This window comes from Ursus arctos, unplaced genomic scaffold (genome assembly GCF_023065955.2).
Source record: "Ursus arctos isolate Adak ecotype North America unplaced genomic scaffold, UrsArc2.0 scaffold_11, whole genome shotgun sequence".
Classification (NCBI taxonomy): Eukaryota; Metazoa; Chordata; class Mammalia; order Carnivora; family Ursidae; genus Ursus; species Ursus arctos.
In genome coordinates this window covers 40,934,567-41,006,170 of record NW_026622775.1, presented here as the reverse complement: position 1 = coordinate 41,006,170, position 71,604 = coordinate 40,934,567, and the positions used below count along the sequence as shown (strand labels likewise).

The following is a 71,604-nucleotide window of genomic DNA, read 5'->3' as shown; positions in this document are numbered from 1 at the left end:
AGATGGCCGAGAAGAAAGGTGGGAGGAAACCAGGTCCTCGACGATGTCCTTGGGCCACTGAGCTCACACACCCTGGACTTGCTTTATTTCCAGACTTTCTGTCACGTGAGATTCTCTTTGTTTAGGGCATTTGAAGTTAGGTCTTCTGTTTCTTCAAGCCAAAAGCACCCTAAATGATATATGATATTTTAGCCCCCTGAAGATTTCTCTATTTTTCTTTGTCGGCAGATATTTGTGTATATATCTTAAATTTCTTGAGATCAGGAATCATGATTTTTTTATATCTTAAAAAAATGCTTCCATTTTTAAAAAAGATTTTAAGTAATCTCTGTACCCAATGTGGGGCTCAAACCCACAACCCTGAGATCGAGAGATGCATGTTCCACTGACTGAGCCAGCCAGGTACCCCAAAATGCTTCATTTTTTAAAGAGTAATTTTAGGTTCACAGCAAAATTAAGAAGGTGCAGAGATTAAGCAGACACCCCTTGGACCCCCACCCCCGCCCTGCCATGTATATATAGCCTTCCCCATTAAAACAACTTCCACCAAAGTGGTGTGTTTGTTATTGTTGAGGAACCTACACTGATATCCAAAGCCCGTCGTTTACATTAGGGTTCACTTTTGGTGTTGCTTGGACAAATGTATAATAACATAAATTCACCATGACAGGCTCATACAAAGTAATTTCACTGCCCTAAAAAAACCCTCTGCGCTCTGCTATTCATCCCTCCACCACCCAACCCCTGGCAACACTAATCTTTTTACTGTTTTGCCTTTTCCAGAATGGCAGATATTTCATATCATACAGTATGCACGTAGCCTTCTCAGATCGTCTTCTTTCACTTGGTAATATGCATTTACGTTTCCTCCATGTCTCTCCATGACTTGAGAGCTCATTTCTTCAGCACTGAATAGTACTCCATTGTCCGGGTGTACCACAGTTTATCCACTCATCTGCTGAAGGACACCTCGGTTGCTTCCAAGTTTTGGCAACTATGCGCAAAGCCGCTATAAACATTCGTGTGCAGGACGTTTTTATGTGGACATGGATTTTCAATTCCTTTGGGTAAATACCCAGGAACATGATTGCTGGATCACATGGTAAGAGATTATTTCCTTTTGTAAGAAACTGCCAAGCTGTCTTTGAAAGTGGCTGTTTCATTTTGCATTCCCACCTGCAAGAAGTAAAAATTCCTGTTATTTCACATCCTCGCCAGTGTTCGGTATTTTCAATGTTCCAGATTTGGGCCATTCTAATAGGTATGTAGTGGTAGCTCACTGTTGTTTAAATTTGCATTTCCCTGATGTCCTATGATGTGGAGTATCTTTTCACATGCCTATTTGCGATCTGTATATCTTCTATGATGAGGGTCCGTTAAGGTCTTTGACCCAGTGTTCAATCAGGTTATTTTCTTTTTCTTTCTTTTTTTTTTTTTTAAGATTTTATTTATTTATTTGACAGAGAGAGAGACAGCCAACGAGAGAGGGAACACAAGCAGGGGGAGTGGGAGAGGAAGAAGCAGGCTCCCAGTAGGGAGCCTGATGTGGGCCTCAATCCCATCGTCCTGGGATCACACCCTGAGCCGAAGGCAGACACCTAACGACTGAGCCACCCAGGCTCCCCAATCAGGTTTTTTTCTTATCGTTGATTTTGTGAGTTCTTTATATATTTTGGATAATAGTCGTTTATCAGATGTGTCTTTTGCAAATATTTTTTCCCAGTCTGGGTCTTGTCTCCTAATTCTCTTAATATTGTCTATTGGAATCATGACATTTTATGCAGAATTTTTCCAAGGTCTCAAATACAATGTAGTTTGAGAGAACAAATTAATTATTTCATTCCCGTAGTTATTTCGTTTCCATGCATTTTAAGGCTTAGTTCGTATCAAGCTTATGCTAATCCCTTGGAACACTAAAGTGAGCATATGCACGGAAAGCTTTTGGTTCAAAGCAAAAGCAGGGCACCTGACCACCTTTAGAGACAGAGGCTTTATTGTGAGGCTGTGTATGGACGGACCTCTCACATCTCACAGCTCTGAACCTGTCCTCTCCTTGCCTCCAACTTATTGGACCCATGTGGGCCTCTCTTTCTATTTGTGAGTTCTGTCCTTCTCTTTCCACCAGCCAACTGGCCAAACGGGTAAAAACGCTTTCAGGTTTCGGAGGGACACGTTTATGTTAGCTTATTATCACCTTATTAGGAAAAAGCTCTCGGTCCCACTACCTTGTGACCACTGGACAGCTTTGGATCAAGTGCCACCTTGAGTCAGCCAACGACTGCCTCAAGACAATAAAATACCCTCATGTATCTTCCTTCAAACTCTGAGAGGAAATTGGGAATGAAAGGCACCATGACGAGCATGTTGAAGGGTTTAAAAAGGTGATATAGAAAATAACTCCAGAACTAATATCTTTGGTCACTGCTGTCGTGCCTCTCACTGTGCTACCTGTTTGCTGTGCTTTGAATGATTTCTACCTCCTCAGATTAAAAGAATGAAATAAAACAGAATCAAAGTCTCTCTTTCAAAATTAGTAATGATTCTCAGGGCGCCTGGGTGGCTCAGTCAGTTAAGTGTCAGACTCTTGATTTCGGCTCAGGTCATGATCTCAGGGTCCTGGGATCAAGCCCCTCATTGGGCTCTGCACTTAGTGGGGAACCTGCTTGAGATTTTCTCTCTTTCTCTTCCCCTCCCCCCCAACTTGTTTGTGGCATTCTCTCTCTCTAAAATAAATAAAGAAATCTTAAAAAAGTAAAATTGGTAATGATTCGTAACTTGTATTGGGGAAAAGAAATGGAAACTAAGTTATCAGGGCTAAACCAAAGATGTGCTCTGTTGGGACAAACCATCAATCCACAGTGTCATATTTCTAAAGGACTAATAATATTTAGAAATATTAAATTAAGTAGTTAATATAAAAACAATATACGAGGCACTGTTGTAGTTGTTTTTCCTTACGGTCAATTACCACTATACATGTAATTATATTCCCAGAGCAAGAGGTTATCATACAGGCATCAACTTTACCAAGAATACAGAGTTACCTGGAGGATAGATTAGGTTCCTGTACTTACTTAAATGGAAAAAAAATTTTTTTTAAAGATTTATTTTTATTTTAGAGAGCGAGGACATGCGTGGGTATGGGGCAGAGGGAGAGGGAGAGAAAGAATCCTCAAGCAGACTCCCCACTGAGCTGGGAGCCCTACTCTGGGCTTGATCCCATGATCCTGAGATCATGACATGAGCTGAAATCCAGAGTTGGCCGCTTAACCGACTGAGCCACCCAGGCACTGTTTAAATGGAAAATTTTTACTTTTATTTGTTTTCATTTTATTTAAATTGCAGTTAACATCCAGTGTAATATTAGGTTCAGACGTAGAATTTAATGACTCAACACTTCCATGTAACACCCCGTGCTCATGATGTAACAAGTGCAAAGCTCCTTAATCCCATCACCCATTTAGCCCATCCCACGGCCCACCTCCCCTCCAGCAACTCTGTTTGTTCTCTATAGTTAAGAGTCTGTTTTATGGTTTGTCTCTCTCTTCTCTACTCCGCCTCCCCCATCATGTTCATCTGTTTTTCTTAAATTCCACATGAGTGAAATCATATGGTATTTGTCTTTCTCTGGCTGACATATTTCGCTTAGCTTAATACCCTCTAGTTCCATCCATGTCATTGCAAGTGGCAAGATTTCATTCTTTCTGATGGCTGAGTAAACCATTGTCTGTATGTGTGTGTGTATATATATATATATATATATATATATATACATATATATATATACCACATCTTCTTTATCTAGTCATTGGTCGATAGACATTTGGGCTCTTTCCATAGTTCGGCTATTGTTGGTAATGCTGCTATAAACATCAGGGTGCACGTACCCCTTCGAATTGGTATTTTTGTATTCTTTGGGTGAATACCTCGTAGTACATTTGCTGGATTGTAGGATAGTTCTATTTTTAACTTTTTGAGGAATCTCCACACTGTATTCCAGGAAATTTTTTATTTTTAAATAGAAAAACACAAGTGTAATTTCAGAATTATTCTTTGAAAAAAATGATAATTTTTCTTTATTCTTTTGAAAAAAAAAACTCTAGAAAGAAATAGTGGGTGATGCTTTTATTTTCTGCCACCTACTGATCTGCATTTTCTAATGTTTCTACAGTGTGCACATATCACTTCAAAAATAATAAAATGTTAGGGCGCTTGGGTGGCTCAGTTGGTTAAGCATCTGCCTTTGGCTTAGGTCTTGATCTCAGGGTCCTGGGGATAGAGCCCCACATTGTCATCCATCGTCACTGGGCTCGCTGCTCAGCATGGAGTCTGCTTCTTGGTCTCCCTCTGCCCCTCCCCCTGCTTGTGCTCTCCCCCCCCAAATAGATAAATAAAATCTTTAAAAACATACATGAAAATGTTACATTAATGTATGACCTGTAAGTAAATAAAAGGAAAAAAAGAAGAATTTATTTGGTATAGTGCCCAGTGTGGTGCCGTAAGTAATAAGGGCTTTGTTTTCTAATGCTTTTGAGGGTGATGATCTCCATTCCAGAACTAGCAAACGTAAATGACATGAGATACCCTGGGAACACACTGTAGCCTATTTTGATTCATTTGAATTTAGAATGGTGGTAATAAACCTATTTGGGTAAGTGTCAGATGATGGCTACTTACATGAGTATTTGTGCTATGACTTCACTTGCTGTGGATTTAGATTGCACCCAAAAGGACAGCTGTGCACGATGCTATTTTTATCTGCCTCCAATTCCTCAGGAACTTGTTTATCCAAATTGTAGCCAACCGCCCAGTCCTCAGTGAAAACCCACCAACATCAAAGGCAATGCTTTTTTTAAAAAAAAAAGATTTTATTCATTCATTTGACAGAGAGAGAGACAGCCAGCGAGAGAGGGAACACAAGCAGGGGGAGTGGGAGAGGAAGAAGCAGGCTCCCAGCGTATAAGCCAAAGGCAATGCTTTCAAAAGCAACCCATTTTGCAACATGGGCAGGGGAATACATGCTATGTAAAAGAAAATGTTCTTCATGGGGTGGACTTCGCTAGAATGGCCAGTCGAGCCATATTGCTTCTGCATCGCCAACAAACTCCAGTTGCATTCCTCTAGGACCTTGTTCTGCCTTCCTTTCCAACCTTACACTCCACTTTCCAACCACATGAGATCGCCCTTCGCCAAGCAAGCCAAACACCTTCAGCTCAGCCCGAACAGATCTCCAGACATCACCACGCTAACACTTTCAGGTGTTCGTATACAAAACACCAAACATTAAAACCTCCATTCTATTGTGGTTGATTTTTTTTTCTTCAAAAAAAGAGGCAATGTGTTTTGGAAAAACAAAACAAACAAAAAACCAAAAAAACCTGAGGATGGAGGACGGACACTTTTATGCAATGGGAAAAATAACTACACCAGAGGAGGAAAATTTAGGCAGCGTGTGCATCGGGGAGTAAATGTTCTCCCTTGAGAAGGTTCGCGAATCTAAACTCCTGGCAGGCAGACAGTGAGAATTATTTTGTTTCTGATTTGGTAACTTGTGACCATTTACAAAGGCAAAAAAGAGATTAAAAAAAATTCCATTTGAATAAGGGCCGTTTTTAGATTCTTTAATTCCTTTGTTCATTCAACAGATATTAATTGGTTTTAGGCTGTCTTGAGGAACAGGAGGTCTTAAAGTAAACTCAGACATGGTTCCTGCTTTCCCACAGTCAATTAGGGCAGAAGGAGATTGTCTAAATTATATAATCGGAATGTGTTGTGATAAAGGTCATGAGTAGAGCTAAAAGGCCGCAGGTGCTGTCACTATACTTCCTCTCCACTAATCACTGCCATGAACAGTGTCTTTAGCACAACTGTACAGGGACTCAGAGATCCAGGCATACCCTGAGTGGTAACACAGCATGACTCAGCCGTATGTATTTGCTGGCTCTGGACTGAGCTGCGGCTCTTGCAGGAGGAGGGGACGAAGAGGATAGTGGCGAGTTAAGTGTGATCAGCCCTATCTTTACAAGCCCTATCTTTACCGTCTACAGTATGGGTGACGGCCGCATTATGCAGAACTTGGTGACTTTGCCAAAAACAGCTCTATTTTCTTCTCTGATTTTCTCCATTCAGGTTTGCAACTTGTGAATGAAGAATCTTAAGGAATACGTGAGTCAGCTATTGCTGTACTCATGTAAAAAGTAATCCTAAATCCTTCCATAGTTACAAAATCAGACACATTCATCGTCATGCCCCTGGGTGTCTAAGTCCGCTGAGGTTTGACTGAGCGAGGCTGGAGTCCAGGTTTCTGACCCTGTCGAGGTCTGCTTCACTTTATGGGCTCATGATCTCAGAGCACAGACATGCTAGAAGGCAAGCCGGATTACGCGATGTCTCTTAAAGAGCTTGCTCACACCTGGCATACTATCTCCCCCCTTCCCCCCCGCCCCCGTATTTCATTCGGCAGAGCAAGTGATACATGGCCTGGCCCCACACCACTAAGGCCGGGAAATAATATGTGCCTATCTGAGCAGAAGGAACCGCCAAGTCACGAGGGCATGGATGTAATTTATGTAATTCAGAGAAAGCATAAAGAACTGGGAACAACGATCTAATCTATTATAAGGGATTGCTGTATCTCACAGAGAGAACCTACCAATGAGATGCATAAGTAAGTGACCTCTTCCTGGGCAGTGGGGCTGCTGCTGACCTTTGGGTACTAGAATGTGGGATTGACACCTGTGCCCAGCGCTCCTGTGTGGTTACAGCTGAAATAATCATAACCACAGACTTTGAGGGCTTTGGTTCCCGGCCCCAAATAAGCTTTGAGCCTGCCGCTTCACGAACAGTGAAGGAAACATGGAGACACATCCTCTTTTAAGTGTCCTCGCCTGCTCATTCCCGTCCTCCTGCCTCATCCACAACCGTCAGGCTTCTCAGCCCACCGCGTACAGGGCTGCTCCGGGTCGCTCAGTGATCCTCGTTCCCTGCTCTCACCCAGCCCAGCGCCGCTGTGTTGCATTGAATACAGGCCTACGTTTCTGAATCTCGGTGATGAAGGAACGTCGCGAGAACCTGGCTGGGTTGTTCGTAAGCAGGTCCCGGCCTCAGAAAGGGGGGTCGGGCTCTCCTCTGAAAATGCTTATATGAGCCTGCCTCCAAAGAAACTCATAGCCTCATAGCATGGGAGCGCTGGGACTTTCGAGGGCATCCAGCCAAACCTACTGTTTTAGAGATCAAGCGAATGAGGCCCAGAGAGTCCATTTAGTGAAGGAACAAAGGCCGGGGTCTTGGACTTCTTATTCTCGATCCAGGGGACCCAGAGTGTCTCACCGCTGCCATCCTTCCCTGAGGCAGTCAGCTGCATTCTTACTAAAAGGATCATGAGCACGGCAGGTCCCTGATGAACGTCTATAAATACAAGGATATGGGGCCTTGGACTCTCTCTGTCCACACACTCATCGAGAGCTCCCCAAACCAGCAAATTAGACTATTTGGCCTAGGAAAAGGAGATCTCAGCTAAAATGCAAAGATAACTATAGAGATAATCCTTAGTTTCTGATCTTCTAAGGGCCGAGGACCAGAGTTGCATTTTAGAGACAGCCCTCCCCCCCAACTCGGGAATTCCCAGGGCAATCTCAGAGAAAACTAAGGGGATGGAGGGACCCTGAAGTGACTGAAGTTCATCCCACATAAACGGAAATTGCTAAACTGACTGGTTGTCTTTGTAAGTGCCTATCTTCCTTTTATCACTACCGGAATTGAAATTCAGAAGTGACACTATAATGGAAAAATAGAGTAAGTTACTGTTTTCCAGACCTGAGTTTGTGACTGTGCATTTTGAACCTATTGGTGTTGGCAAGATAGTAGTATCGGCTACTACTACTGGCAATGAGAGTAGGAGTAACCCTGCTAGCTAAACGTATGGAAAAAGTTCTGCAACAATATTAACACGGAATACTTTCATTTTGCTCATATGCATTTGAACATTTCCACAATGAACACGCACGATATTTGTAATAAGAAAGATAGTATTTTAACTAAAAAACAATCACCTCCCACCCTCCACTACTCAGTCCTACCTGATACAAATCCTCTCCATTTTCACTTATTTTTGGCACTACCCACATACCTTGGCTTTGGAGTTGCTTCCCCTTACATCTTTCTTATTCAAATTTGCAATTTCCCCCCAAACCTTTGCGCCTTTATATTTTCTAGTTTCATTGGTGTTGAGGATTTAGTTGGCCAGGACATCCACTGAATTGGAGAAGTCAAATTAAATAGAAAAATCAATAAAAGAAAAAGCACTGAGACCACTAATCTGCATTTATCATTCTGAAGTGGACTTCGGAACAGATATTATGTATTTACTAATGTTTGCCCTACTTAAAAATTACTTCAAGAGACTTAGAAAAGTCATCAAGATATGATTTGATCAGAACCGAAACAGCAGTGGAAGGAAATTGAGTTCCTTTTAACAGGCATGGGAAGGCCCAGATGAGTAAGACCGGGGCAGTCAGGTGGGAAACACTTGCCCGGGTCTATTCGCCAGAGCTGTGGGGGTGGGGACGAGGAAGGGCACTTAGCCATGCAAGAGGCAAGGGGAGACTTCTGAGAGGGCTCCCTGGTGGAGATGGGTCTCGAATGAGGTCCTGGAAGATAAGTTGAATTAGCCAAGAAAAGAAATGTTCCTAGAAGTGGTAAAGGGAACCTGGGCTAAGCAGAGTTTTACAACCACGTTTTACTCTTCGTTTCAGGCTTCCTGACAAACAAGGCAAAAAGGGGAAATATAATGTGCTACTTATTTTTACTATTTGAGAAAAGGGAAATACCATTCCAGGAGCTAAAAATGAAACTCTAGATTCGCGATTCTCAAATTTTAGCCTGTATTAAAAAATCCCCTCGAACATGATGAAACATGCAGAGTTCTGGACCCCAGCTCCAGAGATTCTGACTCAGTAGTCCTGGGGTGCGGTCCAGGACTCTGAAATAAACAAGCTCACCCAAATAACTCCATCGTGGGTTCCTCTTTCCACCCACTTAAAAAAAATACCACTATCAAAGGAATTTTTTTAAATCGACTTTTTATTCATTTGTTCATTCAAACAACTAGAAAGCACTGTCCTCAAGGCTGAGGATTGACCGGAGAACGAAACAGAGCAGCCCTCTGCCCTCAGGGAGACTCTGGGCAGTGAGGAGGGCCGCAGGCTCTCCGGGCCAGCCAGCCTCTTCTCCTCACATGCTCCCCATGGGGCCCTCTAGACCACAGATCTGCACCTTGTCCCCACGTGCTCATTGCCACTTCTGCCCCTAACCACAATCTTTCTCAGTTTCATTTTTGGTGATGAAGCCATCCGCCTGGGCCCTGGAGACTCTGTCATGGAGGAGGTGTCCACTGAGGCCCGGGGTGGGAGCTCCTAGCATTCTCCAAATGCTGCAGCAGCTTCTTGGAGTGACCAGTTGAAGCGTGTGTCACCAGAGTCGGCAGCCTGGATGCAGGGACAGAGACCACTGAGGGTCCTGACAAGTGCAGAGGGGCTGGTCAGGATGGACCTAGCTGTGTAGGCTCCAGCTTCAAAGACAGGGTGCTAGAGACTGAATATTTGTGTCCTCCCCCCAAATTCTGAAGTTGGAGCCTATACCCTCAGTATGAAGGTGTTTGGAGAGGGGGACTCTGGGAGATATTAGGGGTTGATGGGGTCATTAGGGTGAGGCCCTCACATTAAGGTTAGTGCTCTTACAAGATGAGGCACCAGAGAGCTTGCTCTCGGTCATTGCCATGAGGACACAGCGAGAAGGCAGTGATCTATAAACAGGACGCGGGCTCTCCCGAGAACACGGCCATGTGGGTCCCTGATCTTTGACTCTCCATCTCCAGAACTGTGAGAAAATACAGTTGGCCCTTCAACAACATGGCTTTGAACTGCATGGGTTCACTTATACACAGATTTTCTTTGATAAGGTACAATACTCTCAATGTAGTCTCTCTTCCTTATGATTTTTTTGGAACTTCCTTATGATTTTTTTTCTTCTTGATTGATTTTTAAAATATTTTTATTTAAATTCAATTTCATTAATATATAGTGTAGTATTAGTTTCAGGGGTAGAATTTAGTGATTCGTCAGTTGCATACAACACCCAGTGCTCATTACATCATGTGTCCTCCTTTATGTCCATCAGCCAGTTACCTCTTCCCCCACCCACCTCCCTTCCAGCACCCCTCAGTTTGTTTCCTAGAGTTAAGAGTGTCTATGGTTTGCCTCCCTCTCTGTTTTTATCTTATCTTATTTTTCCTTCCCTCCATGTTCATCTGTTTGATTTCTTTCTTTCTTCTCTTTCTTTCTTTCTTTCTTTCTTTCTTTTTTTAAGATTTTATTTATTTATTTATTTGAGAGAGAGTAGGAGAGGTGGAGAGAGAGACCGAGAGAGAGCATGAGGGGCAGGGGGGAGGGGCAGAGGGAGAAGGAAAGGCAAGCTCTCCACTGAGCAGGGAGCCCAACGCAGGACTCTATCCCAGGACCCTAGGATCACGACCTGAGTCAAAGGCAGACACTTAACCAACTGAGCCACCCAGGCCCCCCCATCTGTTTTGTTTCTTAAATTCCACATATGAATGAAATCATATGGTATTTGTCTTTCACTGACTGACTTACATACCCTCTAGTTCTAGCCATGTCGTTGCAAATGGCAAGATTTCATTCTTTTTGATGGCTGTGTAATATTCCATTGTATCTATGTACCACATTTTCTTTATCCATCCGTCGATGGACATCTTGACTCTTTCCATAGTTTGGCTATTGTGGACATTGCTGCTATAAACATTGGGGTGCATGTGCCCTTCAAATCACTGTGTTTGTATCCTTTGGGTAAATACCTAGTAGTGCAATTGCTGGGTCGTAGGGAAGTTCGATTTTTAACTTTTTGAGGAAACTCCATACTGTTTTCCAGAGTGGCTGCACTTGCATTCCCACTAACAGTGTAATAGGGTTCCCCTGTCTCCACATCCTCTTCAACATCTGTCATTTCCTGACTTGTTAACTTTAGTCATTCTGACGGGTGTGAGGTGGTATCTCGTTGTGGTTTGATTTGTATTTCCCTGATGCCTAGTGATGTGGAGCATTTTTTCATGTGTCTGTTGGCCATTTTTATGTCTTCTTTGAAGAAATGTCTGTTCATGTCTTCTGCCCATTTCTTGACTGGATTTTTTTGTTTTATGGGTGGTGAGTTTAGTAAGTTCTTAGTAGATTTAGGATAGTAGCCCTTTATCTGATACGCCATTTGTGAATATCTTCTCCCATTCCATAGGCTGCCTTTTAGTTTTGTTGATTTTTTCCTTGGCCATGCAAAAGCTTTTTATCCTGATGAAGTCCAAAAGTTCATTTCTGCCTTTGTTTCCCTTGCCTTTGGAGACATGTCTAGCAAGAAGTTGCTCCAGCCGAGGTCACAGAGGTTGTTGCTTGTGTTCTCCTCTGGGATTTTGATGGATTCCTGTCTCCCATTTAGGTCTTTCATCCATTTTGCATTTATTTTTGTGTGTGGTATAAAAAAAGTGATCCAGTTTTGTTCTTCTGCATGTGGCTTCCCAATTTTCCCAACATCATTTGTTGAAAAGACTGTCTTTTTCCGTTGACTATTCTTTCCTGCTTTGTTGAAGATTAGTTGGCCATAGAGTTGAGGGTGCATTTCTGGGTTCTTTATTCTGTTCCACTGATCTATGTGTCTGTTTTTGTGCCAGTCCCATGCTGTCTTGATGATTACAGCTTTGTAGTACAGGCTGAAGTCCAGAATGTGATGCCTCCAGCTTTGGTTTTCTTTTTCAACATTCTTCTGGCTATTCGGGGTCTTTTCTGATTCCATGCTTCCCTATGATTTTCTTTACAACATTTTCTTTTCTCTAGCTTACTTTTGTGTAACAATGTGGTCTATAATACATATACAAAATTGATGTTAATGGACTATTTGTGTCATCCATAAGGTTTCTGGTCAACAGTAGGCTGTTAGTAGTTAAGTTCTGGGGGAATCAAAAGTTAGGTGTGGGGCGTCGGTGCCCTCAAGCCCTGTGTTATTCAAAGGTCAAGTGTAAAGTCTATGGTATTTTGTATGGCATCCCAAGCTAACCGAGACATGGCGGAATTGCCATCAGCGCCTCTCCTGACTGTAGTCTCTCTGCACACTCTGGGGTTCTTCTGCCCCCGCCCTGCCCTGCCCATTTATTTGTATGGGCACGCCTTTCAGAGCCTGGGACCTTAGTCTGCTCCCTACACCCTCTCAATCAGCTTCAGAGTGATCACACGCCCACCTGCTCTTACTATTACCATGTCTGAGGACCTTCTTATTAAGTAAGCACTGCAGACCATCAGCTACCACCATCTCACATTTAGACAGAGAAAGAAGCCCTAGAACGTGTGTGCATGTGTCTCGGTGGGGGTGGAGTTTTTCCGTGAGTATGCACGTGGGTGTGTTGAGAGACGATCTATAAATGGACAAAGGCCAGACTATATATGTGATAGTAAAACTGTAACCCACGGTCCATAGCAAACAACTCAGGAAGCCAGTCTGCTATAAATCGAACACATACAAGTCAGACCCTATCTCTAGTCACTGGTCCAGGAAGCCAGCCAATAATCCCTGTAACAATGGTCCCTACTTGTATTCCCTCTTCCGAGTTGGGAGAAGCCGAAAAGGCACCCTTAGCCAGTCACTGGAACCAACAATTAGAACTTGCTTCTAGTGCCTCATGCCAACAGCCTCTGCTATCAGGGCATACGTGAAACCTTCTCTTTTTCCCACTATCAAGTTTTCCCCGCTCCTGGGCCTGCCTTCGCCTCTCGGGCAAAATGCGAGTGATGGTGGCCGACTCCCTTGCTCCCGCAAGCCTGGATTTGACAGTCCTTGTTTGCTCTCATTTAGATGATATTCCTGAATTTCCACAGCGCCCAGGAGTGTGTAGAGCTTGTGTATACGAGGACGTGCGTGTGCGAGGGAGCTGTGTGTGGGAGCGGCAGGGGTGCGGGGTAGAGTGGCAGTCCGCACTCACTGTGAGATCTCATCACTTTCTGGGTTTGTTCCCTTTGCCCCTCCTCTTGTAGGGCTGGTGGGGAGGGAGGAGAATTTGGATGAGAGTCACTTCTGTGATACGGACAGTTGACGACAAAAGCCAATCGATAACCTGTCCCTCCAGCCCCTCCCCTGCCCTCTTGAGCGCGACAAGCCCTCAGAGCATCGCCCAGCCACCATACTTCATGGCCTCCCTTTCTCCTTTCATCGTTGAAAGCCAATGGCAGGCACCAGGACGAGGTGGCCCCCCTGCCGCTGTGCCTGTCATGCCCTCCGGGGCCTCCCCGGGGTCTCATGGATGTGACTGGGGCCCTGACTTCCCTTTAGTTACAGGTGCATCCGGATTTAATCAGAGGCCAGGCGGCCACTTACCAAAATTAATGGTTGGTAAAATTAGAACAAACAGAGGTAAATAGCCTTTACCTAGCACACAGCCTCCCTGTGATTTTAACAGCAGCAAAGAGATCACTGAGGTGCTACACTTTTCTGATCGGTGATGGTAATTTTCCTCTCCTTAAGATAAGCTTAGTCACACTAAGGGTCTTTGAGAGCACAGGGGTCAAAAGAAAATTACATGGCTGTGCAAGCTTTCTGCAGGACCTCGTTGATTTGGCACATCGCGCTAACTGCTGTGGTGTCGTGCGGCCCAGGGGCATGCCCGGCACTCTCGGAGAGATTGCATGGAGCTGCCCGACTCTGCCGCAGGAAAGAGTCTGCGGTCCAGCCACAGATCCCAGATTCTGCAAAGCCCCCCGTTGAGCTGTCGTTTTAAATTGGAGAAACCAAGGCTGACATCCCGCCATGGCCAAACGAGTGCCGGGAGCCTGGCCTCCAACACTAGTCCTAATAGGGTGCGAACGGCCAAAGGAAGGGAACTCCCATCACTGGGCGTCCTCTCCCGCGCGTGGGTGTCACACGGGGGAGGTGCGTGCTAGGATGGGGAAAACTGCCAGCCAGACTCAGAGCCCTCACCGTCCGAGCCAGTGGTCTGCGCACTTGCTCGGCGAGAGTTCGCTCCCTCTTGTTTTCCAAATCCGTCATCCAGTTTTGAGCTTGTCTGTTTTCTCCAGCAGTGCTCTCTGCACTGTCACCTAAGCGGCAAAGCATACCGTATCAGTTGGCTTTCTAAGCCCGTTTAAAACAGTGAAATGCATACTGTAGATCCGTGAGCAAACTGAACATTCCATGAGTCACCAACCCATTTCTTGTGAATAAGAACGGAGGTAAACAGTGACTAATGTCGCTGAAAAGCAGCGATGCACTAACCCCAAAACGGCTGGCTGTGTCAGGGGCTGAGGAACTCCAGTTGCCTCCAGTGTTCACACCAACCAGAGCCCCAGAGAAGAACTGACTGGTAAGGGGTGACTCATGGTACCTGCCCGCGAAGGGTTAGAGACAAGATCGGTGTCTGATGCCTCTCTCGCTCTCTGCCTTTCTTGGCACCAGCGCAAACATGATTATGAACTTTCATTCTGTGCTGCCTAGGCCCTAAACCTACACCAAGGGAAGGACTTCAAGGAGAACGCAAACACCTAACACACTCTAATCTCCCCTGCCTGCTGTTCTAAACAGACACCTCCTTCCCGCATTGTTTCCGCTGGGCGGGATTTCCACTCCCTTCTAATCCAGCTCAGTCCTATTTGGTTTGCTAACCACCTCTGAGAAATTTTTTGTTATGTAAGAAGGGAGAAAAGTGAAGAGCAGATTTTTTTCTCCCTGAGAACCTGTTCTGCTTCAGAAATGGGCCCTTTAAAAGATCATTTCTCTTTACCATACACCCAGCAATCAAGCCCCTTGGTGTCTTTTCCCGAAGGAGTTGAACACACGTCTGCACAAATGCTTGCACCCAGATGTTTCTGGCAGCTTTATTTATAATTGCCAAAACTTGGAAGCAGCCAAGATGTCCTCCAGTAGGTGAGTGAATTAGTAACTGTGGTTCATTCAGACAACGGACTGTTATTTAGAGCCAACAGGAAATGAGCTATCAAGCCATCAAAAGACACGCGGGAAACTTCAATGCATGTTACTCAGTGAAGGAAACCTATCTGAAAGACTGCATGCCGCATGGTTCCAGCTACGCGCCATTTGGGGAAAGACAAAACTACGGAGTCCGTAAAAAGATCCGTGGGTGCCTGGAGTTAGGGTGGAAGGAGAGACGAATGGGTGGAACGTGGAGGATTTTTAAGGCAGAGAAGCTATTTCGGAGGATACTATCATGGTGGGTTTGTGTCATGATACATTTGCCAAACCCGTTGAATGTGTGACACACGAGAACCCTAGTGTCAACTATGAACCTTGCGTGACTGTGACGTATCAGTGTGCGTTCATCCATTGTAACAATTGTAACAATTGTACCACTTTCGGAGGATGTCGATAAAGGGAGGCTGCGCATGTGTGGGGGAAGGGAGTACGTGGGACCTCTCTGCACCTTCCTCCGAATTATGCTGTGAACCTAAAACTGATCTAAGAAATCAAAGGCTTTATAAAGAAAAAAAAATAGAAAGCATTTCTCTCCGGGGAAGCAGAGCACATTCAGGCATGTGGATAGCGTTGTCCTCTACCCCCCTCTGAGGGAGGGGGCATTCAGGGCCCAGGGATGGTGACGTGCCTGGCTGGAGAGAAGTGTCCTGGCCATTTTCTGATGGTACAGGTGCCGCTGCTCGCTAGGCCTGAGCTGTCCAACACAGCAGCTGCTAGCCACAGGGAGTACTTTTAATTTAAATTAATAAAAATAAAACCACAAATTCATGTTGCTCTGGTCTCATCTGAAGTGCCCTATAGCCTATGTAGCTAATGGTTACTGTATTGGACAGATTGGGGACCTCTCCATCATCTCAGAAAGTTCTACTGGATGGCGCTGCTCTAGGCTCTGGGCAGCCCCAGAGACTCATTTGGGTTGGAGTAAAATCACCAATGGAGAATGCCTGTGGTCCAGGATCCTCAGTCCCGGATCCCCAACGACAGCTGAGCTATAGACACCGTTTCTCAGAGACAGTTTCAAAAGATGGGGGTCGGCGGCAGGGCCGGGACGGAAAAGGGCTCCGGGAGACCTTGCTAACTGAATCAGTGCTTGCAGAACAACTTCTCTTTTGCAATCCTCGCTGGTCTGACAGGCTCCTGCAGAATTACATCACTTCCTAAAAAACAGGCAAACACCTCTCCTTCAAGTTAGCACCGACCCAAACAAGCAGGAAACAGGAAATGTTCAGGTTTCAGGGAGGCTGAAGCCAGCGGAGCATCATGCCGGGGCGGCGAGCTGACAGGAAGGCTCCCGGGGCTGCCCTCGCCTTTGCCCTGGTGATCGCGCTGCTGCCCACCAGCCAGGCTCGGGGTAAGCTACCTCCCCGCTTTCCACCGCAGGGAAGGACGCCAGCCAGGCTGGTGCAGTGCCCCAGGCTACAGAACTCTGCCGGGGAGGGCAACACCCAGAAAACCTAGTCCTTTCTGTGAAAGACGGAGACAATTAGAATTGTAGTTGTGGGGGGGTGTGGAGTAAGGGGGGGTTTGTCTGGCTTTCCCGGCTGCTGGCCAATCCGGCTCCAGCTCCCTCACTCCATTTAACTTTCTTGAAATTTTTGTCTTCTAACAAGTGCGGGGTCCCTGTAATTTCCCCACTTTGACAGGCATCGTAAGGAAACCATAAACTTTTTTGGCAGGTCGTGTAAAAAAATGTTTCAATCAGAAGTCATGAATTTACTTTTAATAACGTGGACTGGGAAATCTGCTAGTACCAAAATCTCCTGGAAAAACTGGGGCATGGAAATGTACTACTGGAAAGTATACTAAAGTTAAGTTAAAAAAAAAAAAAAGAAAGTAAGTTAAAAAAAAAAAAAGTAAGTTAAAAAAAAAAAAAAAGAAAGAAAGAAAGTAAACAGGAAATCATCGGAGGAGTTACCAGGCATCCATTCTAACTTTTCAAGAGAAGTCTTTCATCTGTTTTTCTTTGATCTTGTTACTTTGGGGGATATTTTCTTTGCATTGATTGTAACTAATGAACCTTTATTTTAGCAAGTAATGTGATTGGAGCAAATCAAAGGTATTGGAAAGGCAAAATATTAACTCTCATTATTTTGAGCTAAGAGCGGCAATTGATTTATACCCTTGACAGTTGCTACAACAAGCTCAATCACCCTCGATTGCCTCATGTGGTTTTGTTGACTTGCCCTTGGGTAAATAAACTCATTGCCCATGATTTCTGTCAACAGATAACTACCTGTTTCTAGTAGTGTAGGTCAGTATTTCAAGCAAAAGGAAAGTTCTCAAGCTAGGGTTCTTTAAATAGGATGGGGGGGGGGGGCAGGCACCAGGCACTGACTTAGCATGTGGCAATTTCCTGGAGATTCACGGTCAGCACCCAACCACACCGCCCCACCAATTTCTCTTGCCCTGCGTGCTCCCCATGTGGTCTTGCCAGGTATCTGAGGTGCAAAATGAAAAGTGAAAGGCAAACCATTCCCAGTGGAAAGACGGCTGGTTGGAATGGGAGGTAGTGCTGCAGATGCCCCGAGGGGGACAGTGTGTGGTCTTACGCACTGTGTGGGGGCTGGGAGCGAGCATAAGGACGTCGCAGCTTCCAAGGTGGCCAGGTGGCACAGGGCAAGACGCCGGGACAGGGAAAGGTCAGATATCCAAGCCTCACAGCTGCTCAGCTCTTCTGACCGGGACTCCGGGGGTCCCTCCTCTGCCCCAGTGGAAAGCCCTCCAGGCCAGACTCCTTTCCCTGCAGGGTGTCCCTCAGCACCCCAGGAAGCAGAGCCCGCCATCCCACTTCCGCCTCTTGTGAGTCTCAGCACTGCCACAGGTGCCTCCAAACGCGTCCTGAGAGTGATTGTTAAGCTTGCCTGAGTATTTCCTTGAGCTTCTGAGTATTTTCTTGACATTTCTGAGTCGAAGCAAAAGGATCATCTGAAGACTCAGTACGAGTGTTCTTTCTAATTTCTAATGCTCGTATCTGATCAGTGGCTCGTGCACATGAAGACCTTTGGGTGCTCCTCACTTATGCCACTTTGACTCTTGCTTCAACCCCCTTCCCATGGCGTCTCTTCCCGTGGGCCCTCCCACGGCCCAGCTGGTCATGCCGAACGGAGCGTGTGCTCCAGGCCTCTGGGGCTCTTGCCAAGAGTGAATGACAAGTTCTCTTTTTTTCCTCCTTAGTGAACTCCTACATAACCCTAAAGACCCAGACTGGAGGTTGCCTCCTCCTTGATGTCTCCTCTCACTGCGCCTTGCCTGGTGATTTTCCCTGGGTCACACCCACATTAAGCTAAAGTTCCATATACACAACTGATCGTGTCGACCCCTTAGTGTGTACGTGTCCCTATCGCCCACCAGGCTGTGAGAGCCGCCAGGGAAAATCCTCGGTCGCTCATGTTTGACTTCCCAAAACCTTGGTGGCATCAGCAGAAATAAATAACTCTGTAATTGTTGACAAATGCTACAATCATTCTAGAATGGATTTGAGGCGGAGCACTAAAAACCGAGGAGCTCCTGAGAACAGGTAGTGCGAGAACGTCAGGGAAGTCGGAGGGGAAATTCAGCGTTTCAGCCCAGTGCAGCACTCACCTAGATAATCCAACACGCTTATTGGGCCCTGTCTGGATTTCCAATGTCAGAAAATGCAAAAATGCCCACTCACACTTTGCTATATAATCAAAGCCAAGGGGAAGTCTCTTATAAATTAAAGACTGATTATCTATTTTTAAATTAATTAATGTATATCCTTTTGAGCTAATGGTGCCTGAGACTTGAGGATGTGAATTAGTGTATGGGTGTTACACTCGTATTTCATTGAATTCTTCAGCAAGTCTCTTGGAGATGTTTGGTCGCAGAACCCAGTCTACTGAACAGCCTGACGCCCCTCGTTGCAAGCACATTCCAGGATATAGCTCGAGTCACGCCAACCACAAACAGGCAACATAATCTCATATCAGCAGTTACCTGGCCCAGCATCCATACCTCGGAGTCAGTGTCCTTTCTCTTTCTATGGAGTGCCTGCTGCAGTCTTGATTACTATCCCAAGTGAAATAATCTACTTAGAAGTCACCAGGAGAGAAATGAGAAAACAGCTTTTCTGGGATTTTGACCAAACAGATGAGCACTGTTAAAGAAGAGCTGTGCTTTAGGTATCTTGGCCAGTGTTGGACGCTAAGAAAATTCAGGTTCAATGTCAAGGCAACATTCTGTCCTGGGAGCGAGGGAGTCATTTGCACCTGGCTTCTTGCCCTGTGCCCTGTCCACGTCAGCTTAACACTATCAGAAAGCTAGAAGTAACTTCCCAGACTCCGAAAGCACGGGATTTATTAGCTGCGATGGGCAGAATGGTTTGTAAAAGGAGAGCTAAGGGCATGAGGCAGAAACGAGGAGGCCGTAACTGTTTTGGTGGCCAGGGTTACACACTGGGTTTGACAGGAAAGACGGGGAGATTTTCTGCACCGTTTCAGAAGAGTAAGAACCATGTAATTAGTAGATAAACCTTGAGAAGAAAAGAAAGAATTAAAGAAAATACTAGTCGCATAAATGGAGCTGCATTTTCTGACACTGATCTCATTTCAATGAATGCGACTGGCATCTGCTATTGACTGGGACAGTTCTGATTTCCACTAGTAATAATGATGAGAGCAAACGCATATAGTCCTCATTGTATGCTGGGTGCCCTTCTAAATAATTTACATACACTCCCTCATTTAGTTCTCCTAACAACCTGATATGGTGGGTACTAGTATCCCTGCTTTACATATGAGAAAAAGGAGGCACAGAGAGGTTAAGTGACTTGCCTCAGGTCACACAGCTAAATAGTGAACCTAAGTAAGATTCAGTCTCAGGAATCCATGCTCTGACATACATTATAACATCTCCGGGTTTTTAGGCTCTGCCAGAATATGTGTCTAGTTTCAGGTTTAGAAAAATATGTCTCTGGTATCCTTCCAACCGTAGACGTATCACATACATCTTAGACCCCCTCAGTCGGCGTCGAAGGTTATTGCATATTAATAAAGGAACTGTTTTTGGTTGGTTGGGTCAGAAACTGGCCTATAGGAAGGGGGAAGGGAAGAGCTGCAAGGTGCAGAGTGAGCAACAGAACATCCGGGGATTAGCAAAGTTAAGACCAGAAGCAGGAAAAGTGGAATGACGAAGTCACTGGTAAGAGGCTTCAGGGTGTGGGAACCAGGGAGAAAAAGCACAGCCCTGTGAGAGAACCCTGTGCGAGAGCCCTGCTGAGAGCTGACCCCAAGGACCACATTGCCTTCAGGCACCAAAAAATAAAAATAATAAAAAAACCAGGCAGAAAGGGATTTACTGGGATTTGAAGTCCCTCTGTATCTGAGAGCCTGATCCAAGGAGCCAGAAGAGGGCTGGGTCTTGGCTGGAATGGGCCCAGTTCTGCAGAGAAACAATACGACCTGCAATCCGCCTACCTGCGTCTAGATTGCACCGCCCTTAAATGTTGGCAAAGACGTGGAGAAACAGGAACTCTGCGCTGCTGGTGGGAGGGTTCGTGCAATCCCCGAGCCTATCCTGCTGCTTCACCCGTTCATTGGGCTTTTCAGTTCCGTTCTATTTTTCACTCTAGAAAATTGTTTTCATTTCCAGAAAAAAAAATATACTTTGTCTTGCTTTTATTTTTTTTCTTGCGTTAATTATTCCTTCTTTTATGTCTTTTTTAAAAACATAGTATTTTCTGATAACTTTGACCTGCAGTGTTTGTAGACCTAATCTTGTTGCTTATTGTATCTGTTGATTCCCGTTCATAATAGAAATCTTGGGGGCACTGAGGACGCACTCTGGCACACAGAGGCTGACTTCACACCATTTGGCAAAAACCCAGATTTTCTGATTCCATCACCAGGTTATTGTAAATACTTTCCCAATACAACTTAGTCCTGTCACTACAGAATAGTGTTTGGAAGATATGGAGGCAGGGATGTGCCGGGCTTGAGCGGAGCCGGTGGTGCTTGGACCTCAGGCTTAAAGGCCAGCCTTGGGATGGAGAGGGGACAGGCTGAGGAGGCCTCAGGGGTCAGACTCCAAGAGTTGTATGAGGAGGTGCCAAAACCTCATGAAATGTGCAAGCCAACAAAGCAGGGTCTGCTGTGGGGACAGGCCGATCCCAGAAGCAGGTAGACAAGAACGCCAAAATTATTGACAAGGAGAAAGAAGTAGACAAAATCGAACTGAAAATCAGAAGCAGAGCCAGGGTCCACAGCGTCAGGGTGATGGTGAGATCAGCCTGGGCATGGCACACCTGACTCTGACTTAGAACTTGGCCAAAATCATTGCTCCTTTCTTCCCTTCCTCCCTTCCTCCTTCCCTAACGCTTCCTCCCGCCTTCCCTCCCTCCCTTCCTTCCTCTCTCTTTCTTTCTCTCCCTTCATCACTTCCTCCTTCTCTCTCTTTCTCCCTTTCTCTCTCTCCTTCTTTCACTTTCTTTCTCTCTCTCTCTTCCTTCCTTCCACCTTCTCTTCCCTTTCCTTTCCTTCCCTTTCTTTTCCTTTCCTCCTTTCCCTTCCTTTCTTTCTTTCTTTCTTTCTTTCTTTCTTTCTTTCTTTCTTTCTTTCTTTCTTTCTTTCTCCCCCCCCCCTCCCCATGGCCTGGTGTTTTAGAGATGGACAGGAACCCTCTGGAAGTATTACATAGCCTCTTATGTCCCTACGGGCCCAAACCTTTGTTCTAGGAAGTCCCCATAGGTCAATTTGTCTCTGGATTAAAATTTTCTGTATCACCTTTTTCTTTTCTTCTTTAAAAAAAAGACTTTTTTTCCGGGGACCTGGGGATTTCCTTGCTTTTTTGAGGTTTCTTTATACATGTATGAAGTTGCCTCTTATATTTCATTCAGTATCTCTAGGTGTTGCATATTGGGAGAATTTTTCAGGTTACCAACTATATCAGATTACTGGAAAAGAAAATTTTTCTATACAATCAGTCTGGAGAACAATTTGGAAATATTTAGCCAGCTGAATATTTTCGTGCCCTACGACCCCAATAATTCCATCCTAGGTGTGTGCTCCAGATCAAACACAAATGTGCCACAAAGAGTCATGGCCAAGAATGTTGGTTGTAGTATTGTTTGTAAAGACGGAAAAGACAGAAACGACTTAAATGTGCATGTACAGAAGAAGCGTACATGAAACTTACTAGAGTCACAAAATGAGATATCATCCAAGAGGTAAAATTAACCAACTAGTCCAAGGGTATGAAGATGACTCAATCTCAAATGTAGTGTTGGCCAAAGCAGCCAACTGAAAATTACTATGCACAGAATGATTATATTTATTTAAAGTTTTTAAAAACACTCCATATTATGCTTATATTGCTTAGGGATATAGGCATATTTGAAAAGTTGGGATTGATGTTAACTTTAGGAGAGCAGTTCCCTTTGGAGAGAGAGGCAGGGGAATGAGATCAGGGAGGAGTACAAGGAGGGCTTCACTGCATCTCTGCTGTGTTTCTTTCAGGAAAAAACATGACGGTCCTGCAGACAGCAAATGAAGACTCACGGACCAATCACGGTGAGTGTCCTGTTTTTTTCTGACCCATGATCTAGGAATGGTTTTTATATACTTAAATGGTTAAATGAAAACTTATTTAAACGGTTAAATGAAAACTGCATTTTGCCTTTTGGACCACAAGATCGAAAATATTTACTCTCTGCTCTTTAAGAAAAAGTTTGCCAACCCACCCTCTGGTCAATATGGAAAAGTGTAAAAAAAATTAGTGGTTGGTAGTCGGTTATCTGTTACGTTATTTTCTAAAAAAAAAAAAAATGTAAAAAAGTATAACCTCAATACAATTATTATTTTAAAAATTAACATCATCACATATCCAATCAATGTCTAATTTGCTCTGGCAAATTATCTTGTAAATGTTTTTTAATAGTTGTTCTGTTCAAATTAGTGTCTAAACAATATCAACACTTTTTTTAAAAAAAAGATAGGTATATATTCATAATGAAAAATAACTAGAGCACCTCTGAGTTCTTCTCGAGCTTTCCTCTATCTTTCCTTTCCATAATTCCCAATCTCTTTGAAAGACAGTCAGCATGCCTTCATCTCAACCCACTGCAACCTGGCTACTGTGTCAAGCACAGAACTCAAGCTGCTCTCTCTGGATCACCAGTGCCTTCCAACAGCTACACCGAAGGCACGCATTTCTGTTCTTCTTACACGTTTTCCTCTGTATCCCTTAACATAATTAATCAATTATAGAAATGCTCCTCTTCCTTGGGTCTTATGATGCCATTTTCTCCTTGATCTCCTGTGACATTGGTTGCTCCCTTCCAGTTTGGGGGTAGGAGTCTTTCTCTTCCACTTGCTCATTCCATAATAATGTCTATCTTTTATTTCTTATTCCCTACATCCCTCCTAGGTCATGGCATCCATGTTCCTGGCTTTCATCTCACTCCTTGTCTGATGATTCCCAAAAAACCACCTCCCACCAGGCCTAGCTGCCCAGCTCTAGACCTGCGTTCTTGCCCTCGGTTCTCCTTGGGCACGCCACAGGGGCCTTAAGCTCAACATGTCCAGAGCAGAACTCCTCAGCTCCCTGCTAGTTTAGGCCCTTGTGAGCTCTCACCTCGTCTACTTCATTAACTTCTTAACCTATCTCCTTGCCTTTAGTCTCATCTCCAACCCATTTTCACGTAACATCCAGAGAATAGCTCTATGACAGAAGTAATCATTTCCTCCTGCACTTACCCCTTCGGTGGGATTTCATTTCCTTGGGATAGCTTCCAAACCCCTTGACACCATTTCAAGGCCCCTTATGAGTTGTCCTGAGTTCCTTTCCTGCTCAACCCTGACACTCCTTACCACATGCCCGTGGGTACACCTGCTTGGATGTGCCAAACTCTGAGCCTTCCTGTGTGCTTCCACTGTGGTGCCTTTCCCTGACCTCTTTGCTTGATGAACTCCTGAGATTCCTTTTAAGGAACTCCTCCTCTGTGAAGATTTCCTGAATCTTCTACCCCCAGATGAATGAAGGCCTTCCTCCCCCATGTCCTCATGGGACTCCATACACCAACAATCATACACAATTGCTTTTATTAAACTGTATTGTAGTTATTGATTTATGTACCATTGTCCCTACTTACCCGTGTTTCCCTGGGAGGCATAGACCTGGTCTCGTTCACCTTTATATCCCAGAACCTAGAACAGCGTCCAGTACGTAATAGACACACGACTGACTGAGGAATGACATGAAATTTATCCAAGATTTACATGTATTCATGAAAAAATCATAACCATTTAAATAATAAAATGAAACTGTGGTAATACCTGGATGAATAGGATTTTTTAGTTAACCATGTTTTATTTTATTCCAAAATGTGAACTATCCCAAATCTTTTTATGTATAAATAGTTTACTTCCGTCTTCTCACGCCAAAACAGGCAACAGTTACTGCTTCCCCTCCCGTAGGGAATATCACGTAGCTGCATCTACCAGTAGAGCTGAGAAAGTATTCTTTCTTTTTTTAAGATTTCTATTTATTTATTTGTCAGAGAGAGAGATAGCGAGAGAGAGCACGAGCAGTGGGGAGAGGGAGAAGCAGGCTCCCAACTGAGCAGGGAACCCGATGTGGGGCTCGATAACAGGACCCTGGGATCATGACCTGAGCCAAAGGCAGACGCTCAACCGACTGAGCCACCCAGGCGCCCCCTGAGAAAGTATTCTTATCTGTCTTCCTCTCAAACTAGGGATGGAGTTCAGACCCAGAAAATATGCATTGAGCAGCATGACGATTTGCTGAAAGGCCAGGTAGTCACAAACATTTTGAGGAGTCTTTTGAAAGGAATACAAAAGGAATACAAATTCCATAGAGGATAAATTTCAAGCCAATAAGAGCTGATTTGAAAACTCGAAAAAGAAATAAAATTTCTGTAACATAAAATGAATAGAAAAGTCTGCGTGGGCATGGGGGGGGGGGACAACAGCACGGAAGCCTTTCCTGATTGATTAAAGAAGGTGGTTTGAAAGGAGAGTTATCTACTAGAGAGGGGCCAGTTGGTGGTGGTGTTTTGGTTTCTTTTCCTTGAAACGAAACCACGAAATCTAGTTCGTTTTTGAAATCTCAATTTTTCTTCTATGTGTCTTTGTTATATATGAATTTATTATTTCCTGCTTCCCGGTCCCATTGTAGTTGTTAGAAACAGGAGCCCAGTGGTTACTAAGGTTTGCTGACATGTGCTTTTTTCTTCCATTGGCAATATTAATTTAAAAATTCATGTATTCTTTTTAAAACATAATGCTTGGTTTTTATGGTTAAGATTACTAGATTTAGCAAATAAACATATAGGACACTAGTTAAATGTAAATTTCAAATAAATACTTTTATTTTATTTTTTTTTAGTATAAGTACATCTCATGCAATTCAGTATAAGTATAGGCCACACAAATATTGCATGGAACACATTTATACCAAAAAATTATTTGTTGTTTATCTGTTACTCAAATGTAACTGGGCATCCTGTATTTTAGTAACTCTATGACTATGATTATCTTTTGTGAAGCAAAGACCATCCTTATCTTGGTGCATCACTAAGACCACAAGCATATTGGCTATGTAGCCAGTTAACAAATATCAGAAGAAAATTTAGGCCGAGTCCTAGATCAATCATTCAAATAACAAGTAGAGGAACTGTGCTGGAAAAAACCAAAACAAAACAAGCAAAACAGAACAAAAAACGTCCCAGAGATTGCATAGGCTAAAACCAGGAATCCAAGAATGGGTCAACTTTAGAACATCTACTAATGTAATTCATCCTATTAAAAACTAGAAGAGGAAAAAAAAATGCAGGATCATAATAGTGAAAACAGAAAAGAGATTGGCAAGAGTGGGACTGGCCAGCGTCAGTAGCTCAAGCAGCAGTGCTCGATTCTCAGTGCTCGAGCCCTGTTAGGTTGCCCGGGATGGGGGGGCAGGACTGATTCTCTCTCAAGGTAAAATAGGATCAGAAGCAAGCAGGGCTTAGAGACCTGGTAAGGGACTTTGCTGAGCCCAGAAAGTCCAGCCCACCATCTGCTCCCCTCAGACACCACGTCAGAGACCTCAGGAGATTGCCTTCTTCCTCAGCCTCCCAAACTCTTTGCTCTCTGCTCCCCCATAGGCTGGCGATGGGAAATTCTGATTACACCCTGTCCCCCTTTCTCCTGCAGCTTGTGGTGAAGGTACCTTAGCCCCTGAGATACCAGCCCGCATCTCTTTTCCCCGCTCTCCTGCCCTCTCATTTACCACAAACATGCATCCACCACTTAGTTTGTTGGCTTATCCCTGTCTTTCAGTTCCTTTCTCTGGCAACTCTGAGCCTGTGCTGATCTGAGCAACGATTGCCACGCCTGGACTGAGGGCCTCCACGCCCCACACAAGAGCCCACCTTGTCTCCCTTCCCTACTCAGAGGGGGGCTGGTAGCAGGCCAGGGAGAAGACAAGGGCATGGCCAAGAACATTTGTTTCCAACTTACTCTCTAGAATTGTATTCTTGAAACTGGCTATTCAAAAGAGAGAGAGAAATATAATAAAAATAGAAAAGTATTCAGATTAGTAGTGACAATAACTATCATTTTAATAAAATCCTTTTTTTCCCATTATAAAGCATTTGTGCGTCTATTATCCCACTGACAATAGAAAGAGTTAAATGTGAAAAGTGTATGTGTATTCTGTCCCATAAAAATACATCCATTCCTTTAAGCCGCCAGGTTCCACAGGCCAGGATAGGTCTCCAGTGTGCAAAAAAGGTAGTCAGATGGTCAAATGCAGCTTCCCCAGGTGAGTAACTTCAAACCAAGACAGCCTTAGGGTCTGGGCAAGTCTGATTAAATATGAGTAAGCTTTCTCTTAAAAAGACATCAAAATAACCAGTTTAAAACAGAAAAGACATGAGAGCATGTGGGCCCCCTTCGTGGGGCGTTTCCATCTGATAGTAAATTGTACTTGCAGGTGTGTTTCTCAAGGCAATGCGGTAAAAATGTAACCGAGCTCCACAAGTAAATTCCCAGAGCAGACAACCGCAGGAAAGCATTTTACCAGATGACCCTCCCCAAATAAGCAAAAGAAACATTTGTCAGCCTTCTTTCAACATAAGGCATCGTCCCCTCTAGTCACGCGATGGCTGGAGAGAAAGGGTACGCAAAACCCGGGCATTGCTTTCCCTGGGCAGCCCCGTGATGGTTAGAACTACCCATACCCCTCGGGGCTTTGGCCTCGCATCTGTTCGACCCTACTTACTCTGACCGTATCTTCTTCGGGTAAATATGTCAGGAAAAATATGGTAAGTGACTATTTCACTTAACCAAAACTGTTAAATACGTTGTACAACAGAGCTTACAATGAAACAACAATCCCTCCGATTCCCTAGGCCTGTCCCCGGAGATTTAGGTCACCTGCAGGAAACCATGTAGAACACCGGATTCCCCCCACCCCACCCAATGAAAACGAGAAACATGAAATTTCATCACTCAGGATTCTTCACTTGGCATTCAACAGTTCCTCTCATTTTCCAGTGTTTTCTTTAAAATTCAGATAACCTTTTGAGCAAACCACCTGAGATCTTTGTGACTATGAATGCACTGTGTGTGTTCTTGGAAGAGGGTGGGCAGAGGGAGGAGGACAGGATATTCGTGGTAAAAAGGTGACAGATGTCCTAACCTTGTCTCTCCGACAAACCTGGCTGCTTTACTTTTCCTGAGCGACTTGTACCCAATGGCTGCTGAGCAGCCGACAGGCTCCCGGGTGCTAGGGAGAGACATGGCGCCCAACCGCGGAGGCATTGGGCAAGAGACAAGGACCTGAATGAAATACTCTCAGATAATGAACAGTAAGTTAGCACTGTTTTGAAACCAAGCAAACCGGAGAAAGGGCAGAACACTTCAGAAGCCATGCAGGATGGTGTCCCGGTGGCCCCCCAGCAAGGGACCGTTGCCCATCCAGCCCATCCACTCAGTGTTGGCCTCTTCCTGCCTCAAACGCAGTCACCCTCCCACAGACAGACCGGGGCCTGACGGGTCTGCTAAGTCATTTGTTCCCATTCTTCCCTGGTCCCGCACAGCCGGATTCCACAGAGGCCGAGGCACTGATCTGTAAAAAGATACCAGAACCCGAGAGAGAGGCCATACGCCTATTCATTTTGCTTTCAGAGGCTTCTTTCTGTGTAGGGCTCTCCAATCGTCTTTAAAGCTGGGAAGGACTATCTTCACGACTAACAACAAATTAAAATAACGTCAATTGAATTTCAAGTTAACTCAGTAACTCCCAACCCAGCATACTTCCTTCCTGCCTACATACGGCGCGGTCACTGGGGGAGCTTTGAGAACCTATCGTTGCCCACGTGCGGCGGCAGATCCCCTCCCATAACGGATCTGGGGGGGCTTGAAACCCCCCAGGCGATGTTGGTGCGTCCTGAAGTGTTGAGAACAACTAAATGCACAACTAAATGAGGTTGTTTGGGCAACTTAAACCAACGGCTGTCAAAGGATGGCCTCCAGACCAGGAGCAGCCCCGTTTTGTTAGAAATGAAAATGCTTGGGGCGCCTGGCTGGTTCGGTCAGAAGAGCGTGATTCTTGATTTTGGGGTTGTGGGTTCGAACCCCATGTTGGGTGGGGAGGTTACCTAAAATTTAAATCTTAAAATAAAAAAACCCTTAAAATTCTTGGCCTCATCCCAGACCTCCTAAAGCGGAGACTCTGGGAGCAGGGGCCAGCCCTCTGTGTCTGAGAAGCCCTCCAGGTGATTCTGGTGCTAAAGTTTGAGGACCACTGGTGTAAACCTCCAAGCTGATCTGTCAGGGGTGATCGTTCCTGGAGATGAGGCTTTTACACTCCAGCACCTTCTCTCCTGTTCAGCCTTACTCGGGAAGGCACAGGGGTCACAGTGCTCTCTCAGTCTAGCCTGGCCAGAGTCTGTCAGGAGCTCCAGGCATCAGTGGGGATTTTTAAGCTACCACATTCTGGTGATTGATTTGGCAGCCGCTAGGCACGCCTTTGGCATCCAACTCCCTGACCTCTGATTTTTCTTCAGTTTGCCAAGCAGAAGCACAGAGAACAGGAGGGGAGGGGTGCTGGGGTGGCCCGGGGGAAGACCAGAAATGGGTAGGGTCGGGGGCAGTGGTTCTCAACCTTGGAGTCCCCTGGAGAACTGTAAAGAATACTGAGGCCCACGTTACTGCAGAGATTGTGAGGTAAAGGTTTGGGCATCGGGAGCGTTAGAAGGTCCCGGGTGATTCTTTCGTGCAACCAAGGCTGAGACCCGCTGGAAAGCTTTTGTTTTGGTTTTGTCTCATCCTTCTAACACTGACTGGCTCTTTGCTGTGTGCAGACGTACAGGGGGATGAGAAGTAGGCAGACTTCTTGAGTTTGGTGTCTGGAATATCTTGACATTCATATCCTCCAGTTACTCCTCAGAGCAGCGCTGAGGTCGAATGCCTGACACCTGACTTGTGTTTTCTTTCGTTTCATTGTCTGAATTATAAAATTCTTAAAAATCATAAAATAAAATGAAATATGGGTGCCTGGGTGGCTCAGTCGGTTAAGCGTCCAGCTGCAGCTCAGGTCATGATCCTCAGGGTCCTGGGATCGAGCCCTGCATCAGGCTCCCTGCTCAGTGGGGAGCCTGCTTCTCCCTCTCCCTTTGCCCCTACTTATGTTCTCTCTTCCTCTCTCTCTCTCTTTCTCTTGCAAACATAAATAAATAAAATCTTAAAAAATAATAAAATGAAGTAAAATAGTTGACACAATTTGTGCAGGGAGTCTATATAACAAATGAAAGAATGGGTCCTCTGATTGAGGCCCAACATACTCGAGATCCTGAGTTTACGCCATGCTCTCAGCCTTGTTCTATTTTACATTATAACAGCAGCGCGGCATTCTTGCAGTTGGTATGTAATACGTGGGTTTTTTTTTTTTTTTTCACTTAAAAAAAATAGAGCTTGGTTGCATATTTGTTCCACTTTCAAAAAAGGAGAAGTTAGCTAGTTTGCTTCATGGGAAGCAGAGTCATTTCCACTTCGTGACGGTGTTTGGAGCAGTGATGGGGGTGGGACAGTGGTGGGAGTGTGACGTGCCTGCTCGGAGGAGGCTGGGGTTGCCAGGCTCACCTCCGGCATTCCCCCTCCACCCCCCCCTAGTTTCCGACCTACGAGGATTTTCCCCAGGGTCCTTGCCAGATGTGTGGAATATGTGTCCCAACTGTGTTTGCATGGATATTGTCAATGATCCTTTGTAAGGGACGCTACAACCGTGCAGCTGACCAGCTGGCAATTTTAGGATTTGAGGATTAAAAGCCAAGTGAAGTACTTTCCTCATTCCCGTGACCACGCCCATGCTCTCCTAGTAATGGGGCAGGATCTGAGCAGAGCGAGACCGGTGGTGAAGGGGGGTGCTGCTGGTGGTGGTGGTGGTGCTGCGATCCTGGATCCTGCCGGGATTCCGAGGGCCCAGGGCGGCCCTCATGCAGCCTGTCTGCTTGTCACGTACTGTCCTTGCTCTTTCTCTCTTTCTCTCTTTCTTCTTCTCTTCTGTGCTTTTGCTGGCTGATGCCTCTCCCTTTTCGCTCTCAGGCTTGATCCTCTCGCTTTCTGCAGCTTTTTCAGTTTTAGCCCCTGGGCCATACATCTTCTACCCTGAAATACGTCCAGATTTAGGTAAAACACAACAACAACAAAAAATAATGACATTATAGCAGGCAGATTAGTCCTCTGGGGAGCAGCAGAGAAACTGGTGAGTCTAGAGATGGGGGAGGGAGAATGGATAGGGCACAAAGGAAGCAGCACGTCTACCAGCACCGGGCATGAGTGTGGCGCTGTCTGGGTTAGCCGGCCTTTGCCCCGTTGTGATTCGCTTTGCCCTTCATACAAGCACTACGGCACGGGCAGGACAGGGGCCTCCTTTCCTGGCCGTTAAGAAAGAGACGGTTGAAGATGCGAGGGGCTTTCACAAGCCCTGTCAGTCTGCATCCACATCCTGCCCTCCACGGTGCCACAGAGATGTCCACAAGACACGGCCCTGCACGTTCGGTTCCACATGCAAGCTCCAGACTCACTTCCTGAAAGAGAGTTCTGGGTTCTGCCCCTTAGGTTGTAAAGTGTCACTTTTATTTATTTTTTGTTTGTTTTCGTTTTTTAAAGATTTATTTATTTATTTATTTGAGAGAGAGAGACAGTGAGTTGCAGAGAATGCATGAGCTGGGGGAGGGGCAGAGGGAGAAGCAGACTCCCCGCTGAGCAGGGAGCATGAGGCAGGACTTGATCTCAGGACCCTGAGATCAGGACCGCAGCCCAGGGCAGATGCCTAACCGACCGAGCCACCCAGGCCCCCCTAAAGTGTCGCTCTTACCCCAGAAGCATAGGATGGTTCCTACAGGAAATCACCCTTGACTGCTACCTCTTTAGCAAGTGTTCCTTAGAAAAGGCTGGGGTCCAAAGGCATGTCTGTGTGTGGTTTTAGGGGGCCCCGTGTCCATTGGGTTAAGAGTTGCTGTTACCTCACAGGCCACAGGAGGAACCTCCATCATGGTCTGGGGAAACGTCCCCTGAGTTGCCCTCTGGACTCCCCTGGCTGCTCTTGGGACCCCTGGCTCCTCTGCGGTTCCCGTCTGCGTTTGTCCACCTCTGATTTTCTTCCTCTTACCTCTGTCCCCTGGGTCGCCCATGCTTGGTCACTGATTTGATTCGATGGCCCACCCCGGTTTTCCAGCTCCCCTGTTGATGACATGTAATTCTCCTAGCACAAACTCTCGGGGCCGATCCCCACTATTTGTCAATCCTGCCCCCCCTTGCCATCAAACACCCCCTGCACACCCAGCACTTTCCTGACTTAGTTTCTGCCTGTTCTCATGGTGTGAGGCCTGGGCTGGAGCTATCTTAGAGAAGTTGTGAGGGCAGACCACCAAGAGTAGTTTGGCGCTATCTCCTCTCCCCCTGCACCCAACGCCCTCCCCCCGGCTCTCCCCACACTTGAGACAAAATACAGACGATACGTGTACGCGTGCCAACTGAAGGATGTGTAGGGGTATTTACTGTGGCATCGCTGAAAACGCAAAAGAAACAACCTGAATCTCTGTCAGTAGGATTTGTTATGATACAGCCAAATAATAGGGGAAAAACAACTCTCTGTATATAAGCAGGAAATAATCTTGAAGACCAAATTTTATGTGAAAAAAGCAAGGGGAAGAACATAGATAGATTTTGCTACCTTTTGTGTTTAAAAAAGGAAACAGGAAATGATACTTATATACGCGTGGAGTTTCTCTGGAAGGCAACAGAAACAATGGCTACCCCTGGGGAGAGAACAGGGTAACTGGGGGACGAGGCGTAGTGACATTTCCTTTCTGACCTTGGTACCATGAGTCTGGTACCAATTCAAAAATTCTAATTAAAAACAAGATGAACACCATATGTGTGGAAATGTGGAAGTAGATGGGGCTTTGCGGATCACCCCTTAGTTGTACAGATTAGGACATGAAGCCTCGGGGGTAAATCATTTTTTCAAATTCCCGCTACGAGGAAGTGACAGAGCTGTGACTAGAAACTTCGCTGTCATTTGGCACTTATGCTCTAGGGAATGCAGCTTCCAAACCCTATGTAGCGGAACTTATAAATGACAGGGTTGTGCTCCAGGACAAGACATTCGAGACTCAGTTTCTTCATCTGTAAAATGTGCACAATAAATTTGTGAAGATAAAATTAGGTAGTGCCTGTTATCCTAGCTAGTTCTTAGCATACTAAGCATCTGATAAATGCCGGTTACTGTTATTTATCATTTTTGGCTATGCTGGTGTTGGATGGGGCAGAGAGGGCTGGGAGGAAGGTTATCATAGAAGCGTCTGGAGATGAAGGCCTGTAGGGTATAGAAAAATAAAACAGAGAGGTAGAGAGAGACTGACCCCTTGGTTCTTCTTTATTTAGGGAGTCGCCAGAGATTCTGAGGGAGTAAATGATGCTTAATGTGGAAAACATATGTTAGGGTGTATGTGAAAAGGGTATTGGGAGAAAAATCCCCCCCTTTGCCCTGCAAATTGTCACTAAAGGCCACCTGTGACCAGTCCTGCCCCTTATGCTAGAAAATAAAAGTACAGCCCAGGACCATCTGGTGTGTTTCTTTCCATTTCTCTTTCATTCCTGATTATCCAAATGCCCTCGTTATTCCTGCTACCTTATCTCCTTTCCTATTTTCTCTTCTACTGGGGCCATGGGTCAAGCGGTGACTCAGAGCCTTCCTTGGAGGGGTGCCTGGTTGACGGTGCAACTCTTGGTTTTGGCTCAGGTCTTGATCTCAGGGTTGTGGGATCGAGCCCTGCAATGGGCTCTGGGCTCAGTGGCACGTCTGCCGGAGATTCTCTCTCTCCCTCAGTCCCTCCTCCCGCCTGTGCTCTCTCTCTCTTATTCTTTCTCTCTCTAAAATAAATAAATTTTAAAAATAAAATAAATAAAACTTAAAAAAAAAAAAAGCCTTCCTTGGAGAGGCGCCGAACACATCCTGCTGGTCTGGGCAGCTTTGCTCACAGTGCATCAGGGCTAAGGAGCTTAGCAGGAGCCCCACAAAGCCAAGGTTTCTGGGACCCATCTGCCTGCCCTTCCCCTTCGTGCCAGGAAGCCACCTCCTTATAGGCAGAGGGGCAAAGACATGGGGCTCCCTCTCTTGTTCACCACTTGATGACTACTAATCATTATGCTCCTGTCTCATCGGAAGGAAAATAAGGCGTGAGGTTCAAAGCTCAGGTTCAGCGACTGGCCCTCTTGGGTTCAAATCCTGCTCCATGATTGCTCAGGGGCCATGGGCAAGTTGTGTAACCTCTTTGGCCCAGTTTCCATCTGGAAAAATGGTAAGGACAAAATGAGCTAATCTGGGTAAAAGGCAGAGCACAGGACTTGGCTTAGTCAATTCTCTATAAAGGTTAGCCTGACATAGTGGCGGCAGCCTCGGCTGTAATAGAAGTAAGCAAAAGAGATAAAAGGCAAGTCAGGGTATTCGAGGAAGGTCCGTAAGCACTGACCTCAGGGAATAGGGTCAGTATCACCAGCTGCACCTGCATATGTGCCCCCCACCCCCGCCCTGTAAATGTCTTGTCACCACCGCTTGGATTATCAGTGAAGAATGCTCTTTGGTCCTAATAGTTCTACAGGTGGGGTGACTCTAATGAGATTTATTCTAGTGGACAAATACCTTTTCCTGGTTCAGGGCGATACATGATGTATCAAAGCTTTTAACATATGCTATTATTACTAATTTATTACCTTATTTCAAAGACATAAATATAAGACAAGTCCACTTAACCAGACAGAGGTCGATAAATAGTATATATTTTTAAAAATCTTGCTTTTGGCATAAACACGTGAGGAACACCAGTTAGCTGGACTCTGCAGTTTGTAATCGGTTCTGATGGTTTTGGGTGCCATTTACCAATGTGATTATCAAGTGGATTCCCTGGTCTTGGAGGAAACGGAAATGTTCGTCTGTATAACCAAAAAAAAAAAAAAAATTAGACTGTGATCAAGCAAATATTTTTATAAATGAAATCAGAGGAATCCATCGTCATTCACTCATGCAGATGGGTAAGGTGTTCCGCAGGTGACCTAACCTCCGGTTATAGAGCGCGGCTTGAAGCAGCTACTTTTCTGTTTGCTCAGCACCTTGCACTTTAGAAAGAACTTTCCCATATGTCATCTTATTGGAGAAGTTTTCTATGGCTTAAACTCATATGCTCTTTTCCTCGGCGGGCCCCATTTGAACGATAGGCACCGTTATACTACGGTAGGATGAAGACCCTCAGCTTCCCTTACGGTGGTCACTACATAGCCAAGGCGAGGAGAGGATTTTCAGATAATCTTCAGGCTCATAGTCCTTTCCTGCCCTGCGATGAGCCCCAGGATGGTTTTCCAACACAATCTGAAATTCAAACAGAATAAACTTGCTTATAGCTTCTTAATCGGGAAAGTTCTAAAGATGCTTTTTATTAAATACATTTAAATATTGGTGCGGTTTCCTTAGTCCCTACGGGAACTTCCTCCTTGAGAATGTTGCCTCACAAACGAAAGACTCAGGGTGTTTTTATTTAGAACCCAGGAAGATTTCTGTCAGGTAATCTCAGAGACACTCAGTTCTCTGCAGAATGTGAGACCTGACACTGAAATCTAATCAGTCACCCTAGTTTCTAAGAATTCTTCCACACGGATAGGTAACCTTTTATTAAAAATTAGGACTGTGCAAGGCACCTGGGTGGCTCAGTTGGTTAAGTGTCGGACTCTTCGACTCTTGGTTTGGGCTCAGGTCATGATCTCGGGGTTGTGGGATTGAGCCCCGCGTTGGGCTCCATGCTCATCGGAGAGTCTGCTTGAGATTCTCTCTCTCCCTGTGTCCCTCCCCCTTGGCTCCTGCCCTCACTCACTTGAGAGCACACACAATCTCTCACTCTCAAATAAATAAATAAATAAATAAATAAAATCTTTAAAAAACATTGGGGACAGTGTGGATTCCTTTGTACCTAAGTGTCACGAGGAAAGTAGTTAACTTCTAGTAGATATGAATTTAGATTCCTCCAGAATTGTTTTTGAAATAGCAATGATACCCTACGGGAGATGTTCTGCAATATCACCCTTGACACAACAAAGCTTCTCAATGCCTTTTGCATAAGTGTGTCTAACGTATCTGGTCAAGGCTAAACTGCCTGCATTTGTGGGAGGTTTCTCTCTGGGCTCTGATTCCATGTTCCATATACTCCCAGCTTGAGCTCCGTTTACGGTAAATCAATACTCTGTCACACTGAACTGGAACTCAGGGGATCAAGTTTACCACTGAATGCATGTAGGATATATTTAAAAATCATTGAAAACATAACACAGTAGCTTTGTCTCCATGGCAATCTCAATTTTGTGTGTGCCCCTCCAGATTCTTCTGAGGAACCAGAACAGTCAGCAGATACGCCCCTGGAAGACGAACACAGAGATGAAGATGTTAATAGTCCATTTAAATTTGCTGCGGTGACCACAGGAACATTCATGGCAAATTCAAGTCTTAGCGACATTTACATTGACGAGGAGGATGCAAATCAGTTAGAGTTTATATTAATGGTGTTGATCCCAGTGATTTTATTTGCCCTCCTATTTTTATCAGTGATAATCATTGTAATACGCTATAAAAGAAAAAGGAACAAACAAGGTAAATATTTTGTATGTTCCCATTTCCGGACAATCGCTTCATGGGTTAAGGAACAATCAGTAAAACAAAGTATTTTTTGCTTCTTCTACACAGAGCCTTCTAGCCAAGGATCTCAGAGTGTCTTACAGACATGTGAGTACGATCCTAATGCCTGTCTGGAGTGGGGAGAGGGAGGAAAAAGAAGGGAGAGGTTTTAAAGTTGAGCAAACAGGAGTACATAAAATAGTAAATGATGAATTCCCCCTTATTTTTTCAAAAAAAGAATGGCTTCAGCCTAAATTGAGATTTACAACACACAGCTGCTATCTCTGTACTTAATCCAGATGAGGGCCCTGTCTAATATTGGCCAAGAGGTCCATGCAACATTCCCTAAATTGGAGGAAACACTCAAAATGGCGAAGCAGTGGGTCAGACTGGGGTTGGGGATGGAAGGCTGAGACCTTGGGCTCGTCTCCACCGGAAGAGGATTCTTCTGCCGTATATTCTGTATTTTATATATAATATATTCTGTATATTTCTATGGAAAATACTGTTTTCTCCTCCATGCCACATCCCAATTTGATTGTGAAAATGCTTGAGTAAGGCACTGTTCTTATTCTCATTAAAGCTACGCTAACTTTTGTATGAAATTCCTAGTTGGCTGAAGATGACCAGCATTGATCTGAAACCAATCTGACAGAGAATTCCCTAGGTCAGAGATACCTCTTGGAGTACTCAGTTCCATATCTAGGAGCAACAAATACTAGGTGTCAGGGTACTTCTAAGTCCAAAGCAGACTTGAGTACTTTTGGCTTATGCTGGTAAAAATGACTCTAATTAGATTTTTTAAAGTTGAAGCCTTTCGTTATTCCAAAAATCACTCAAGGGGTGAGACCATCTCGCATGAGCTATGTATTGATACGTGCATACAAAACGCACTCTATATCCCTCACACTCACTAACAGGGCACCCCTGGCTTTGAGATCATGCCCTTGGCCTGCGGGCCTGGCTCACCGTCCTTACACCCGGAGAGCCTTTGAGCTCTTGACAGGAGCTAGAAACGGTCATTTTCCATTTTGCCAGCAGGTATGGTAAATGCGAGCTAGGGAAGAAGCCCTGATGTGCATTACCTTTCTTGGCGGGAGCCAATATAATAGATTCCAAGGGGGTCGAAAATACACATGTTTCTCCACTGCTTGAAATTTCAGGGTGACCTAGTAACAGTGGTCACGTGGGAGCTCCTCTGTAAGCTAAAGAGAAAGATAAAGCAAACGGAGCTGTCTGGACCCCATTTTCTTAACCTCAGGGACAGTAAGAATTTCCTGCCTAAACCATAGCCCTGCAGCCAGTCTTAAATAATGATGTCATGGGGTTTGGGGGAAGGATGGGGGGGGGGAGTCCAGTCAAATGTGCATGCTTTTAGGCTCTAAAGACAGAAAGGGATTTTTCATGGAACTCTGTAGGGAACAACTCCAAGTTCAAAAGCCATTCCCAATCAAGAACCGGCCTCCTTCTCAGAGGGCTCCTGCGTCCTACCCTGGAGCTGCCCTCGAAGTCTTTGCTGTTCCCGGAGCCTGGCTTACATGTTCACGATGCTTACACGCCTGGCTGACACTACCCTTCTGTTTAGGGGTTTCCGTCTTGTCTGCTTGGCAAACTGCCACCCTATTCTTCATGCCCAGTTCTAGAAGTTTTTATGAAGCCTTGAGTAATCACTCCCTGGGCAAAATGAATCGCTGCCTCTTCTGTGAGACTTCTCACTTACTGTGCACAGTATTTACGTTGGCAAAAGTGGATGACTTGTCTTTTTTTTTTTTTTTGGTCTCTCTTACTAGGTTATGTTCTCTTTAAGGTCCAAGAGAACCAAGAACTTGTCTTATCTATCTTGTTTAATAGTGTGGTGTGGAGGTTAGAGTATGGGCTCTGGAACCGCACTGCCTGGTTGGCTTTTCTCCTAGCTCCATGACTCATCTGATTCGGTTTCCTCATCTGTGAAATGGGCAAATAGGACACCTGGTTTACGGAGCCATGGTGAGAATGAGATGGATTCATCTGTGTAAACCACTTAGGAAAAAGAACAGCTGGCTTATTGTGTTAGCTGCTGCTTCTTATTCTTACTGCCCCTTTGACCTGACAGGGTGTCTAGCCCAACACATTTATTAGCTGCTCAATAAATGTGGTTGAATGAACGAGCTACTGAAACAGCGTTAGCACTTTTTTTAGAAGAACACCTACCTATTCTCAGAGACAAAAACAAATTCGAAACTTCTTCTTAATACAAATGGGCACGTTCTTTTTGTTTTAAATATGCCTCGTTTTAAGAGAAACAACACACAAATCTTAAAATTTCAAAACAATTGCTTATCACAAGTTTTGATAGAGAGAGCTTTATTTGAATATTTCCTTTCATATAGATAGGGATGGATATCTCTTAACCATGGATATCTCTTCAAACAAACTCAATGCTGAAAAGTTAACCACTACTGTCCGCCAAAGTCCACGCATTCATATTTGACATTATAACGCAAGTCCATAAAAGGAGAGGGGTGCCTGGGTGGCGCAGTTGGTTAAGCGCCGGACTCTTGATTCTTGGCTCAGGTCATGCTCTTAGGGTCCTGAGATCGAGCCCCACATCAGGCTCCATGCTCAACAGGGAGTCTGCTTAAGATTCTCTCTCCCTCTCCCTCTGCGCCCACCCCCAGCTCTCTAAAAATTAAATAAATAAATCTTGAAAAAATAAATAAAAGGAGACTGTTCAAATTAACAAAATGTGATTTAAATATTTTTTTCCAGGAAAAATAAAACTATCATGCTGGGTCAGACCAGCATTTTGCTTGAAAAGCACCCAAAACAATGTTTTGTGGGAGGGCATGGATGATATCCCCTCAGAAAGCTAGAGATAGACACATCGGTTTCTCCCCCACGTGAATAGAGCCCGGTGTGTTCTTCTCCAGCAGGAAGTCAGCCTGTACACTTGATGCCTGGGGAAGACCTGGCCAACACCTTCAGGAAGAACCCTTCTTCCTACCGGCAATCACGTTTTTCCTTTGGGCTTGTCCATTTCAAGTCCGGGAGAAGGGAAGTGCAGGGTGGTAATTCACTGTTCTATTGCCCTTCTTCCTAGACCTCCAGGACTTAAATTTGGGGCTGTTCTTATGAACATTTATTAAGGGTCTCGATGCGCTGTGTCTCTCTGAGAGCTGCAAGGAAAGCATTAAACAGGCTGTGGCAACGCGACCCCTGGCTCGGCTCAGTACATCTCCAGAAAGACTTTGTCTTGCTCCGGGTTCTTTGTAGAAAAAAAGCTAAGCAAGCCTGTCTCCTGTGGGGCTCTGGCCCCCACCCCCACAGCGCAGCAATCCCACCACTGAAGATGAACAGAGGAGAGTGGCTGATGGTGGGGACACGGCGGGGGGGACTAAGTGGGTGTAACTGGGAACCGGAGGCAGAGGACAAAGTGGGGAGGAGGGTATGAAATGGAAGGACTGTAGGAGGGAAATGGAATCAAGTGCAGGTGGGGGGTTGTGTAAGAGGTACATTTGCCCTCCGGTTGCAAAGGGAGTAGATGGCTATTAATAAAGAGATAGAGGCCAGGTGGAGTGGTGCGGGCAGGGCCTGATTGCTGGGGACACGTAATTGGTCTCCCTCCTGGTTTAATGCTCGGCTCCGGTGAGCTCTCCCAGATGTTTTTCTGTTGCCATGGTGGCTGGGCCAGGGGTAATGGTCTCGGAGCAGGGGAGGCGAGGCCACAGAAGGCTTTTTGCTCTGTTTGAATACTGATTACAGGAGCTTCACATTTGCTGCATCGGGAGCACTTCTGTAATGGGTTTTTAAAACTTTTCCATCATCTGCGTGCAGGGTTCGCTTTTGCTCGCCACAAAGCCTGCGGGCGCTCAAATTATAAAGATAAATCCTGCCTTCTACGGTGGGGCTGGGGGGCCACTTGCTCGCTGAGAAATTAGTGTGTGTGTGTGTGGGGGGGGGTGTTACTAAGCAGGAAAAGAAGGGGAGGGAAAGGGGGGAAGTGACAAAACAAGGGGATCTTTATGGGTCATCTGTAGGGGAGGCTCAATTGTGTAGGGACTTTATAGTAAAATCCCTTAAGGAAATAGCAGGTCAATTTGAGATTAAAAATATGTATATAAGAAATATAGGCTGAATATACTCCCCTTCCCCAGCCCAAGTGTCTGAGGATCAGCCACCTGCAGGGAGCTTCAGATTCCTACCAGGGGCCAGGAAGACATAATCCAGAGCCCTGGAAGGTAGGCAGTAATGGCACGAAACTTCCATCTGTGCCTAGCTTTCCTGGATCGGCAACGCCACGAAAGCTTGCCAACCCCCAGGAAATGACAGCGGCGCTGGCTGCCAGGAGCTCAGTTCCAGGTGCCTGCTGGCTGTGTTTCCTCGATGGGGACGTGCATTTCTGTAGGCCTGGCGAAAAGAGACCTCTGATTGCCAAGGATCAGGAATATCTAACTATTTGGTGGACCTCTGAAAAGTGGTTTGCTTCTCAATGGTTTTCACATCATAAAAGGTGCAGGGGCCTGCACTATCCACTCATGCACATCACTGCCTCATGTCTCTGGGTGCACTGGTTCCCCTGCCAAACAAAACAGAGCTGGAGCTGGGGCATTGGGCTCTGATCCTTGCCACATGTTCATCTGGAGTCCGATGGGCATTTGACAAACTGTTACCTGGTTCTCACCTCAACCACAGCAACACAAAACTGGTTTGCTCAGAGTGTCGTTTTTATGATATTATGAAGTCCAAAGCACTGGGCATGAATTTATTCAATACATATTTACTGGGTGTTTGCCAGGTACTATGCTAGACAGATGGGAGGTGACGGGACATCAGGGCGAACAAGACAGGCATGAGCTCTGTCCTTTTGGAATTATGTTTTAGTGGGAGAGACAGACAAAATTAAGCAGATGGATTGATCAGTGACAAATGTGGGAAATGCTGTAAAGGAGCAAGAAAGGTGCTGGGCTGGGGAACGACCGGAAAGGTGGGCCCTACTTCAGGTGTAAGGTGCTCCTTGAGGCAAGAGTATAAACGGAAACCAGAAGGGTGTGAGGAGTCCAGCCAAGCAAGCAGCATGGGGGAGAGCAGAGTTGCAGGCGGAAGCTTGATGGAGTACACCACAGCCTGCTCCGGGACAGAGGGACAGTCACAGTGTTGGGCTCGATGGGTCACAAGGAAATGCAACAGTGGTGTTTTGAACTGGGACATTTTGGGGTACAGGGCCAAGGAACCATCCCTCTTGTCTGACTCTCCCTCGCTTTCCCTCACCACTGTTTTCCCTTGCTTTCCCTCATCACTGTTTTCTTCTTCATATGAATTAAAAAAATGAAAAGGGATAAACTTCTGCTTTGAGGTAAACACTCCCAGAGGACCATCGTATCTTAAAAAAAAAACAGACTTCCTGTGGATGAGGACCTCGTTTCAATATGGCGCATGTTTGACTCAGGTTAATTATTGTTCCCTTAAAAATGAGATTTAAAGCCATCCCTTGTCTTTGTAAAGGAGATTTCAACTGCTGTTGAAATAAAAAGTTGTTATGGACCATGAAAGCTAACATGACGTTTATGTTTTTTCTCTTCAGGTGAACTGGGAAGTGAAAACATCAAAGTGTAAGTCCCCACTGCCTCTGACCCAGCTCAGTGAGGACAAGGATATCAGGGAGAAGAGCAGATTAGACAGCCATCTGCCTTTTTAAGAGTTTTTGTTCTGACATCCTTGAGGGACCCGTGAGGAGCCGCTTGCTTTCTGGGCCCCAGGAGAGGGCCCTCAGCAGCCTACAGGGGGGAGGGCAATACACTCTAGTCCCCTAACCTCAATTCAGTGATAGATCTGGGTGAAGAACAGGGTCCTCTACAGAAAAAAACATCTTTTTTGACTGCTTCCAGTTCCGAATGCATCGTAGTTCAGTTTTCTGACCCTGGGTGTATTTCAAGGACATGGGCTCGTTTAATCTGGTTAAACATTTTATCACCAGGGAAGAGATGTTCCCTGTATTAAAGGAGGAGAGCCCTGGTAGAAGCCTGAAGTTCATGCGGCAGAACCAAGGTGGGGTGGGAGGGAGAAGAGGAATGGGGGGGGGGCGGAGAGGAAGGAAGGATAGAACAGGGAGTGAGGGAAGAGAGTGTGAGACAGAGAGAGGGAGGGAGGGGGAGAGAGGGAAAGGGACAGAGAGATAGAGGGAGCAAGGAGAAGGAGGGAGAGATAGGGAGAGGGAGGGAAGGAAGGAGAAGAGGAGAGGAAGAGTGAGAGAGAGAGCAAGATTCCACCAGAAGACTGTTCTGGGGCCATGTCACCCCCCCCCCCTCCCGCTTTCCCCGCGGTAACCTTGCTTGTTTAGACACTTTGCTCACTTCCTCTGCGCGGTGTCCCGCCCACGCTGTGGTTCGGAGCTGGTGGTCCTCCTCCCTGACCCCACTTACATTAACCGGGGGCTCTTTCCCATAGCTGTGGGCTCCCAGCCCTGGTAAGTGAGGGCGGTGGGTTTCTGAAAGCAAGGGCTCTATTTCCCCGTGACAGAGAAGCCTGGGAATTGAGACGAGAGGTGAGGAAAGCAGTCTGTGCACAGTGGCCTCTTGACCTGGGGCACAGATCAGGAACCTCAAAGAAAGGGAAGTGAAATTAAGCAAGGCTAAAATGCTAAACAGGGCACCTCCCCGAGGATCCCCACGGTGGAAGCGGGCGGCTCAACTTTGCACCTTCTGGGGCGCAGTCAGGGTCTCCTGGGCTCCCTTTGAGCTGTGTGCCCTCAGTCTTCGGATCAGTGATAGAGGAAGGCTTATTTTAGTTCTGGCCTTTCCTCCTTTGAGAGTGTGGTACGTGTGACCTGGGCAAACCCGCCAGCTGCCCTGGAGTGTCACACAGGGTGTCAACTTCACCCTTCTCCCACTCAGCTTTCCAGGCTCTCCCCAAAGGGAACTCCACCCACCACACTTCTTTTTGTTTCGACACGGTTTTTGCTCTCCCCTTAGCCCCATTTTTGAGGAGGACACACCGTCTGTTATGGAAATCGAAATGGAAGAGCTGGACAAGTGGATGAACAGCGTGAACAGAAACGGTACGGTCACCTGAAGTTGCTTGTTCCGTCTTCTCTAGTATGAGAAGGCTGCCGGAGTTGTGGAAAATACCCCGTAAATCCTGGAGTGTGCCGGTGTGAGCCCGGTCCACGTCCGAGCCGGCACGTGCAGATCCTGACCCTGGGTCTGACCGTCCCTAAAGACTCAGCTTGATTAGCGCACCATTTGGTACCATTTGGTTTTATTTTTTTACAAGCTTTTCAAATGGCCTCTTTAAAGAAGCAGATGGTCTTTTTCCAACAAGGAACTCTCCAGGTCCAAATTATCTGGAAAAAGTTAGCATCTGGCATTACTTTATACACTCTAGAATTTAGAGATCTGCGACTTTCATCTGTATGTGGATATAAAACCTTACCACATCCAGTTCACATACGTCAGTGCTGTCCAGCACGACAGACGCGAGCCATATGTGGCGATTTAAATTAAAATTTTAAAAAATGATATAATGTGAAAATTTTTGTTCTTTGGTCACTCTAGCCATGTTTTGAGTGCTCAGTAGCCACTTGTGGCTCAAGACTGCTCTATTATACAGCACAAAGGTAGAACATTTCCATCACTATAGAAAGTTCTGTTGGACAACACTAATCTAGGTAGTATTATAAATATTTTCAGGAACTTATTTGCCAGTTGATATCTGCCAGTAATTGTATGTGTTCCTTACTTTTCATTAAATCAATACTCGGATTTAAAAATGATGGTAGCTGTTTTTTCTTTTTAAAAATTCCTTTCAAAAGTCAAGAAATTATTTTAATGCTCAGATTAAATTTAAAAATCCACCGTTGATATTATCATAGCATTTGTATTTTTAATACGCATCTTTAAAAAATACTCTGGGGTCTGTCAGATTCAACACTAGTGAAGTCTAAATCCAGACACCTGTCATCAGAATTATTGTACCCAAGGCTTATCAACATAAGCTTTCCAAAAGATTAGAACAATTCAATGAACTTGTACAATTTTGAGCTGAACAGTTTTTCATAGCCCAACACGGAGGAAAGAACAGCTCCGTTAAGCATTTAAGGGTAGGGAGGGGTCACTGAGATAATCCTGAAGGTAGTTTCATTTTGTTGTTTTTAGATGATAAAACATACCTACATAATATAATTTGGAAAAACCAAAAAAAGAAAAGGTAGAAAGAAGAAAAAAAAGTATACCCCTCAAAGAGCACCTCTCTTAATCATTTGCCGTATGTCCTCTCGTGCCTGAGATCATTGTCATACACATCGAGGGTCCTATTACCTTCGCTAAACCAGAAACCTGGAAAAAGGCATTTCTATTTAACAACTACAGTAGAGAGAAATTTTGACACATACATGAGGGAGCCGATGGATTTTTGTTTGTCCTTAAGAATAACTGTGGCTTCATGGGAGGGAACTCTGACGACTTTAAGAAGGTTAGTTTTTCCTCACTCTACCTGCTGCTTTTCGATTGGGCATCCTGACAGAAATCATTCCGTGGGCACATCAGGACCCCCGGTAAAGCTATTTTATTCCAGTGTCTAACCTGAAACATGCAGATCTAGCTTTTGGAGCAAGAGCGGGGTTCTTCAGGGACTGAATAACCAAGCCGTGATGAATTGTGCCCTTTCCAACAGGGCCAGAGGCGTGTTGAAGTCTTGTATCTGTGCTACTAATGCTTTTTCCATTTCAAGAGCCTTGCCATCATTAATCTTTTAACCTCTGGAACTCCCGAGTGAGGCCATTTCTGCACAAGTCACCATACAGATCACGGAAATGTGAGGCTCAGATGTAAGAGTTTTGTGGATAGAAAATAGAATTTTGGTGACTAACAATGAGTTTGCTTTTCCTCTGTCCTAGCTGACTGTGAATGTTTACCCACTTTAAAGGAAGAAAAGGAATCAAACCACAACCCAAGGTACTTCTAGTTCCCACTGTTGAGGATGGGTGTATGGGGGAGGGGGTGGGAGACCGCGGTAGAGCCCTTTTGCTTACTGTCTCTGTGCCTATGAATTTTAAGTGACAATTTACATGGGTATATGTGTGTGTCATGTGGAGAAAAGAAAGTGTGAGTTACGGCAAATAGAAAAATGCAAAGTAAATTTCCTAGTGACTTCATCTTTAGAAGTAAATTAGAATTGGCATTTTCTTGCCCTTGGAAAGACACACTGTTGAGTCGGTTTCCGTTTTAGTCATGAAACTTTGTGATTGTAACAAACTATAGGCTTGTTTAGCTTGGATGAAGCGATGTTTGGTGAGAAAACAGGTGGAAGTGGCCGTCTTAAAGGGGATAGCCGTAAATAAGAGTGAGCAAAATGAACATATGAAAAACAAAGCAAAACAAAACCCCATCTGGATTGGATGGTTGGTGTAGGAGAGAAATTAAACGAGAATTTAATAAGCGTATTCCATCCTACCACTAGGTGGCTCTGCCTGATAGAAGATTCTAGCGTCCAGGGCTTGGGTGGTGTTCAGCACACCGTAATCTTGTTTAAATGTTACCGTTTTCGAGGATGGAAATAACCATGTATGGGTGTTTTTGATCAGAGAATTGCTTGGTCAGGACCTGAGAAGTGTCGCAGGAGAAAGGGGTGATAATACAGCAGCTCGGGGACTTGTGCCACGTGGCAGCACTGTGATTTGGGGGGCGCCAAGTTGTTAGTAGGGGGTGACACAGAGGTGATCGGTGAGCAAAGAACGTGACTGAGCCTGTAACCGAGACTTTACACTTCTGTGGGAATAAATAGAAGAAACTTTCAAGCAGGAAAAACATCACCCGTCTGCTCTCCCTCCATGTTAACCAAATGTCCTGTGCCAGTCATGTTAGATGCTTCCAGACCGCAGTCACTTGTCGCTGGGCAGGCCCTGAGGCTGGAACAGCACAGGGGAGGACTGATAGTCAGTAGTGATTGGGGCTGTCAGATGTTTGTCTCCTGAACTCTTATTCTGCACCTTTCCCGTAACCTTGTCTGAGAGGCGGTCACCCCACACCTCACACATCAGGCCCCCAGAGTCCTACCGAGGCAAGCCTCAGTTCTGACGTGGAAATCCACTTCGTATTGAAGATTTCAGTCATTATTACCTGTCCAGGTATCTGCATGTTAAAAATTCATCACTGGCTCAGAAAAGGTTCTATCCTATTTAAATGAGATGCCAGATATTAGCAAGCAGACGAAAGAAAAGAAAATGCTAGGGGAATATCACAAAGGGAATGACAAAGGAGTATTTTCTCCGTGTTTTCATCTTACCTAAAAATGAGTCACTGTGTATGCCCAGTGTGGGGCTCACCCACATCACCGCCGAAACCCTATAAATATCTTGTTACCTTATCTCTGACGGGCACCCTCAAATGATGCGAAACATCAGTGGTTTTTATGTACCTGCCTCTTGATCTTTGAAATTATTGGCAACATAGAAGAAACTGAATGTTAGAGGATTACATGGTTGTGAAAGCATCTTAGAAATCACGTTTCTGAAATATTGAAAAGTTGGTCTTGGAAAATAAGCTCGAGCTCATTTCTGCCTGTAAAACAAAAAGCCTTATCCTATTTGGAGGGCTGCTTTATGCTAAACTGTTGTTTTTAAGGTGCATGTCTACCTTCCTCCATTGGTCCAGATCCGTCTGGCTTCAATTCATAGGACGACAGTCCGGCTTCACTTCGTTCCCTCTCAGTGAAGCCGGCACCGGCATTACGGAGCGAGCAGTGGCAAGTCCCAAGGCCCTGGTGCTGTAGGGACTTTCTGATTACTCAAAGAGCAGCACAAGATTGTAAAGCAAATCCAATTTTTAGTCACTAAAAACTCAGAAAAATACAAAGCACTCAGAACAAAGTCTGACGCAAAATAGACTCTCAATAAGTATTGGTATTATTATTATTATTAAAGATTTTATTTATTCATTTGTCTGAGAGAGGGAGAGAGAGAGAGCGCTCGCGAGGGGGTGGGCAGCAAAGGGGGAAGCAGGCTCCCTCGGGCAGCCTGATGCGGGGCTCCAACCCAGGACCTCGGGATCATGACCTGAGCCGACAACAGATGCTTAACCAACTAAGCCACCCAGGTGTCCCTGGTATTATTATTATTAGCTTAAAATCGATTTACATAAATTCACTGCCTTTTGGGCTAAGGAGCCTGTGTCCAAAGGCCCAGGCACATCCATATTGGAGGTTGGGGCATTTAAAAAAAAAAGGCTTTCCATATTAGAGCAGTTTCAGGTGTACAGGAAAATGAGCAGAAATTACAGAGTTCCCATATACTCCTGACCTCCACACATGCGCAGCCTCCCTGACCATTGGCGTCCCACACCAGAGGGGTACATTTGTCCCAATCAGCTAACGTACTTTGACACATCATTACCCCCTAAGTTCCCCATTGGCTTTTACATTTGCGACTCATCCTTCCTCTACCATTCAAGCAGCATGCCAGTGACCACAATGCTTCAGAAAGTACCTAACAGTCACTGGAGAGTGAGCTTAGTGGGAAACACCCATCTCCATCCTCTTACTACAGTAAGACATCCAGAACCCACTTCAAGAGTTCAATCCTTCTTGATGCTAGGCACAGAAGCCCGACACAGAACCTCTGTTATATATAGAGTTCATGTACTTCTGGAAAAAGGAGTCAATCTGGTCACCACCCTACCCTTAATGCACCGCACTAGGTGTGAAGATTTTCTCATTAGGGCCCATGGTCTCAGGTCTCTCAGGTCTTTTCCCACATATCCCATTGGCCAGCCATCGTTCATTACTTTGCCCTGTCCTCATGCAATGGACGTTTCCTTTTATGCTGTGGAATCTAACACTTAGCACAGGACTTTCATGAGGGCCGGAGACCTACAAAGCACTCTGGGAAGTTTATACTGTGGTTTTCATGTCTTTAGAAAATCAGTGAGAAAAGATAACAGAGGAATTGTGGAGGAGGGGGAGTTACATGTTCTTATTTCCTACCTTAGCATTTCCCCCCTAATTCTTATCTGTCACGTGTGAAGCGTTGTAAGAGTAGTGGGAATAGTGTCGGTGAAATAGTGTGCAGGGGGCGTGGCGGGGCAGCGGGAGAGGTCTGCGCTGGAGTTGAAGAGGATCTCGTCAGTGGCGTTGTTAAGCTTTGCCAGCACTTGGTGATAACAGAAAGCAGATCTACTGAGTTGGTTTTATTATTGTTTGAATTCTCTGTGAAGAACGTACTCCCTTATTGTCTACCCGAACCCTCCCAGCATCTTCCTGAATGCCCCGAGATAGTCGTAACCACGTGAAGGAGAGAATCCCTTTCATCACAGTGCTGAAGGTCTAGCCAGCCTGGCCCTTCTTCCCGAGGCCTTTATCGTTGGACAATTTCCTGCAAACTCGGTGTTTCTGTCTCTGCGAGCTTAGGTGAATAACCACAGAAAAGGAATTGCAAATATCAGCCAAATGTCCGTCTTTTTTCCCTTTATGCCAATTGGCCACTGTGATGAGTTTATATTGAGTAATAGCATTGGGAAAGACAAGGGAAAAAATTGACTTGGTTCCATCCCAGTGGATTTAGGATTTTGAAAGCACATCAATAACAAAATATAAGAAGACACATATAGAGCATTTTATACATACCAGAAGCCTAGGCACTCTCACCTGGGAAGTCAGCTAGTCAGAGAGGGTCAATAACAGCCTGCCTGCTCTGCTTTTGTAATAATTCTATTGTTTATTTTATGATTCATGTCTGAGCTCAGGGACTTAAAAATGGATCACCTCAGTATTTCTTAGGAAAATCCAGGTTAGTTTAATAAAGAATTTTGGGAATTTCTTCCTGTTTCTGCTCTTCTCTTTGTCTCTCTTTTTTTGTTTGTTTGTTTAAAGTATGATTGTTGATGTAGTTTTACAAACTATATTGACTGAACACCTAATCGGTGCCTGGCATGGTCTACGTCATGATAGTTCAACCAGTTAAAATGAAATAATCTGTATGAGTAAACCTGGAATCAGGGAGGTTAAGTGATTTGTCCAATTTACACAGTAAGTTTGTGATAAAACTCAATGTGTCTTTTAAAGTACATTTTCATTTTCTTTTATTAATTAATTAAGATAAGAGACATTCTACAAATTAAAAGACAAATTAGAGATTAAAAAATAGAAGGGACACTCCACAGCAAGAAAGGCAGCCACCATGAGGCCAACGCATGAGAGTATCTGGTGAGTGGCGCATCCATCATCTCGTGCAGTCATTGACAAGACTGAACCATTAATTGCGAGAAAACAGCAGTTTTGGCCAACTGTTTTGGCCTCTCCACTCAAGTAAATCTCTGTGGCCACTTCTAGTTATTTTCTTTATGAGTTTTTTTTTTCCTTTTTTCCTTTCTAGACTCTCAAAAGTCCTTTAAAACTCAACAAGTATTCAATGGGAAGTGTATTGGGTGGCAACTGGTTCCCCTCAAATCTGAGCTCTGTATTATGAAGGATAAACGTGACATACAAGGGTCATAAGGTAACCGCTTATAATCCCACAGGATGATAACCTCAGATAACATTGTTAAAATGCAGGTGTGTGTGCGTGTGTGTGTGCTTGTGCGTGCGTGCGTGTGTGCCTGCGTATGCGTGTGGTGGGTGAGGGAAGATGTATTAAATTTAATAAACCACGGCATCGCTTGAATAGTGGCCCAGATTATGTCAGCAGCGGGCATGATCTATGTGTGCTGGATGAATTTTAGGCCTGGCTGTGATGTTAGCCAGATGCGTGACCTCTATAATTCCCCCTACCCCCTGCCCCCGGCAGGCCAGGCCCCTTTCGGGAAGGGGAAGGGAGGTTATATTAATGAAGAGAAAGAGAGCATGATCTAATCATCACGTGACTTTGCTTATACCGAGCTCTGCATTGCCCCAAAACCAAGTTAGGGAGCATGATAACACGGAAAGGTTTAATGCAGGTTTATTGCCATCTTCGGAGCTAGGGAACGTTCGAAGTGGTCATACAGAGGGGGTGTTAGAAGATGAACGGGTCAGGAGAACAAAGACGGCTGATCTGCTCCCGCCTGCGACCCAGGGGCAGTTAGGAAACAAGGTGTCCAGAGCTGCCTCTGCCCTCATTTCACTGCTAGGTGCCCATTAGATGCTTTCTTAAAAATCGTAAGACGATGCTTTGTCATCAGTTCAATTTGTTGTTACAGTTGGCAGGCCTGTTACTCTAAAGGCTTTTGGGGAAGCTGTCCCACATTCTTAAAATATCTCTGCAACCCTCTGAGAGAAATTACTCACGAATGCCACTGTCGTCGGCAAGACACTAAAGCTGCCAGAATTAACACCGAGGCGAGCAGTAGAGGTTTGCGGCAGGATCGCGGATTTCATTTGTTGTAATCGTGTGGCAGGTTGCCAAGGTATTTTTAACAGGGAACGCTAGGAGTTGCCAGCGTTAAAAACGCCCGGGCTTCCTTGCTCATTTCACGGAGATGACGAATGGCCGCAAAGCCAGCAGGGAACACGTCTAACTGAATCAGGGACTGAGCGAGCGAGCGACAACGCCTCCAGGCCTAGGTGGTGGGCCAGGACCCGGCCGTGGCAGCCCCCCCCCCCCAAAGTGCCCGTGAGAGCGGGACAGCAGGCAGGACCCGATGTCCCACCGCGCGAGCAACTGGTGTGCGCTGGGGGGCGTGTGTGGCAGGCGCCGTCGCACGGCTCACCGGCACAGAGCTGAGCAGCCCGGGCCCCGGGGGAGCTCCCGGGCTCTGCGGCGCCCGCAGGAAACATGCTCGGGTCGGTGGACGGCGTCACACGCTCTGCCTTCGAAATGCTCCTAGGGTGTTCTCAACAAGCCCCATTTACGTGCATTCTCAAGATAAGGCCTCGGAAGGAAAGAGACTTAAGTGCTATAGAGATGACCTCCTAAATCTTGGAAATAATATCTGCTACCACCCAGTTTCCAAGAAACGGAACCTCCTTGCCCAGGTGAAGAGTAATTCAGGGTCACCGAAGTGAAGGGGTGGTTACATCTGCTCTTTGGCTAAACAGTGTCTCAATTTTCCATCAGCTTTCCATTTCAAGTAAGTTTTGCTACAGAAGTTGTCTTTTATTCACAGCTGTCCGCCTTCCCCTTTCCCATCGGTTGCCCATCCTTAATCCCAGCTTCTCCCCTCATCTTCACAACACAAACACGTAACCATACATACGTTTCCCCTCTCTTTCCCTGGATAGATCTATTTATCTGTCAGTTTGCTTCAGTCCTTTTGGAAACTCAGGCTGTCTCCCTGAGCAGGAGAGCTCTGGAATAGGAGTCAGATGAATCTAGTTGGTTGCAGACTATACACGCCTGTGAGCTAAGGAGATGCGAGGTTCTGTTGTCTAGTATCATTCAGGCACTTTCTTGGAGACAAAGGTGACTTCAAGTAGGGATATTCTGGGATTTGAGCGATGGGACACAAAACCGAAAAAAAGAAGTGGGAGGAGAGGTAGAGTGGCCTGCTTTCCAGGAGACGTGGGTGGAGGCATGGTCTCATTGGGGAAAAGCTGCCGAGCCAGATATGTGGCCAAGGTAGTCTAGTTAGAAACAAAAGCACAAATTAGCCTGCCAGCGCAGTCATGTCCGAACACCATGTCCATAGTTTATGTCTCCTCACACCCCAAGATGTCCAATGACTGAATTCTAAATGACACTGAGAAGTCACCTCCAGATCCTTTGGGGATATGAGCAAAAGGGGCTTTTGAAAACACGCCAGGACCACAAACTCCAGAGAAAAAACAACACATGGAAATTTTTTAAAAAGGAAAAAAAAAGTAATTTGGCATCTATTCATAGAGAATGGGATTAGATTTAATTAAAGGGGGGGAACCCCCAACTCCATCTGGTTGTCTCCACATCGGCATTAGGGAGGGATATTAGAACAAGAGCCAGGGATTATTTCTTGGCTTTCATGGATTTCCTCCTCAGGGATCAAATGTAAAATCCAAACCAACCTTTGTTTCAGAAATCGTAAGCTGGACACTGTTGGCTTCCTGACTGTTTATGTTTTCTTGAGTCACCTCCACAGTGGAGTGACCAGCTCTCGGTAGCTTCTTGGAAATATACGATTGTTCTGTTTTTCACAGTGACAATGAATCCTGAAAGTGAATGGTGCTAATGTTTTCCAAGAGAAGCGGCCCGGAGGGAGCCTGCCGAGCCTGCCAGCAGACGATGAAGAGGATGCGAATTTAATTAATTTCAAATCAACATAGACAAGAACCTTTTGCTGTTTCTTCCAACGCCCACTCTTCCTAATGATGGCATCACCTGTACTTGGAAGAATGCACGATTGAGAAGCGCCAGGAAGAGGCTCGGCTGCCGTCCATGGTGACCTCTGAGGGAGGAGGAAGCACGTGGTTTTCAGCTCTCATCAGGGCCTCTGCCCTCCTCTCGGCCAACCTCTCGCTGCCTGGACTCACTCCGGCCATGCTCTCTGGGTCTTTGTTACCTTTCTGCTTCTTCATTCCTTGGAGTTTCAATCAGGAAGCTGTTTTATATATGGCTTCCTTCTGGGTCACCTTATTACCTAATTAGCTCTGGATAATTTCCTCTGATTAGTCAAGTCCTCTGATAGGTCATCTGCATTCAGCAGGAACTTTCCTCAGGGCGAGTTACATCATGCAAAAGACAGACAACAAAGCGGGTGTTTCACTGTATACATCACTGCAGGGGCTCGCTAAGCTCAGCTACCTGCCCGGAAGACCTAGTGAGAGAGGCCACCGTCCCGAGGAGATGCTGTTGGGTGCCTCGAGGACTCTGAGTTGGCCAGATCCCTTGGGACCTTCTCGGAGCACTAGGAATCTTCAGTGAGAGAGCAAAGTGATTTCCTTCTCAGCTAAAACCACCTGCTTGTTCACATTTCCCCCCAAGCTCATTCTTGCTCTCACCACACCTCCCTTGCCCGTGGTATGTGACGAGGACAGGTGCACGGGGGCCTCAGCTGTCAACCTTCTGTGTTTCTGAGATGGTTAAGGCCATTCGAAACAAACAGAATAGGAATAGGAAATCCCTATGCTTGTGGCAGATATCACTCAGAGCCCTTTCCAGTCCAGCTGGGACAAGCCTCGCGTTGTCCTGGACACAGCTCTCCAGAAGGCTGCTATGAGCCCGTCAGAGAGGACGGTCCCCCTGGTGTGTGTTGACGCCCTTTACAAGAAGCAATGGCGCTGAGTGCAGAAGGGCCTGCTTATCACTCCCACTCACGTAACAGCAATCCTCCTTTAATCCTTAATTCTCCACTTCTGACCTTTAAAGCAATCTAGCAAATTGGGAGTCCTCAGGTCTTCTACGACACCTGATATTTTATTCCAGGAAAGAAGTAAAGAATGAAAACTTTATTTATTTTACTCTCTACATGTAAACTGAGGGGAGATGAGGTTCACCAAACATTTGCTGCTGAATTGGGGGTCTTGTGTTTGAAAGGCTGCCTTCGTACAGAACAAAAACCACCCCCTCCTCCCTTTTGGAATCCCTCTGGCACACTCGCCTTCTGAACTGTGCCCATAGTTTTAAAGGCAGAGTTCCAAAGCCGGGGAGATCTTTCCACACAATGAAAGAAAACGATCTGGTCGTGCTTAACCACTGCTATCATGCTATCCTGAGACTTGACAGAGCTTTGGCAAAAGACAGTGGTATATAATTTCAACCGATTTATCTGCCATATTCTCATTAGCACCTCCTAATATGGCATTTTTGTTTTCTCTTCTGTTCTGCACACTCGTATTCAACTTGGGGTCCACAGTGACTCCCATATATTTATGCCAAGATTGCCACTTTTCGGAATCATCCTTTCTGCCTATTTTGTTACTTTGTTTCTTCTCAACACTTTGACTCTCAGAAGAGTCTCAGATGCCTTCTCTCTCTCTCTAAGCATCCAGGATTTGTGGTGAACACTGAGGCCTGTACATTTTATCTGAGACTATCAAAAATGCGACTCAGAAGTCCAGAGAGCTATCAGGGGTCTTGCAATCTCATTTTGATGAAGCAATATTTTATGATAGGATTAAAATACTCTCATTCGGTATTTAAGATCATTTCGAATTCCAGAAGAAGCAGGCTTCAGCAACACGTCATTCAATTTATGTCTGAAAAATGTACTAACCTCTATAACTGCACAGTATAAAAGGCATTTTTTTTAAAGGGTGATTATTCTGGCAAGATATATGAACCAAAGCAGTGAAGGGTCAATCCTAGCACCCTGTATCTTTTTATTACTGTTCAATCAATAGGTATCATATATATATATATATATATATATATATATATATATATATATATATATATAATGCATTTTGTACATTTTAAGCAAACCAGGTTTAACAATATTGTCGAGTCGAACTTCTCAGGAAACTTGTTTTAATAAATATGTAAGAATATCAGTCTGTTACTCTTAACTCAGTGATGTGACTCCTCTTTCTGGGGAGCTCATTGTTATCCAAACACAGGAATGCGGCATGGATCAAACTTTGTATCTATGGTTCCGGGTGGGGGAGGGGGAGGCAAATGCCTCTAGCAATGTAAATGGGTGCTTTAAAAAGGCTTTTGTCTATTTTTTAATTTGGGTTGTTTAAACTATCAGTTTGCACCACTTCTGGAAGGAGGCCCCTATGATGATTAAACAGAAAATACAGACTTGAGTTTCAATTTCTGTCCGAATTGATACAAATTCTGAACGTACTGGAGTGATCAGGCATGGTTACATACTAGGACGACACCGCCGAAATTCTCATTGTGGGGAAAACATTGAAATTTTATGCTGAATTAAATTTACACATGCCATGTTTTCACACCTAGAAGATATACAGGATGAATCCTGGGGTTCCATGTAATAGGTACAATGGGCAGGCCAGACTAGCTTCATTCATAGGTTACATTTCTTCAATCTTAAAATAACCAGGAGAGTCACTGTAATAGTGTGGAATGGAGTTAGTCCAATTGGTTATTAATAATTGCATAATCCAAACAATGAATTATCTCAATTTGCTTGCTCGTTTGAGCAGCTCTTTGACCTTACCTTGGAACTCTCCGATCTGGTACCAAAATTTTATTTTCCTCTTAGTCCTTTTGAGGGTGCCTATTTGTAGAGAATCAGTGTTTTTTTTTTATTTCTTTTGGTTTTTGCCTTATTACCTTTTCTAAATAACGTATTCACAGGATAGCAATCCATACAGTTGTATAAAATTAAACTTTCAAAAATCAATTCTATAGATGCTCTAAGGTCTTTTTGAAATATTTTAAGAAGTTCAATTTCTAAACCGAAGTACATCCAATAACATGAAGACTTTAATTTCAGTGCTGTACAGGTTTAGAAATACAACACTGAACTGTTAAGACAACCAAGGTGAATGGAGTCTCTTCAATTGGACGTCAGGTGTGGAGGGCTCAGGTAATCACACTCCTCACTCCCCATCACGGTATCATCACTGGCCTCTGGTACTTTACAAGTAAATAACTGGACCTTTTACAAAACCATATTCTTCACATTTGTCACTTCTTTGGTCTGCGTGGCAAGAATTAAATGAATGATACATAGAAACTACAAATAGTAAGCCCCATTTTTTTCAGCGTCAATATCAGATGGAGAGTAATCACCATATTACTCTGACTTAGGTGAAACCCCTGAAATTATAAATAACATCAAGAGCTTAGGAACACTCTGCGTGTTTAATAAATGTCAGCTTTCAGAAAGAGAGGAGATTCTAATTTTCCAACAAGTTCAAAAATAATCGGGTAGATCATTGGTGGTTTAGCATGTATGCATCTTGTTTTTAAAGTTAAGTGAAAATAGTGTAAAAAATGATTTTATTAGACTCTCTCATTTTTCAAGCAGTATAAAGTGTTTCCTCAGAAGGTCAGTAAGATCATCAGATGTTGTATTTACTACCTGGCTTCAGTGTAGAAATTCAACCTTGGAAGCCTCAGGTAAGAAAGGGCCCCATCACTACTGACTAGAACTGATTTGTTAAACTACTAAAGTTGGGTTTTTTTGTTTTTCTTTTTGTTTGATTGTTTTTAGAGAAGGAGGGGGAGGAGGGAGAGGGAGAGGGAGAGAGAGAATCTCAAGCAGATTCCACACCCAGCATGGAGCCCAACATGGGGTTTGATCCCAAGATGCTGAGATCATGACCTGAGCCAAAATCAAGAGTTGGTCACTCAACTGACTGAGCCACCCAGGCGTCCCACAACTACTAAAGGTTTAAGACTGATTAAAGGTTTTAGGGTTTTTTCTCTTGCCTTGTATGCTGAGAATAATATACATGATAATATTTTTCCTTTACAGCTGATGGCTTTAGAAATGTCAGATATTCATATGTATTTGTATAAATTGCTCTATTCTCAGCTGCATGATTTTTTATTAAAAAAATGAATAAGTCCATATCTGCTTGTATGCTAAATTGCTCAATCATCAGTGATCAACTTAAAAGCATTTCTAAATTTAATTGAAAAAAAAAAGCACTATAAGATAGGAATAAAGAATATCTTTGACATTAGTTTCTATGTAATTAATGTATATTAACAGTTAAAGTAGATGTTCATTTGAAGGTAAGGTATTTGTTTACTAAAATGTTGCTGACTGAGAGTAAAGGGGTGAATTAAACATCTTTTTAAAGAAAAATTCTTATAATTTAACTTCTGTGACTATGAAAAAGAAGGATTGTTACTTTGATAATTATGCTCTTTTGATCTGTATAACTCTTTAAATAAACGAAGCAATGCCAGTTTTAAAAGTTCTTATAGAATTGAGCCTGCTTTATACAAAATTATCTACCCTAAAAATTAATCGGATTTTCTACCTATCTAAAAGATACCATAACACAGTCTTGTCTTTTTTTCTTTGCAAAATATTTTTAAATTGAGAAATGAAATTTTAATTGTCTATGGAATGTAATTTTTGAAAGTATTTTTAGTAAAAACAGAAAAATCTCGGAACTAAAGCCTTCTCTTTGTCCTGATTATTTACTTTTCTTCGTGCCTTTAATCCTAATTTCATTTTCTACACATTGACATTATAATAGTTAGAGCAAGGCTGAGAGGTAGGTTCACCACACACAGATCATATGAAGACGTCTTTGAATAAGGACGCGTTCTTGCAGGTCACAAAATGTAGTCAGCACATTGACGAACAACGAGCAGAAAGATCCCCCTCCAGGCCCCAGCTAAAGTAGTACCTGATACCTTATGGCAGCATGTTACTGCTCGAGTCTGTGGCAGCTGCATTTCCTTCCTATTTAAACCAGAACGACTGAGGGACTGAAGTGGTGGGACAGATCAGCCTCGAGACAGCTTGGGCCCGAAGAGCAGACAGTCCCACAGCATCAGGGAAATGATACTAAGAGAGAACAGTAATACGAACAAAACTAGCGTCTCTTGTGTGTATCCGCTAGGAATTGAGTTCAGCTTCTCACAGTAGACACACAGAATACAATTGTTTTGAGCAAGATCTCTTCTTCTCACACATGAAAGGGTACAGAGGTAAGCTGGTGTGGTAACTCCATGGTCCCCTGGGACCTGGGTTCCTTCTCACCCTCCCACCTCCATGGGGCAGAGCTCCCGTCGTCCAGGTGGCCATAAGAGGCAGATGCTCCAGCACCACGTTCACAAGGAGGAGAGAAAGGGAAGCAGTGCAGGGGTGAGGCACTTGAAAGAGCTTTCCTGCCAGCACATTGAAACAACTCAATCTACATCGCATGAGCCAACCTCTCTATCTGCCAGGCGGCAGGGCACAGGGGTCTCTGGGGTTGGCACATTAGTACAGCCAACAATAAGGCTCTGCTTCTCAGAGAGTGAGGGAATCCTGCGTATCCAAAGAGGTAGCAATCCCGGCCATAAGGGGCTAAGCACTTGTCCCACATCATCTCATTTCAATCCTCACCATATACTTTTAAGATCGGATTAGGGAACTCATGAACTTGTCCCCTGTCTTTCCAACTCCAGAGCACGCGCTTTAAACTACTACACTCAACCACCTGCCCAGTAATAAACAGTAGGAGAATGTTTAAGAAGGTATCAGTCATAGGCACGGAGGCCCATAGGTGGGCCTGGTCAGACAAGAAGTAACGGAAGCTGCAGGCCAGTGGGGAAGGAAGGACGGCACACAGGGCCAGTGGAAATGGTATATCATGCTGAGAAAAAGAAACCAGAGCTTGCAATAGGGGGGATAAGGAAGGGAAAACCTAGTTTCTGGACTTAGGTACCAGTAAGGATTTGGTCACTGAGTGAAAAAAATAAAATCCCATTTACTGGAGCTGAAGTCAACAGGATAGCGGTTGTTCTCTTTAAGGTTGCGATAGAGAGGCGTGCCCAGACACTCTCGAACACAGGTGGTTAGTGCGAGCACGTGTGAATGTAGAGTTGCTTGAAAGATCACCTCTCCAACAGCCATAATCATTGTGGCTTTCAGAACAGCCAAACCTGGTAGGTACATGGACTTGTGGAGAAGAGGAAAAGCAGCATTGTTTGAGATTTGGCCTGAGCTCAAGAGTCCCACCTCTGGAAGCACTCGTACTTCGCAAGAGAGAAAATCTGAACTGGCATTTTGCCCATGTATTGCTGCCTAACTCCCTTAAAACTTGGTAGCTGAAGCCAAAAAACCAAACCAAACAAAACAGCAACAACAAAACCAAAAAACTTCATAGCTTAAACCAGCAGCGATCATTTATTTTGCTCATGAGACTGCAATTTGGGTGGGGCCCATTGGGAATAGCTCATCTCTGTTCCACATGGCATCAGCTGGACGACTGAATTGGGGCTGGGGGATCCGCCGTCACACGGCTCACTCCCAAGGCTGGCTAGCTGGGACCCGCTGTTTGATTGGAACGCAGCCAGGTCTGTGGGCCAGGGGCTTGGTTCCTACGACATAGTCTTCTCCATGGCTGCCACCATGATGGTAGCTAGGTTTCAAGAGCAAATATTCCAAGAGATCAAAGTGGAAGGACATGGCATTTTTATAAGCTGGACTTAGAAGTCACATATCATCACTTCTGCCATCCTCTGTCATTTGAAGCAGTCACAAAGTTCAAGGGCGAGAGGACGTAAATGTTACCATTCAGTGTCAAGAGCAAGTGGGATGGGAGATACGTAATAGGCATTTTGGAAAACATCATCTTCCCAAGTTGGTGTGGCTCCATGCTATCCAGAGGAAATACAATAGGCAAGCTCACATCAGTGCCCTAAGGAATATTTGACCTCCCTGAATCCAGTGCCCGTAAGGCTGTCTTTGGCTTAGACAAGCATTCCTGGTCCAATAATGTTTGGTAGGTTTCATCAGCTACATGAGCCCTGGGACATAGCATAGAACAGGCTGGGGGGGGGGCAAACACATAGAAACTTCTGCCTATTCTCAGTACCTAAGGTTATAATGGGAGCAGATTTGATTGTGAGCACCTTGAGGACAGGGATGAAAACCGCTAGGCATCGCTGTGTCCCGAACAGTGCTTGGCACTAGGAAATGCTCAATAATCTTGGGAAAACCAATCACCTGCTGAGCTGAGAGTCACTGTACTGCCCTTAGTACCGAGTCAGTCTTTATCATCAGTGACAACAGGACACAAAAGAGAATTGCTTATTGTCCATTATCATTTTCTACCCAACTTTCCAGTTCCATTGTGTTTCCCTCACTTCCAGCTAATAGATTCTGTTGCCATTTTTAGTCTTTATTTGAAATTGTCCTATTGTGTGTGCTTTTCTTTTTTAGCTGTCTCAAATCCAATCTGGAAGGTGGCAGAGAACGATCATCATTGAACTAACGAGCAAGTGGAGGTGGAGGGGAAAAGGTGGCCCCCATTTGGAGGGGAAGGAACACAAGGGGGGAGCCCAGCAGACCACTGAAATCTTCTCAGCAGCTCTTTCTGCTTAGCTCTAGGCTCCCCTTCTTTGCTGTCTAGAATGTGCATGGGGAAAGGAAATGCAAGTTTTATTAATAAAAAGAGTCAATGATCTATTTTAGGTGATGATACAAGGAAGATATGGACGGTTGCCGCCCTGGATAGGAAGACAGATGAGTAAAATAAGAGGTGCTATAAACTCTTCTTGAAAGTTCTCCAGCCAGCACTAAATGTAGATGAAGCCAACCAAGCCAGCTAATGGGGCAAGATAGTAAACTATGGGACCCATTTATTTCTCACCTCCATGAATCTGTGCAGAAATTCCTCCATCTTGTTCCATGCAATGACTGACGACTTCTCATTTCCTGTGAATGTACCTTTCTGTTTGTAACCCATTCCATTCCAGATGGACCTCCATCCTTCCTCTTTGCGTATAGTGCCCAGCGCTCTGCCTTGAGGGACTGGGAATAGATATATCTGGGGAAGCAGCCAAATGAATTAATGTCAGCATTTGTGTTCTGAGTGGGGCTGGAGCACGAACAAGGGGAACACAGTGGGCTGGGGAAGGGAGTGGGGAGTATGTGAGGAAAAACTCTTGGGGAGTTCTCTGGTTCAACAGATGAAACCAAGATTAGTTGTGAAGACCAAAGGGGCAGGATAGGAAACAAAATTTGGAACACAAATCTGAGGCAGGAGTTAGACAGAAGCAGACTAGAAAGGATTGGGAGTGAGAAGAGTGAGGAGGGTTCTGGGTGATTTCCACAATGGAGATGAGCTGTCCAGAGTCCGCTTTCATTGGCCACTGGACGCACAGGGAATGGTGATCAGCCTGGCTTCATGGTGGAAGGGCAGAAAGGACACTAGATAATAATACCTTCTCTATGACAGAGTTGTGTCTCCTCCCTGTTAAGTTGAGAAACTCAGTTCTAGAGACACAGCATGAATATTAAACCCTCGGTTAGGATTCATGCTCCCACAGCATTGAGACACATGCCCTGACTCCTATCAGAGCTGTGAGAGGGGTGGGAGCTAACTGGATTGTCTGAGAAGGGGCAGACCACCTATATCTCTGGTCAGATCCAGAGTAGGCGACGCGACGTGTGGACAGGGCGAGGCCCAACACTTTCTTTTGAATAACTTTTACAAATTTGTCCTAAATAAATACACTTCTAATTTTCTGCCTCACACGTAATGTTGGTGTGTTTGTTTAAACAAGACTCTTGATTCCATGAGAAAATTTCCAACCCAAAATACGTCAGACCAAAAGAGACTTATGGGTTCAGGTAACCAAATTGGGCAGAGGCAGGAAGCTCTCAGAGGCCAGCAGAAGCGGGTTCAGCTACAGCGAGGGACAGCCAGACCAGGTACTCAAACACAGTAAGGATTCTTCCGTGTTTTTGTCTTTCCTTCATTGTCGGAAACAGCTTCCTCCACGGGGCTATAACTATGGCAGCTAGTAGCGCTAGGGAGCTCCTCTTTCTCTCTTTCGCACCAAAGTAGAAGGGAATCTCTCTCCCTTACCCAATGACGAAAAGTCCCGCAGAAGGACTTTTATGTGTAACCCTGTGAAGACGGTACCGGGACTGACTGGGGTTGACACTTCCCTGTGCTACCACAGGCTGAGTGTGTGTGTATCTGCTACGTGTGTGTGTGTGTGTGTGTGTGTCTGTTACACACGTTGGTTAGTTGGTGGGGTAGGTGGTTGATTAGTTCATTAGTTGGTTGGTTGGTTGATTGGTTAGTTCGTTGGTTGGTTGAAGAGGATTCATGAGGAAGCAGCTTCTAAAGGGAATCAGATTGCTCTGACCAGATGCAGGGCATTGGGACCAGCCACGCACGCAGATATCCCCCCACCCTACACGTGCTCTTCTTTCCCATTCCGCTTCCTCAACCACATTCAGAGTCAGAAGTCCAGAGAGGGCCAGGTTCTCAAGATGGCGGATCTACTGATGCTTTTCATTACCTTCTTTGTACATTTTTAATATGTTCTAAATGTTCCACAGTAAATATGTATTACCTTTGTCATTTATGTTACAAAAAACAGAGTGGGTAAGTTTTCATGAACCAAGGCAGAAATTTTAAGAACTTCAAACAGGAAAAACCAATATTTTTACAGCATAAGAATGTCTTGTGACACTTACTTGCAAAGCTAATGAATATATTTAAGTGTATATGACAGGACCACTTTTTGTAGGAAAGAGAAGGGGTTCAGAACAGGGGTTGGTAAAAGCCCTGAAAGCCTCGCTCTGCAGCGTGAAACGTATCGGTCTTTTTGTTTCTCCGTGCACTCCTGTATCCCAGGCTGCGTGTGGACACGCTTTGCGCATTTCTCTTCGGGACCTACGGGAGAATCAGTGTAACTTTTGAGACTCTGTGTTTACCTTGTGGATCGTGTCACCATTTAGGACAGGAGCAGAAGGTATTAAAACAGTTGTCAAGATGCTAAGAAGCTGAAGGAGACCAAGCCAGCATTAGAAAGACTTTCCCTACTGCATAATGTCTAATCACTTGGGCTCTTTCCTTCCTCTTCTTTTTTTTTTTTTTTTTTTACTACAAGAATCATTAAATATTAAAGAATATTTTGAATAAAGAGCAAAAATATCCTCCATTTAAAATCTCTCCCTTGCACACCTCTACAGTTGCCACAGTTTCTACAATTAACGCATACACTTTTCAAAGAGGGAATAAAGTATTGAAAATAAAGTCCAATTAAAATTCCACCCCCCCATCATTCTTCATTCCACGAGCCTAGGAAGGCAATTTGTATTCTTACGAGCGATGTGGAGTCCCCATCAACTCTTTCTAAGACAGGGAATGTGAGAAGAAGGCTGAGAGTGAACCCTGATGAAGGCCACGGGGCGGGGGGTGGGCACTTCCTCAAGCAGCCCGAGGGAGCGTGCTTTCCTGAGGATAGCAGGAACACTCGCCAGCTGCTGTTGGGGGCTTTAGAAGGGTCCATAGGAAAGGGAGCCAGGCAGAAACCCCGGAGAGAGAAAATACTAAAGGCCTTCCCTGAGGATGCCACTGGGATCCATTCATTCTGCAAACATTTATTGTCTCTACGGGCTCTGCGCCAGGCACTGAAGATACAGAGGAGAGGTGGGACAGTGCGGGAAAGCCCCAGCCTCTGGAGCCAGACTGGCTGGGTTTCAATGCTGGCTCCATGCTTCTGGAGAGGTTACCTAAGCTCTCTGTGCCCTATTTGCCTCATAAGATTTTCTGGAAAACCACGTGAACCAATCCATGTGAACGCTGTGAACAGTGAGTGCCCAGTGTGTGGCAAGGATTGTCTAGTGCTGGTGTTCCTCTTGTCGTCTCCCCCTTAAGGAGACCACAGTCCAGAGGCTGAAATGGCACAAACTCCAAGTTTGTCGAACAAGGGGAAGAACGTGCCAGGCTCAGTTGGTAGGATGCAGACTTGCTGGGAGTCTCCCCCCTGAACAGCCTGTAGGAAATTTCGCTGCCCAGGACTCTGGCCCCAGCACCATTTTGTAGGTCATTGGGTCACAGAAGGCTCTGTCACCTAGCGAGAGTCGTTCCAACTGGGAATGACAGCGTGATGATGCAGACTTCCCCTGAGCACTTGGTGACAGATACTCTTCTACGTGTTCACCTCCCCAGGCAAGTATAGTATTACCCCCGTTTTATTTTATTTTTTATTTTTTTATTTTTAGAGAGGGAGGGGGCGGGGCAGAGGGAGAGGGAGAGAGAGAATCTCAAGTAGTCTCTGCACTGAGTGGGGAGCCTGACACGGGGCTCGATTTCATGACCCTGAGACCATGACCCGAGCCTAAACCAAGAGTCGGATGCCTAACCTATTGAGCCACCGAGGTGTCCCTGTTACCCCCATCTACAGAGAGAAGAGTAACTTGCTCAGGGCACACAGGTAGGGTGTGGTAGAGCTGGGATTTGAACCCAGCTAGTCTGTTTCCCAAAGCAGACTGCATATTACCAGGCTCACTGTGCAGATGTGCCGTTTCCATTGACTGTGAAGGAATGATGCAAAGGGTGACCCTGGGTGGCGTTTGCCCACTTATTTGAATATCATTCATTTGTTCCTTCAGCTGACATTTACTGAGCCCCTTGCTCTAAGTAGGGCACAGTGGGACCTGTTAGGCACGGAAAAGAAGCCAGGATCCTCCCATCAAGCTGTTTCAAGAGATAAGGCTTGCGCCCAAATGCAGAGTGACAAGTTCCTGGGGAGGAGCAGATATAGGGCTCAGAGTCACAGAGGAGGAAGGATGACTGGGTTGGGGACAGCAGGCAAAACCTGAGGGGGAAAGTTGAATTGGAGCAAGGTCTTAAAGGGCAGAGCATTGTGACAAATGGTCATTCAAGAAAATGGCATTCCAGTTCTAGGGAAGAGCATGAGGAAGGGCACGGAATCGGGGAGCACAGTACAGCACAATTCGGCTGGAGCACACAGGGCGTGTAAGGGACAGTGGCAAGTGAGGAAGGAGGCACAGGGAAGCCAGGGCCTTGAACTCTGGCTGAGGAAGTTGGAGTTCATTCAGCGGGAATGAGGAGCTCTTGAAGACCTTGGGGAATGAGAGCACGGTGCTCAGCCCTGGGATTTGCAAGAACGGTCCTTACAGGTGGAGGGTGAGTTTCAGGGAGAGAAGCAAGTAACAGGAAATGAGTGTAGCAGCAGAGGGAATTAAGAGGAGAAAAGAAATAGGAAAGACACAGCAGATATGATCAGGTCACTGCCCACCCTCCTTTAGCTGCTTAAAAACCTGCAATGGCTTTCCATGGATTTTCAAATGAGCCAAAGTCCTTAATGTGGTCGGAACACTACCCTTGCCTCTTGGATCCCTCATGGCCCCTAGTGCTTTAGCCAACAGCCTTCTTTTAACTCATGGAGTACACGGTGCCCCTGCTCCTTCCTTCCTTGGACTTTCTCCCATGCTCTTTCCTCTGCCTGAAATACATCCCTGCCATCCCCCACCCCTCCCTACTCCTTGTCACTGTAGGTCCATCCATCCTTCAGATTTTAGCTTAGTCAAAGCCTTCTCTGGCCCCCATTGCGTCTTTGTAGCACGTGCTGCCATTGCAATTGTACATTTGTTTGCGTGATTCTTCAACTAATGCCTGTCTTGGTTGTAAGTTTCATGAGAACAGACAAATCCCTGCCCTTGGCTGCAAGCATCATGACAAGCAACAGATATCTGTTTGGCTTATTCTTGTATTCCCTGCACCAATCATCTCTTGAGCTAACACACGCTCAAAATGTTAGATCAACGAGTGGAGAATCTACAGGATTTGATAACTGACTGAATAAGAGGAATGAAAACTAACACCAGGCTTTGGACACTAGTGGCAGGAAACTTGGTGTTGCCCTTTGCTGCAACAGAGAACATAAGAAGAACCATTTTTCAGGTTCTGTTTTCCAGATTATGAACCCAGCATTATACAAATTGATTTGGAGGTCCCCGCAGGTCGTCAATGTGTCCAGTAGGCTGTGGCAAATTTAACACTACAATTTAAGGGGAGTATTACAGCTAGAGAAAGAAAGTGTGACAAGTTTGGGGGTACATTAATGAGAATTAGTTGCCAGCATGTAGCAGAAAATCCAAAAGAAGAGAGGCTTAAATTTCCAAGGGTTTGTTGTTGTCTCAACTACAAGAAGTTTGGAGGTAGGAAGTCCAGGACTGATATGGTGGCCCCATGGTCGTCTGAGACTGTGCCCTCTACCTTTCTATGCCACTGTTCTTAGAACGTGGATTCTATCCTCAAAGCCGCCTTTGGCCCCGATGCTGCTGGAGCGCTGGTCATCAAGCCTGTCCTGCTGGCAAGAAGGAAGAAGAGGGGAGGTGGCCCATGTTCCCCCAAAACCCTGATGCACTTATGTCTCATTGGCCCAAACCACTAGAAAAGTGGTGCATCTCACCTTAAGGAAAGCTAGAAAACGTAGTCCGTTAGGTGGGTGCATTGCTACCTTAAAGAAAGTCAGGGGTTCTCCTAAGAATAATGTCTATCGGATGGGCAATGGCTGATTCTACCACGGGAAGCCAGAGCCTAGATGAGATGGTTGAGGTCATGAGAGAATTGTGCAGTTTCATAAATGTTTATCCAGCTGAGAGGAATGAGTGACGGGTACACGGAATTTCAGAGGAGCAAGGAATTTCAGTAATCACCTAGAACAATCCTTGCATTTTGCTGATGAAGAGACTTGACCCATAGAAACAGGGGGCTTTGGCCAACATCACACCGCAGGTGGGTGGCTGAGCTGGGGCCAGAACCAGATTCCCTGGATGAAGTGAGGAAAGAGACCGGGGGGAGAGTTTGCAGCAGCCCCAGATGACCATACCTGAGTAAGGACTCACTTCATGCAACATTACAGTGAGTCAGAGGCGAGGCTGGCATGGAAGTCTTGGGTTTGAATCCCAGCTGTGTGAGCTTGGCCAAAGTACCCAGCTTCTCTGAACCTCAGCTCCTCTTCGATGTAATGGAGTGATGGCACAGAGTAGGCACTTTATCACTGGCGGTCACTCTTATCGTGATTATGAGAAAGAAACAAGAGTCTTTAGAATAAGTGAATGAATCAGTGAGCAAACAAAACATGAATGGATGAAATGACAGTGGACAGCTACCTGTCTTAGATGCTTTTGCTGTTTGTTTGCTGAGAGCTCTCGAGCTGGATGGCTCATTTCTTCTCTGCCCTCGCTATAGCTCTCTGCGTGTGCCCTACTCAGCATCTGGCTTCCTCAGCCTCCCGCTGGCCTTCCTGCCAGACCATGCCGTTCTCCTCTGTGACACCCGCACCCCTTCTGTACACGCCGATTCTATCAAAGATGAACTAGACATGGACTTCCTCCACTCCTTGATGTCAGTTGTCTTTTCCCACCCTCGCATATCCCCTCTCACTACCTCACCTGCTCCCCAACTTCCTCTCCCATCCAGCAGGCAGCAGATTTGGAGTGTTGACACAAGACTGAGCTTAGTGTTGTGGACAGTACAAAGAAGATGAGAGTCATAGAGGCTGGCCTTGAATTGTTTTCAATATGAGCCATAATGACATTTTCTAAGACATCATGACTTCGAGGTATGATGCAGACAGCTGTGCTGTAGCTTTATTTTTCCCACCTTCCCCCTTTATTGCTGATATTTCCCCAACTCTGTCGTTATCTACTCTTTACAAAGTTTTGTGTTATTAGTTCTTGTGGAATTTTAAAGGCTGGGAAGTAGTTATATTTATGGTCTTGTCTTTCCTATCTTAAAAAAAAAAACAACCTCATCAATTCAGTATCAACACCCAAGGTAAAACAGCATTAAATTGCCAAATGAAACATGCAAAAGCTGTAAATACACGTGAGTTCCTCGTAAAATTAATTTATTCTCTTTGGGCAGATACCGGGTTCTGGTTTGATTTGGAAATGCAGAATTTATGTCTGTTGTCAAATATGGCAATAAGTCCCCTATCGCTGTGGCCAGAACCAGATGCCAGCTGGAGAGGAAACAGAGCTCAGTATTTGCCTGTCTGAGAGAGTTTCACATCCAGAGAGCCTGAGGCCCTCTCTGCAGTCAGAACACTCCTGTATTTCCTCTCCTACAGGCTTCGGCTTCTACCACTAACCAGCTGGGGGACTTTGGGAAAGCTGCTTCACTCCCCCGGGCCTCAGTTTCCCCATCTGCAAAACAAAGCAGCTAGATTAAATCATTTCCAAATTAATACTTGTCCCACCAAAGTGCACCCAAAAACCATCTCCTTGAGCAGCTTCTTAAAAATTCGAAGCCAAAGGGGGTTTGGCCCACGAATCCACAGTTGTAATGAGCATGTCAGGTCATTCTGAAGCAAGGAACCTGTGGACCCCATAGAAATCTGCCACAAGCTCTTATTCGGTCTCAGTGCTGTATCTTCCTCCGAAATATATTGCAAATAAATTCTCAAAGAGGCAGAAGATGGAGGAGGAGAAGGAAGAAAAAGAAAAAGAATAAGCAAGAGCCCTATTATCCCTGGGAGCAGAGGTTTGAAGGGTAAGCCCCAGGGTTCCCGGGGCTGAGCTGCTGGCGCCAAACCCTCGCTGCCCTGAGCTCCCAGAGCGCTCTCAGCTCCATACGCACCGCAATCTCCTTCAGAGGCTGCCTTTCTCGTTAGTTCCCGTTCCTTGGGAATGAATATCTCTGTTTCCAAGGACGAGACCTCTGGCTGCAGGATCTACCTTGACTTACTGGACATTTTCAGCAGCCCCTGCACAAGGCCAAGTGAGACCCCCAAGACCTGACGAGATGCCGACACAAGTGAGGCATGACTAGCTTTGAGAAGAGAAGATCTTCTCAGTTTTCCACTGGTGGGGAAGCTCAAGCATGGCTCCCTCAACACCCACGTGCGATACTTTCAAAGACCTGCTCCCTTCAGTATGGCTCTGAGAGGGCGAGGGGAAGAGGCTTCCTTTCCCCTGATGAGGTCTTCCTGTTGCTAGTTTAGGGTGATGGGGACAATTGGACACTTCTTTGGCATTTAAATCAGGGACTGTGAGTACAGGAAGTTGAATCATGGCCAACAGTGGCTAGAACTTACTATGGGCTGGGCAACATACAAGTAATTTACCTAACTCACTTAAGCCTCTCCACAAACCTGTGAGAGAGGGATTACGATTGTACTCAATTTCCAGAAACTGAAGCAAAAGAGGTGAAGTAACGTGCTGAGGGCCACCCTCTAGGAAGCAGGAGACCTGGGATTCCAGGCAGGGCAGTCTGATTCGGCAGCGGAAGTTCTAAACCCCTTGGCTCAACTGCCTCTCCTATGTTCTGAGGAGTCTCAGCCCCCCCCTCAGCTGTGGCCTGCAACCCCAAAGAGCTCCTTAGCCATTCCTTTTGCGATTTTTCCATTTGCATCCTCGGTCTGCAGGAAGGCTGTGTGGAGAGAGGGCCAAGCAAAGAGGGATAATGCTCTTGGGATAATGGAGGCAGCCTCGAAGCCTTGCTTCACAGTAAACATCCAGAAATCTGGGGAAAGCAGGTAGCTTTGTTAGGCAGAGAAAGTACTGGAACTGCTCAGCAGTGATGATCAGACCCTTTGGGGCCCTGCTATAAACATACCCGCAAATAAATGCAAGAGAGAAGCGGGAACAGCTGTAAGCCCCTCCTCACGCGCTCCAATAACTTTCAGGGCAAAGGGCTAGTGCTTTTCCTTGAGGGTTGTCCTTTTTCATTCTTTCTTTTTTTTCTTTTTTTTTTTTATGCCCAGGTAAGTATGCTCCTCTTATTCTTCAGGTGATTAGATAAAAAGATAAAATGCCTCGCACATACACAGTTTCCTCCCGCAGGAAGTGAGCGGATGGGAGCGATTCACTGTGATGATGAATCACCACCTGGATTTGAAACAAACACACCTACAAAGAGACGCGGGGTGTAGACTCAGTAAATAACCAGCTGACTGGCACTTCTGAAACCAATTGCTGCCACGGATTCGTTTTCCTAATCTTTTTTTTCTCTTCATTTTTCAACGCTCCGGAGCCATCCTAGGCAGCAGCCTGCTCATTCTCGCCATTAAAATGCAGAGCTCTCTCTACCTTCAGAGTCCTGGGAGCCAGGCTCAGTACAGAGGGGAGAAATGAGGGCAGGGCTAAAGAGGAACATATAAAAAATAAATGAGCCATTCATAAAAATGAATATTATTACCAAAAGGAGCCGTCTGCCAACATCTCCATGTATATATTAACTCAGCTGCTGAGCTCTGGAACAGCGTGGAATTAAGCCAATGCATCATCTTTTTAGTGGTTGCTCAGTTGATCTATTAACTTTAAACAACCAATTGTGAAATGAGCACTTCACTATGCCGTAATGATGATGACGCTCCGGCCGGCACTATTTTTTATAACGTAAGCTTGAAAATTGGTAAAATAAATTCCGCTGTGCTTAGCACGCTCTCGTAGCCCTCCAGAACCAGATATTCAGGTGTGGCGGGGAGACGGCTCCGCTCAGCCAGCTTCGTGAAGTCATTTGCACAAATTCTAAAAACCGCCTTTATTTTTCTCCAGCTTAGCATATCTTTCCCTGAAAATCCAAAATGCCAAGATGCTGGGCTTTTTGCTGTCTCCGTGAGCGATTGCAGATGGCTTCTTCTTCTTCCCACTGAATCTTCCCACTTGCATCTCGGATGCCTGTCTTTTCCTCCGAGGCCTGCACGTCGGTCGAGGTGACAGTATGAAAGAGGCCCGCAAAGAGCCTGGGTTGACAGCACCGTCCCGGAGACAGACTGAGCCCCTGTTTCTTGCGTGTTCGGCGTTTTGCTGGTTTGCCTGATGTTTTTGTTCTTTGCTTCTCCAGGTCGGTGTTGTGATCTGGCCCCTACTTGGAGGTGGTGACTCTGAAGAAAAGTGACTGATTCCCACCCGTGGCTTGTGGCATCAGGGTCATTAACTTTGCAGCCACACCTTGTAAATCTCTCCAGGCTACAAGCTGGTGTCTGTCCCCTGCGGTTCCTAGAACAATCCACGGCAAACACTGACAGGAAGGGCCATTATGGTCGTGGATGTTCTCACCATCTGGAATGGTTACAGTTGTCAGGATCGGAGATGACTCACTGTGCTGAGGAATCATTTCTCTAATGGCAGCACTAATCAGGAGGGACGAGGCCGTTGCTAAGTGCCGCTGCATGGAGAAAATACCCTGCTAGATGAAAAGGAAGGGCCGTTGATTTGCTTTTGCTCATTTGAAAATAAAGTGGCTTGGAATGTCATCCTTGCTTCCATCTAATGACAGGCCAGCCTCCACATCAGGAGCTGGCCCCTCTGGCCAGCCTTCAGGAGTGTTGGCTGTTTCTATGGGCAGACGGGCTCTCTGTCCTTCCTCTCTGGGGGCCCCATGGAGACTGGGCAATTTTCTCTGCTGGAGAGTTAGCAGCTTGGTGTAGAAAGGGCAGTGCAAACAGATGTGGATATGGGTTTTTATGCAGTGTTTACCCTAGTGCTATACTGCACAAACCCTCACCCTGCCATAGACTGTCCCCTCCCTGCTGTCACGGTCAGCTGGGGGGGGGGCAGGGGAGAGGCTTTGGAAACTCCCATCGGCAGCTGGAGACTCTGAGGGGGTCCTCAAGCTCATCCTGAACCCTAACTGTTGCCTTCAGAAGGAATCAGCCCCGACCACCCCTTGATTTTGGACTTCCCGCCTCCAGACCTGTGAGAGAATACATTCCTTTTGTTTTATGTCACTCAGTGCGTGGTAATTTGTTACCGCAGCCCTGGGAAACTAATTCGGTGGGGGTGCCAGCGACCTTGTGTGTCAGAGGAAGACACCAGATGAGAGCCAAGCAATCTCCCCTTAGGACGAAGAGTTGTCATCGGCTCCTTTGTGAAGTAGCTTCACCAAATATCCCTAGAGTTTGTGCTCGAGGTCACTGTACTGTAAAATACAGGAAGTTTTTATTTCATGGGGCGGGGTCGATTTATCTGAATCCACTCCTTTTGTTACCACCAAAAGAGTCCTGAGTCCAAGCCGAAAGCTCACCCCTGCCCTTTCCCCATGGGGCAGAAACAAGGCGGCCACAACAATTTCCCCTGGAGGTGACAGTTCAGGGTGTCCTTTGTAACTATTTCACGTTCATTGCCAGGGGGTGGCCATGTCATCCTTTTCTCTGATCTCCTTCCCATC

General features: G+C 45.4%; 1 protein-coding gene across 4 annotated transcripts; it reads left to right on the top strand.

Moving 5' to 3' along the window:
- Positions 1-16,174: 16,174 nt before the first annotated feature.
- TMEM154 (transmembrane protein 154) lies at positions 16,175-70,612 on the top strand. 4 transcript variants are annotated; one of them, XM_057310123.1, is made up of 8 exons: positions 16,175-16,384; positions 22,506-22,559; positions 35,923-36,192; positions 36,286-36,324; positions 41,777-41,804; positions 43,164-43,249; positions 45,086-45,143; positions 70,279-70,612. In XM_057310123.1, exons 1-8 carry the CDS (start codon positions 16,294-16,296, stop codon positions 70,289-70,291), a joined length of 639 nt encoding a protein of 212 aa, XP_057166106.1. In that variant the 5' UTR covers positions 16,175-16,293; the 3' UTR covers positions 70,292-70,612. The 4 variants fall into 4 exon arrangements, with proteins under 4 accessions (XP_057166106.1, XP_044240302.1, XP_048068271.1 ...); XM_044384367.3 differs by lacking the exon at positions 70,279-70,612 and adding an exon at positions 55,476-57,117; XM_048212314.2 differs by lacking the exon at positions 70,279-70,612 and adding an exon at positions 46,812-49,000.
- The last annotated feature ends 992 nt before the right edge of the window (positions 70,613-71,604 follow it).

Excerpts from the sequence above, each read along its gene's own strand:
- TMEM154 (XM_048212314.2), top strand. The coding sequence starts at position 16,294 with ATGCCGGGGCGGCGAGCTGACAGGAAGGCTCCCGGGGCTGCCCTCGCC. Across the intron at positions 41,805-43,163 it reads GGAAGTGAAAACATCAAAGT|CCCCATTTTTGAGGAGGACA; the intron begins GTAAGTCCCCAC and ends CTCTCCCCTTAG. Across the intron at positions 43,250-45,085 it reads GAACAGCGTGAACAGAAACG|CTGACTGTGAATGTTTACCC; the intron begins GTACGGTCACCT and ends CCTCTGTCCTAG.